Source organism: Gossypium arboreum, chromosome 7, assembly GCF_025698485.1.
Source record: "Gossypium arboreum isolate Shixiya-1 chromosome 7, ASM2569848v2, whole genome shotgun sequence".
NCBI classification, from domain to species: Eukaryota; Viridiplantae; Streptophyta; class Magnoliopsida; order Malvales; family Malvaceae; genus Gossypium; species Gossypium arboreum.
Window position 1 is genome coordinate 8291103 of NC_069076.1, and position 72089 is coordinate 8363191.

A 72089-nucleotide genomic window follows, 5' to 3' on the forward strand; every position below is an offset into this window, starting at 1 on the left:
ACAATCATGCTTCTTTTCAACTTCAATCATGATAAAACAAAAGAAAGCTCAAAATCTTACTCATGAGTAGACAATCCATCATTGCATGCATCATCATCAAGTTTCACACTTAGCATGCAATGGCTTTATCACCATAACAACTTTGGCCAAATGCCATTTCCATGGCATAACAAAGATTTGAGCCATGGCTAACATGCACATCAAATTAGCAACCAAACCATGCATGAAACTCCCAACACAACCTCATACATACCTTAATCTTGATGTAAACTTAGCCAAATCTCCTTCTAGGTCTCTTCCAACCCAAGCATGAAGCAAAAATCCTCCCCCTTTTCCCTTAGTAATTTCGGCCAAGAAGATGAGAAAGGATGAACAAATTTTTCTTTTCTTTCCTTAGTACATTCGGCCAAGCCTATGGAGAAGAATGAACATTTTTTTTTCTCTTTTTTTTTTTTCATACTCTTATTTTATCATTTCTAACATCATCCATTAGTAAAACATGTTGGGAACATGTTTTCCCTTGCCCATAATTTGTCATGGCCGGCCATCCACCTTAGGGAATGGGATAATTGACATGCAACTCCATTTATTTCACTTTATGCATTATTAGGCCACTTAAAAATACACCTATCACATTTTCAAGTCCTAGCACATGGGTCCTTTCTTATAAATTAGCACCTAATTAATAAAAATCGAGACACGAAATATTTACGCATACCAATTCCACATACAATAAGCACGGAATATAACACTTAATTATTCTTGTGACTCAATTTCGTGGTCCCGAAACCACTCTCCGACTAGGGTCACATTAGGGGTGTCACACAACTCAACGAGTTCGGATGCCTAGTTACATCTCACGAACTCGGACTCAACTCAACGAGTTCGGATGCTCAACCATCCTAGTGACATGTCACTTGTATCCTAATCTATTCCAAAGGTTCAAACGGGCTTTTTCCCTCGATCTCACATTTTTCGTCTTCCATGGAATATCGGAACCGATACTCGGTAGCAATTCATATTTATCAAGTAGTAAACATAATTTGCATATTACTCAACATTAACCACAAAGCATAATATTTCACGATTAAAAATCAGCATATCATATAATTAACATTAATAACTTAAAAATAACATTTATGCTACATTATTTACACATGAACTTACCTTGGTACCAAAATATAAAGATTTTGCAATTTAGTCCACAATCTTTTCTTTTCCTCGATCACGACTTGAATCTCGTTTCTCTTGATCTATAATGCCAAATTAATCTTATTTAATACATACATTCATCAAAACAGCATTTAATGCGAACTTTAAAAAAAATTACACTTTTGCCCCTAAACTTTTGCATAATTACACTTTTGCCCCTAGGCTCGGGAATTAAACTTTATTCCTTATTCTTATGTTTTATAACATGCTGATCACTTTTCCCTTCTATGGCAACATCAAATTCTCTCTCTAACATATACTTGTGACTATTAGGTATTTTTGCCGATTAAGCCCTTTTACTCGTTTTCACTCAAAACCGAGTAGCACAAGTTGTCTAACATAATTTAAAACCTCATATTCTATCATAAAACATCAAAATACACAAATTTCATTTTTTTCCAAATATAAACCCTAGGTTGAATTTGTAACGCCCCCTTTACCCGAGACCGTCGCCGGAGTCGAGCACGAGGCATTACTAAACTTATTTGAGCACTTAAACAAATTCAAACAATTTATATCACACTTTCGGACAAAATTTGTCCAACTGCGTTATAGATGAAAAAAAATCTCAAGTTACAAAACTCAAATCCAAATCCGTAAATTTTCCCCAAATCTAGGCTCATATATCTACTTACTAATTTTTTCTAGAATTTTGGTTGGGCCAATTAGTACATTTTATTAGTTGAAGTCTCCCTGTTTGAGGTTCACTTACTCGACCCCTGTTCACTACGAACTAAATTTCTCCATGTACAGAATTCAAATAACCAAGCCGTTTATTTCTCTTAAAATAGACTCAATAAGGAATCCATACATATATCGTATGACTCCTAATTAATTTTTACAATTTTAATGATTTTTACAAATCAGAACAGGGAGTTCAAAATCACTCGACCTTGTCTCACGAAATTCAAATATCTCCTGATATGAAAGCCTTTTGCTTACACCGTTTCTTCTATGTGAAACTAGATTCAATAAGATTTAATTTCATATTTTATTCAACCTCTAATTAGATTTTCATGATTTATGGTAAATTTTCAAACTCAAACTATCGCTACTAACCAAAAATTGTTTTAGTACAAAATGTTGTTAACTAGTTTATAACATCTTTACTTCATTTCATTTGAACTCTATACATGCCATATAAATCTTCAAACATAAAACAAAAGCTATCGAATTGATCTGGATAGTGTGCTTTGTTGTGTTGATCCGATCTACCCACTTCACTTCAAGTCAATCTACATAAAATATTAAACACACACAAGTAAGCTTATAGAAGCTTAGTAAGTTCATAGGTTAAAAGTAATGCTTACCAAACATAATATTTCCAAACAATACCAAAACATTTACTAAAGTTTCCTGCGATTCACAACCATTGTTATAATAATTCACATAGTTGAGCTCAATAGTAACAACTACTCAATCTCTTTCATTTGGATCACTTCTCTTTATTTCTTATAATCAAATTAGGAAACGGCTTACGAAATTGAGTACGTCGTTGCTCAATGCCACGATTCACAACTCAGTATGGTTTTCCTCATTGAAATACCATACCTACATTTTCAACTCGGTATGGGAAATGCCATACCTACATTTTTAACTCAAGATGGATTTGATAATACCATACCTACATTTCACATTTCAGTATGGATAATACCATACCGCATTTCACAACTCAATATGGATGATACCATACCTACATTTCACACTTTTCCATGGAACAACCATGGTCTTATCCAATCAATTCATCACACGTCCACGATCTGAACGTACTCAATCCTGCGTTTTCCTAATTTGCATTTCCACATTTATTCTTTCATTAACAAAATCTACACAATCCCACAACAAATTCAGTATATAATAACACATTATAAACTTCAATCATTCACAAATAAACATCTAATTCCAACCATATGAACTTACCCGGCTAATTTGTAGAAGATATTGAAATTTAGGGACTATTCATAACTTTTCTTTTCCTCGTTCTTCTTTGGATTCTTGATCTATAATATAAAATATTTCTACTCATTAGTATTTATTTGATTTCTATTTCACTTCACAATTTATGCTGTTCAAATTTCAAAATTGCACTTTTACCCCAAATTCTGATTTTCACAATTTAGTCCTGCTCAATTCACCCATCAATTGAACTAATTTTTCTCAATTAACACTTTATTTTATCATTATAAACTATTTCAAAACCTTTTATATTCTGAATTTCAACAGCAACCTTCAATTCACAACTTTTTCACAATTAGGTCCTAAATATCATTTCCTATCAAAATCACTTAATAAAACCACCTTAATATGAAATTAGAACTTAAATTTCATAATAATTCATCATAAAATTCCCTTATACATCTAGGGTAACTTCCAATTTCACCCATAAAATCAAAAACTAATGAATTCTACAAGTGGACCTAATTGTAAAAGTCATAAAAACATAAAAATTATCAAGAAAAGCAAGAATTAAACTCACATGATGTAAAAATATGAAAAACCAGCTTTCTCCAGACCTTATATGGCGTTTTGGCTGAGAAAATATGAAGAAATGTCTAGATTTTTCAATTACATCATTATTTAACTATTAACTTTTATCTATTTCCAATTTTGCCCTTGTTCACATTGTTTTCTTGCTTATTTCATACCCAAACCGTCCAGCCATTAACCTTTGGGTCTAATTGCTCTTTAAATCCATCTTTTAAATACTTAAGCTATTTACTCACAATTTAACAAATTTTGTGCTATTTTCAATTTAGTCCTTTTAATTAGTTAGCCATCCAAGCGTTAAAATTTTCTAACTAAACTTTAATACTAACTCAATGACACTCCATAAATATTTATAAAAATATTTATAACTCGATTTTCGACTTTGAGGTCTCGATACTTCATTTTTGACCCGTTTGACCTAATAAATTCTTTTAATTCACTAATTTCACCATTTCACAAATTCTTCTAAATTCTTACTTGACTCATAAATATTAAATTACTATCTTGTTCAATCTTATTTTTCAATTTAGTGATCTCAAATCACCATTTCCGACACCACTTGAAAATTAGGCCGTTCTGAAATTATTGCTAACATAAGCTTAATCGAGCTACTGGGATTCCAAAACGTAAAGAACATTAAAAGCGGGCTTGGAATCACTTACTATGGAGCTTGGAAGCTTGAAACAAACCCTAGCTATGGAGAACCCTTGAAATTTCGGCCTAATGAAGAAGATGGACAAAAATTGGCTTTTAATTTTGTTTTTAATTCATTTTAATAACTAAATGACCAAAATACCCTTACTACTAAACTTTCCAAAAATTCCTTCCATGTCCTAATTTTGTCCATGAACTTAAAATTGGTCAAATTGCTATTTAAGACCTCCTCATTAATATTCCAAAACAATTTCATACTAAAAACTTCTAGAATGCAAGTTTTGCAACTTATTCGATTTAGTCCCTACTTTCAATTTAAGCACTTTAGGCATAGAATTTCATCACGAAATTTTCACACAATCATGCAATCATATCATAATAATCAAAATAATTGTAAAATAATTATTTCTATCTCAGATTTGTGGTAACGAAACCACTATTCCGATTAAGCCCTAATTCAGGATATTACACCAACAAAGATTAACCAACGATGGGAGAGGGACCTGACCTAAGCACTGAAGTAATATGCTCTCCCTTCTTTGGAAGCTCGCAAAACCACTTTTCAGGATTTGATAGACTCCTATCGTATCTAGATGAAGGAAGGAAATTTGCTTGGTTGGGCTCTTTATGAGTGATGCATTGAAATCAAAGTTGAACATACCCAATTTGAGACGATCCTGGCTTCTAAGGATCAAGTACTGGCTAAGCTCTACCAGATGTAAGAGGCCACATCCATCCAAGCACAAAAGCCATAGAATTTTCCTTCGACTTGGGGTTTAAGTACAACTCTCTGAAGATAGAGTCTGAGAGTAGGGTCCGCCAGTTGGAAGACCAAATCAAAGCACATAAGGAACAACACTTAGCGGACCTAGAGAAGATTCAAAAAGAAAATGTTAGAGCCCTGGTGCAATACAAAGTAAAGACTAAGGCGAGAATCATGGATTATCTTTCCAAGCTGAAGTCCAATTACATCCATCATGCCTAAGTTGTTGCAGGCCCTTTTGATGTAAGTCATGTGAACTTTAGTTGTCTTCGTCAGTTCTTCAACTAGAGTCTAATCTTCAATACTATGAATCCTTCTTGAGTCGAGTGGGAAGAGTTTGAGAAAAAGTGGAAAGATTTTGACAATTTCTTCCTCCTACCTGAGCTTAAGCCTACTACTCTTGCTCCCACAGAAGGAATGATAGATCCACCTGTTAGGGATGATGCCTAACTTTTTATAGTCTATGTATGCATTTCCCATCTTAATGAAAAATTCTCACCTTCTTACCTATTTTTCTATACTTTATTGATAAACAATCTGGCCGTGATTTACAAATACTATACTCATTCTTGTTACACCTATTATTTAAGATAAATTTTAAAGGACTAAGCCACTACTACCATATCATACATATAAGGGTTTGTCTTTCAACTTCATACATCTAGATAATCAGCTAAATTGAAACTCTGATACCACTAAATTGTAACACCCCATACTCGACCCGATCGTTGGGTCCGAATACTAGATGCTACAAGAAACCATTTAATTTTATAATACACCTACGCCTACGACTGCTGCAACATGCAGAGCTTCCCATGGTTACAACCTCCTTTTCTTCAAGACGAACGAAAAAGAAGAGAATGATGTTGAAGATAAGAATATGTAAACGGGATTAAGGAATCCTCCTTTCTCTCGTCCTCCTAGCTATATATATATATATATCTATCTGTACAGACCATTACCACCACACAGTCCTAATTATTATGTTTCCCACTATGTAACTAGTCGGTCCTAATCTAACCAAACCAGATTGGGAGTCTAACTTTTTTTCTAACCAGCTACTTAATTTTCTAAATTTCTCACTGATACCCTCAACTTTCCATTACTATTCAATCAACTCCCCGACTTCTCCATGAGTTAGGGTATTTTGGAAGTTTGGGTGTGATATTAATGAAGGAGTACAATACATTCCTGCAGAATAGGTTATCACGAAAGATGAAAGATCCTTGGAGTTTTACCATACCATACACCATTGGTGAAATTTACTATGGTATGGCTCTCTGTGATTTGGGTCCGAGCATTAATCTGATGTCCATGTCAGTTTTCAAGAAGTTAGGTATTGGTAAAGCAAGATCGATAATGGTATCGCTTCTGTTAGCATACAGATCGATAGCACATCCAGAGGGAAAGATTGAAGATGTATTGGTAAGAATTGATAAGTTCATATTTCCAGCCGATTTTATCATTCTAGATTTTGAAGAAGATAAAAAGATCTCAGGATTGGTTCCTCTAGTTACCCCTAGCTGAATGGTGGTACAATACCACATATTATTCAACCATTAGGTCAACACCTGATGAGGCCTTGTATGGACAAAAGTCACCCTATAATCTACCATACTTGGTTGGTACTTCCCTCGCAGACACACGAGATCATTGTCTTCAACAAAGAGAGGCAACAAGAGAACTTCTCAAGTTTTACCTAAGAAGAGGACAAGATCAAATGAAACAAATAGCTGACCGTAGAAGGAGTGATAAATTTCATGTTGGGTACTACATTTATTTGAAACTTCAACCTTATCACTAGCACACCTAAAGGAAACACTTGAATCAGAAGCTTTCTCCAAGGTACTTTGGACCTTATGCAGTAGAGCCTAGAGTAGGACAAGTAGCTTATCGACTGAAGCTACCAGAAGGGTCACAGATGCACCCTACTTTCTATGTTTCTCAACTCAAAATATCTATTAGGAAGCTTCTAACACAAGTGAGTCTGCCATTGGGAATAGTTGGAGCTCTTCTGAAGGATCCAATCTGAATATTGGATAGGAGGATGGTGTAAAAAGGAAACCAGACTGCTACTGAGGTCTTAGTTGAATGGGCCAACACCTTTCTTGATGATGCAAATTGGGAGAATTTACATGCTTTGCAACTACAATTTCCACAATTTGATCATTGAGGACAAGGATTGTAACACCCCAAACTCGGCCTAGACGTTATGGCTGAATCTAGTGATGTCATATGGAATGGGTTTAAAAACAAAGCTAACTCAATAAAAACTTTAAGTTTATATACCCTTATTTGGTTTCATTTATTTCAAAACATTTATTCGTTTGCCTTAAAATCCTTTAGTGCAGAAGCTTGTGAAAAACTGTGATGTTTAAACAATACAATTCGTGATTTAGAAAACCTTGTTTAAGAAAACCGTCGTTTTAAGAGAAATCATTTTGTTAAAGTATGCATAAAATGAGCAGTAAAACCAAAGCCACAACTAAAGTCCATACAGTCTAGAGATTACAAACTCTCTAAAAACAAATACCAAAACTTAAATAAAATCATAAGGCAAAATAAAATAGTTCTATTACAAGTGGTCACTGTCGAGTCCTCCTCTGCATCGATCTGCCTAAGACTCTGGATCACCTCTATAGAATAGATAGAAAGAGTGAGTTTACATAAACTCAGTGTGTAACCCCACAGAATTAAACATGCACACCACCAGTAAATCAGAATCAGTCGGTTAAAGATTCGGCCTAAGCCCATTATAAATACAGATGTGCAAAACAGAATCAGATATCAGATATCAGAATTCTACCCCCATCCTCTACACACCATCTCCAACCATCCCTACACACCATGTTGTACCGATGCGACACATATCAGATATGATGCAGCCATGCTGCTAGATAATTGGCATAAACTGCCTTTTAGAACACTTCCTCCAATATACATTATCCCACCCCAATAACAGTAACAGAACATACATACAGAATTAACAGATAAATCATGTTTAACATATTATTATAAATAGATAACAGATAAACAAACATAGCCATACTCATAATCATATTTCAGTCTAACAGATCACTTGGTTTTAGGGTTAGATAGCATTCACTGACTTTACGGTAGGCCCATAGATGATTAGAACGACCCGTGTGACCCTACAAAAATTTTTAATATAATGGGCCCACATGCCCATGTGGGTCCACACGCCCATGTGGCCTACCCGTGTGGCCCACACGCCTAGTTTGGTTTAGCCTGTGTGGCCCACACGGCCACACTCTGGCCCTCATACTACCGTGTCTTGCATACGGCCTGGCCTTCGTCAATCACATTGCCTTGTTGTTGTACACGGCCTACCACACGGCTTACACACGACCGTATGACATCAATAATGAGGTTTTTTGGCTTTCGTCGAATTTCGTTTTTATGTGTTTCGGGTACACACTTGGTGTTGTTCAGATGCAAAAGCACTCTCGAGACGACCAGTACCTAAAAACAGAAACCCAACGCTCTATTAGCAACAATTTATGAATTCCACGAACCTAAAACTGAGCAATGCTCAGAACTTAACACCGCAAAGACATCTACGCCCGAAAGTTAAACCATCGAAACGAAAACCCCAGATTCATCGCCTTTACCTACACAACTATTTCCAGAATTTAGATTCCTATCATAACTGCTACGCTACTACTACAAAATAAAATAGAAAGCTTACCAAACCCGTGCGGATAACAGTAGAATGAACAAAGGAATTGAACAGAACAAAGAAACAAAACTCACGCCAGAGATAAAGAGGAACAAAAATAAAATCGACAAGAACTTTGAAAAGAAGTAGAAACTGACGCTAATTCCAAGAGAGAGAAGAGAAAGAAATTGATAAAAATTCAACAGGAAGAAAATAAAAGATAGGTTATCAAAATCCCTTATTTTCCTCCCACTCATCCACTACTTCCCACTTCCTCAGAATTTTAGTTCAACCGAAATACCATAAAATAACTGAGGAAAAATAATACACCTTCGTTAACGTAGGGATTCGAACTCCAAAACTCCAATACAGCACGCCCTTACCACTTGAACCAACAGACTCATTTTGATATGAGATTACAGACAATTAAATGTAAGCCCACTAAATAGGTCTAATGCTTAATTCCAAAAATAACTAAAATTTCTAAAGGTAAGACTTGAACTTAGGACCTCACACACATACTCAGAACACTTAACCACTGACGCAGATATACAGTTGTGTCAGATTTTACAGAAGCAGAAACAAAAACTTTGGGGTGTTATAAGGATCCTTTTGAAGATATGTGGTAATTGGTACAATAAGATTACCCAACCAACAACTGCATTTGAATTTTTTTATGTTAGTTTGTTTCCCTGTATTATTTTAGTTAAAAGTTGCATTTTAATATTCTTAGAGTTAAGTGAAATAGTGTAGATTGGTCTAAGTGTTAGTGGCCAAAACTGTGTTTATGTCCATGTCCATTAAGTGAAATGATGTGTACTGGGAGCACAGCTGTACACCAACAGCTTGGTCAACGGACTTTGGAACCATTAATTCTTTCCTTCTTAAGTAGTTGAAGGAAAGGGGGTTGGTTATGAAATTAGAAACTACATCATTTTCTCTCTGATTTCTCTTTTCTCTCTCATCTCTTTCTGTTTCCTTCTTTACGATTCGTAACAAAGAACTAAAACTCTTAAGCATTTTTATCAAAAGCGACAAAGCAGGTTCATAGATATAATAAGAGAATGTTCCCTATGTTGGATAAAACTGTTTGAAAAACGTAGTAGAAAATAAATTTAGGGAAAATAGAGTTTTAAATTTGTTTTTCCAAAACAAGATATTGGTTATGATATCTAAAATAATAAACACTTAATCAGAATTGCACCTTTTTGATTCATCTAGGATGAGCAGTTCGTCTGAGTAGTCTTCGCCACTATCCTCAAGTTCACGTCTACTGAGTGCGGACTCACTTTGAATCAGAATTTTTTTTACAAAAATTACCAGTGAGGTAATTTCGTAATTTCTTTAAACTTTTGGGTCAAGTTGTAAATCAGAAAAATATCTCTAGAAATTTTCTGAACTAATCTCTTCAGAGAATTTTTTGTCTACAACTTTCTCTTAAATTCAAGTGTGTATAAAATAATTACCCAATTCTCTTTTTATATAAGGAGAGTTTAGAGAGTTCAACTATGATTAAACTTAATCACTTTAATATTAAATTTAATCTTATTAAATTCAAGATAAATATTATATTAATTTAATATTAAATCTTATTAAAATTATAGAATGTTTATCTACCAGTTTTAGGTTTTGGTCTCGATTTAGGGCTCTCAGGCCCAATTTACAGTCTCATATCCAATTTTCAAGTTCAATTACCTATTGGGCCAATTGTCTGGCTTGAAAATTAATTTCCAAAAATATCATATTAATTTAATTAATTTGATTAAATTAATTTTACTTGATCGAATTAATTTTTCCAAAATCACTTAGATTTTCAAAATTAATTTTTCAAGAAAATTTTTTAATCAAATTCTCTAGTTGAATAATTCTCACGACCACCTAATTTAATTTCACATCGAATAAATCTACTCAATTAAATTATTTCCAAAGTCGTAGAATTTTTTTCTGATTCAAATACAGTCCGATAGAGCTTTTGTTGAGCTAGCGGAGGGATCAATCGAACATATACAATTAGGCTCTAGTAATTACAATTATGTCCAGAAGTATCATTCCGATAATTCACAATTACTTAATCATGGAGTAAGTCCACAAGAAGTACTATGATTGAAAACTCCTTATTGCGTACTCTTTATGAAAGCAATTCATCCAACTGCTTTATTCAATGAACTCATCATGTGTGTGTTACCCTCATATCGTATCCTTGATTCCTTTGAGTTAAATCTGTTCACTTAATACAATCCTATTTTATCTCAGTGTCACCATTATGTCTTCTTAATGATTAATATGATTATTATCAACAAATGACTATGATAAATTGCTTGTTTGAGAACAAGAAACCGGTGGCCACGTTCCATATTTATCAGTCCACACAATACCAATGAGAGGATACCATTAACTCTTTAATTGAGCTATAAATCACATTGTTGCTAGTAAAGCCATGCCATACACAAGTCATGTATCCAACATACAGGCTATATGCTCGATCATCTTTAGAGTATAAGCCTCCACTTATATCAAAGCACATGAGTTGCATACGCATGGCCAATGACTAACTCAGGATTTAGGTCAATCACACCATGAACGTCACAGGTAAATTAATTTATTTATCGTTCAAATAAAAATAAAACAGTTACATGTTTACTACAATATAAGTACATTATAGGAAAAGTAGCTTCAACAAATATAGCTATGTCTATATGCTTGAATCAAAGAACTCGTGCAAAAATTCATTCCAATGGAACGATCAAAACCCCAAATTAAGTATAGAAGAAAACCCTAGAAATTGAAATCCCCAATCAATCAAATGGGAAGACAATTAAAATTTGGGAAACAAATCAGGCCAGTGAGACAGATTGAAAAGAGAACAGAACGAATAGGAAGGAGAAAAAGAGAGACTATGAAGAAAAAGGGTCTACTTCATCGGTGAGAGACCAAAGAGAGAATGAGAGTTCTTTTAGAAATTACAATCTTTTTTAATGAATATAGAAGAAAGAAAATAGAACTTTTATAAGATTGAGAAAGTAAGAAAGAAAAACTGGGAAAATATATTTTTAAAAGAAATACAGCCAATAGAGTAAAAGTAGCGCGTAAAAAAATGGAATACATGTAGTTCGTCTATATATTCCCGACTTATACAGACAATTTAAATTTACTGTCAGTATATCATAATATAGCTTTAATCTATACAGACGAGTTACAAACTCCGTTGTTCAAAACTATCTATACTGACAGATTTGTATATACTTCGGTCAGTAAATGGAATTTTTCGGTGCTGTAATTTTAAATTATAAAAAATATTAATTTATTATAATTTTTTTGGAGTAATATGATTTTTAAAAATTAAGTAATATGCACGTTAAAGATAACTTATATATATAAATCAATATCAAATATAAAAATATATACATATTTTGAAAGAACAACCCTAAGAAAAGCAATAGAAAATAGGGATATGAGATTCAAAAGGTTTCATTGCAATTTAAAATAATAATAATATATAAATTATCTTCCTTAATTTCTTTAATTTTCATCCTATTAATATATCTATTACACGTATATGCGATATGCAAATTTCTATTTTATTTGGTATGTATGTCTCGGATTTTACTTTTTTCTTAAATTTTTTATCTGTTAAATTTTGTACTATTTTGATTTTATATTATAATTGGCTAAACATAAATTTATATTTTTATTGTATTTATAATAGTAATATTTTAAAAATATTATTTATAAAATTTTTAAAATATATTAAGTAACTTTTAATATAAATTCTAATTAATTAAAGTAAAAGTTTTGAAAATTTGATAAATAAATCAAACTATTCAAACAGCGGTTTCCCAAGGAGCTGGCTAAAGATTGGTTCAGCTTTTTGAAACCACACAGGGGTGTTTATAAATCCAAGGTGGCTCCCCTTTGTACTTGATCAAATCCCCTTCCAAATATGCCTCTGAATTATTTTCATCCTCTTTCGATTTTCAAAGTTTCTTTCTTTATTTTTTTATTGTATTATTTAATTTTCATTTTCATTCAAAATACTAATTACAAATAGGATGAGAAACTCCAAAAGCACCTCAAAACACTATACCCAAGTTCCTTTTTTCTTTAAAATTTATAGGTTTGGTAAAAGTATTATAGAAGTCTCTATGTTAAAAGTTAGATTGTATTTTATTTTTATATTTAAAAATAGAAAATTAATTCTTGTACATTAATCTAAAGAGAAAGCGGATTCTTCTTTTAAAATTCTATCAATTTCTATTGTTAAAAAGTAGCATTTGTATATTAATATCAGGTACATGTGGCACACCATATGTCAATATATGGTTATTCAATTAGCCACATCGGTTTTTAACAATACAAATAGATAAAATTTTTAATAAAAATGAGTCTTTTTTAAGTAAATATGACATAATGCAATCCGACTCCTAATAAAATGGCCTGCATGACACTTTTACTCATGAGTTTCTTTTGTGAACCTTACACTCCTCGTAGAAATAAAATACAAATGCTAACTTTTTTTAATACCATATTAAGAGTGGAGATGGAAATAATACGGTTCAATTCATGCTAAAAGAGTATTTAACAAAAATTTTAATTATGCTCTATTTAAGTCAAAACACAAAATTCAAGTTAATTATTGATTAAATAGTAATTTAAAATTGTTTAAATAAATTTATTTGTAAGAACTGTAAATTAAAACCATCCAAATACCACTATTACTTTTAAATCAACAAACCATTCACTTCAATTACTAAATTAAAATTTTATTTATTTTAATGTACTTTAATTAATAAAAATTAATCACAAAATCTTAAAATTATATATCAACTTTAATTTGGTATAATTATACACATAAAATTTTGATCGTGGTTCCAATGTATACATTAAATTTTAATTTTAATTCAATCAAGACATTTTAAAAAATAAATACATCAATTTATTTTTATATTAGATAAATATATTTATTTGTGTATGCAATATATAAACATAAAATAATACTATATCAATAATTGTGTTAATAATTTATGAGAATTGAATCAAATTAAAATTTCATATATATAAAATTGCATAAATCAAAATTCATGTATAAAATTACATATTAAACTAAAGTTCATATATAATTTTGAAATTTATCTTTAAAATTAAAATAAATTTCTATAGACTAAAAATACTAATTCAAACAAAAGTTAACACATTACCCTATTTACATTTTTTTAACAACATCCTTTATTATTATTTTTGAATATTAACATAATCATAAGTTCTTATCATATCTAAACTTTTTTATATAACATCTAAAATTACTCATAGTCTCATAGTCACTCCTACCATTGAAATAAAAAGATAATACATTTCAACATACTTGAATTAAAACTCAATCGACTATTCTTCATTATTTGAATATTATTTACTTTAAATTTGGATGTATTCTATGCTCTTACACATAAGCAACTCATACTGTTATACATGCATTTATGGAAAAAAAAACAAAAAAACAACAACCATAACTCATTAATATTTCTAACTACTCAATTTCATAAAATCTAAAAGTCGGCCCTTCTTAATTTAGATTCTACTGAAAAAATAATCATGGAATAAAGGGTTCATTCAAACTTTTCATTGTCTATAAATATCCCTCCTGCAAGAAGAGAGAAGACAAGTCCATACATAGTATCCACACACTACCAATGCGATGTGATTCGCTATTAGTAATAGTGTATCATTTTACCTCTCTAAACTTTAGTGTTCAATTTATTTGCCATAAATATTCATCCTACAATTCACAACGTGGATTTGAGTTAGAGGATACTAATGTCTTTTGTGCTTGACAGTTAATTTAATGTATCATTATTTTATACTCATCATAAATAAACGCATTATTTATCAAAACTTATCCTTATTTACTTGTGAATAGGAAAAATATGTTATAATAAATTTATCAATAAAAAATTCATCACATGTAAATAATATTAACAGTCTTTATCAGATGATTTGTACATGACTTTAAAAAAAGACCCTATTTCTTTATCGTAAACAGTACATGTATTGAAGTGTAGATATACATATGCATTGATCGTTGCGTAAAATTATAGTATAAAAATCCAAGAATCCCAACACCTTCTTTTGGGGCCCTCAGTTCGTGTCTTTATCTAAAACTTTTTGTCCTTGTTTCCCATTTCTTTCCTCTCCCTTTATAGCTTCTTTACTTGCATACTATTGATGTCTTCTTCGTCATCATCATCATCATCATCATCATCATCTTCTTCTTCTTCTTCTTCTGAAGATGCCAATGGGAATAGTGGAAGAAGGGGTGTTGGTGATTTCGGAGCCCCGTCTTTGACTCGTAGACGTGCCAATAACGAAATCTGGCCGGGCCCTTTTGTTGAAGATCTTGTTGTCCAAGTTGCCATTGATGCTTCCCGTTCTTTTGGCCGCCTTGCAGTTGCTGCTGCACTTGCCAATGTGTTTCAGGTAGGTTTTTTTCTTTTTATCATCTTCAATACCCTTTTCTCATCTTTCTTTCTTTCTTTCTTTCTTTCTTTTTCCCTGTTTGATTTTAAGGAAATAGGATTGATTCAATTAGGGAATTCTTGATGGGATTTTGTTTTTTTATATCATATCTATTTTTTGTTTTCACTTCAATCTTCATGGCATTGGGGACGGCATTATCCAGATTCTGAGAAATGACAAAATCTGAATCTGGTCAAAAATATCGTTTTGAACCCTGAAAATATGCTGCTATTATCCAGATTCTGGTATACCAAGCTATTAAATCCCCCACCCCCCATTTTTTCTTTTCTTTCCCCACTTGAGAAATTCCATTGACTGAAAAAGAGCAGAGAGTGAATCCAGATATATACTGTCAAATCTTGGATGCAGTGGTAGCATCCAAGGGGGAAACTGCCTTTGACAAGGGAACTGACTTTAAATGAGTCCATTTCTAACAAATTTGTCCCTTTCGGATGATGTAGTTTTAAGCATCATGCCAATGTTTACTTCGAAATGTCCATTTTTTAACCTCTTTTCAAATATTGAGTTGATAGGGGAAAAAAAGGGTTTTTTTTTTGGGTTTTTTGGTTTTCCATTTTTTTCCCTTTCTTGGAATGACCCTTTTTAAACCTCTAAATAAAATAAAATAAAAATCCTTCCCACTTTATTGACTCACCTTTGTTTATCCATCAGCTGGAACATATCCATATTCATGGGATTCTCTCTTTCCTAATGCTAAAAATGTAGAAAGAGACCTTTGAGGCCTACCTTCATTATTTTTAACTGTGTTGGGAATTATGGATATAGCATTTAGCATGATTTAAGGCGATGGTCCCTTTTACCTTGTATGACTCTGACCTTGCCCAAGTAAAGTCTAACATTTCCATATTTGGTTAGCATTAGATATGTCCGAACCTTCTTAGACATATATGGGAACTGTTACTTCTTCTTCTTCTTCTCCCTTTAAATAGTAGTCGAGGGGTTTAGCCTTTAGGTCTAGGTACTGCCCTCTCTCTACCCAATGTTTGCTGTCGTTTTATGTCTCAAACGAGATCAGGCGCTTGTGCCAGATTTTTACCACGGTCAAGCCATAATAAAAATTCATTGCAGGAGCATGTTAATGGAAATGAAACTTGAATGTCAAGTGAAAACCAGATTTTATAGCATTTAAACCACAGGATCATACCATAAATCATTGTTTTTATTAGTGGTTTCAAATTTCAATATCAACTTATTATTATTTTTCTATGGTTTCCCCACAAGATTGAAGAAATCAAGAAAATCATTAGGTATTTTGCAATTATAGGTTTGGTTATTGGTCACTAGGTGCTACAAAGAAGCAACATATGATAGAACATTCAAGGCTTTTTTTTATTATGGTTCTTTTTGTTGGCTTAAGGCTTAAGATCTCACTATTTGTTGGGTGTTTTTATTAAAGGATGAGAATGAGTCAAAAGCCAGGATGTGCAAATGCCGAAAGGCAAAAAGGACATGGAGCCCATTGCTGTTTTTAATTAAACTTATATGTCTTTGTCCTCTTAGGGATATGGTTTTCTCAATTTGCTTAATCCCAATTTTTTTTTTATGTTTATTCTTCTATTTATTTCTGTCAGAACACCATAACCAAATTCAATTCAATGACTAGATGAAGACTTTAGATCTTTTTATATTTCTTCCTGTGTTAAATCATGGTGCATGTATCGATGGCCTCCCAAACGGTAGCAAGTCGAAACATATATAATATATATATACCATGTTCCAGGCATGGGGTTTGGGAGTCAAAGAAAGAGCAGAAAGCAGGTAAGCTGGGGGCAAAGGACTATGTGTATATGATTCTCTGCTTTTAACGAGACAGGCCTTTGGCCAATCCTTTCTTGGAAATGAAAGAGAAGCTAAATTTTAATATCATATGTCACGCTTGAAAGGTTGCCCATGCTCGTGTTATATATTGTGTTTTTATATAACCTAGGCCTTTTCTTAGGTCTTTAATGGACCACAGCTAATAGTCTTCCCTTGTCCTTTTCCTTCCTGTCTGATAATACTAAATAAAAAAGGATTTCATGTTCCGCTTCCAACCCGAGGGAGGGATGATGTCTTGGGTCTTTGTTGTTGCAGCAGCTTCAAATGAAACCAAGAAAAAGGGAAGTTCAAAAATAAAAGAGCTGTCACACTCTCCCTGCTCCGCTGACACTAGGTTACAAGATTGTGTCTTAAATTTATACCAATACATACAAGTCTATGCTACAAGACAGTCGATTCAACGTTACTGGTATCTTGAAAAATATTGAACTGAAAATATGAAAGAACCAAATTGTCAAAAACAAAACGAGACCCATCATCATTCGTCTTCCTGTTATTAAGAGGTCTGGCATTTTTTTCCCTGACATTGAACCTCGAAAACAACTTTCTCTTTCTCTCTATAGTGCCTGTGCCTGTGCCTGTGCCTGTGCCTGTGCCTGTGCCTAGTCTCTCTCTCTCTCTGCTCAGCTTCAACTCTGTCACTATTAAAATAATAAAAAAGCCCTTTATTACGCATGCCATGGCTGATATCACTGTTATAACGCGATTACCCAAACATTGCTTCCTTAAACTGAAAACCCTCTTTTCTTGTACATACACACTGGTGCTGCTTTCTTCATTTCGTCACCTACCGTCTTTTGCTGGATCAATTCATCTTTTACTAAGCAATAAATAACTCTAATTTAATTATATCAGTATCTTTTGCGTAATTTTCTCCTGTCCTTGTTAAATAGCTTTTTTTCAACTTTTTATTGCATGGATTTCGGCCTTTATTTTTGCAAGTTGTAACCCTGAACCTTTTTTACGGATTTGACGTGGCTTGAGCTCAAATTTTGTACTTTCGGTGTCCTTTTTCCTTCTGTTTTTTTCTCACGTGGAATGATGTGCGTGCAGGTTTGTTCCACGTGGCAAGCTGTCTCTCGCTCTGATCCACTGTGGCACCGTCTCACAACAGTTATATGGGGCCGGACCCACTGTATGCACGCCTCGTGGCGTGAGGAATACGTTTACCGTCATCAAACGGCTCAGAATTTTCGTGCTGGGAGATCATTTTACCACACCCTCCACTTCGATCCCGCCAGTGTGGACAACCCCGATGGACTGACGTGCCGCTGCCTCACCTTGTCTGATACCCACCTCGCTTGCGGCTTTGCCGATGGTACCGTGAGGCTTTTCGACCTCTCTACCCGTCAACTGGTCGGAACCTTTTACCCGCACCACCGCGATCGTTTAGGCCGCTTTTCACGTGCCGTATCTGGCATTGTGATCACAGACCCCAGAATAATATTCGCCACGTTGGATGGAGACATCCACGTAGCGATCATTGACGGAGAGCCCCTTGCTCGCACGGCCCATTTGGGCAACGTCGTGAACGACGGTGCATTGGTGGACTTCACCGGATGTGGGCGATGGTGGGTGGGGCTTTATGCAGGCGTTCCGGGTCGGGCACTCCACGTTTGGGACGGTAACACTGAAGAGCTAGCCTACGTAAACACAAATCTGACTGACCCAGAAGCCGTGAGGGGGTGGTACACGTTGACTGAGTTGATTGAAACTATTGGCCGAGTTAGGGTGACGGGTCAGGAATCGGCGGTCGCATGCACGAGTTTAAGGTACATGGTTGTGGACCTGAGAAACCCGGAGTTTCCATTACACGACCGGGAGTGGAGGAGAGGGCTTACAGTGACGTCGTTGGACACCAATAGCGAGGCATTCATCATGGTGGACAACCGTGGATTGGCAATCGTCCGCCGGGTAGATACACTAGAGGAGGTGTGCAGATTCAACACAAGGCAGGGGAACGTCAACGTCATGGGTTGCATGAACCTAGGGTACGCGCTAATGTGCGCCGCGGGTGTAGTTAGGGTCTGGGAAATAGAGCACGGTCAACACTTGTATAGTCTGAACCAGAACGTAGAGGAAGTCAACGCCATGGTGGCAGATGATCGGCACGTGGCAGCAGCGGGTAGTGACACTTGGATACATTTGTGGGATTTTGGTGCACAGTAGCGAATTTAGGGCATAGAGGGGATTGAATGGTGACAGTAGAACAAAAGTTTAGGGTTCATGGGGGGCCAGCCATTGTACTTTGGGGTAGTGACATCTCGATTTTTGGCGGGGGGAGGGGGGAGGACATGGTCTCTTGTCTCTTTCGAGGCGTGCCTTAAATTAAATTTGTACTTCGGTTTTAGATATTTAGGTGGGGGAAAGGATGCTGCTAAGTAAATCTAGTTTTTTAAAATCATTCTAGTCAATTAATGGAGAGAAAGAGCCATGGAAATCGGATTTGTAATTTGGAAGGGGGGGAGGGGGTTAAGTAGCCAATTGTAGGGTCTTTCTGTTTCTGTTACTTTATTTGGGGGTGGGTGTTTCTTTCTAATTTTATGTATTCTTTCTTTTAGTAAAAGAATGCATTCTTTGGCGGATCGTGCAGTTCCTTCTGTATTATTTTATTAGTATTTAACTTGGAATTCTGATGACTAAGGCATTAATTCATCCATGCATACCAGGGCATGCCATTGATTATCAGAAATGGGCAATTGCGTCACTATATAAATAATAAACAACATAAGCATATCTATACGTAAAATATTTCTCTATTCCATATCACCTATTCACCCTGTATATTTGTTTGAATTAAGTGGAAAAATAAGTGAATGATTATGGAAAGTTATGTGAATACTTTTTCGATAGTTCTTCTTAAATGAAGTTAGAAAACAATTATAAGAAGTTAAGTTTTAATTTGTTCTAAGAGAGGGTAATATGATAGTAGATTGAATTACTTAAATCAAGCTCAATCGATGATGTTGAACGTATTATTTTTGACTTTCTTAACTTCCCTGTTAAAAAATTGTTCTTAGAAGATAAACTTGGTGCATTATTTGATCTAAAGGCATTTAGTTGCCTTCTTTCATTATAAAAAAAAAAATGAAGGTTATTTCTTGGCTTTTTTACTTAAATATTATAAAAACAAAAATATTATACCAAAATGGTATGTCAGTGGAATTATGTACCGAAATGGTACACTCATGCAAGTATAGGGTAGTGAATAGGCGACACCACCCTAAATTTCTGACATCAAGATTAAAATAAAAATAAAAATAAAAATAAACTGAAAATGGCATGTAAATAGGTGGCATCAAAGAAATACGGGCCAAATTCGCCTCGTAGACCACCAAAACTCGACCCGTTGACATTGAGGTGACAAGACCACAGGTGAAGCCAAACTTATAGGCGGCACACCCCTTACAACACCTAAGTGATGCCGAACAGGTAGGCAGCACTGGGCAGGTGAAGCCAACCTTATAGGTGGCACACCCCCTGCAAACTGCACTCCCCTACAGTGGTGGCAGCAATGGGACGGGACCATCATCAGTCCCGTGACGTGTTTTGGGGGACCTTATAATGGTCCCCAATTTCATTTTGAATTGAATGAAAGAAAAAAACAGTGAAGAAGAGAATAAGAAGAGAATGGGAAGGGAAGGAAGGGAAAAAAGAAAGAAAAAAAGAGAACCAGAATAGAGAGAGGAGAAGGGGAAGGGGAAGGAAAAAATAGAAGAGAAGAAAAGGAAAGGAGAAAGGGAAGGAGAAGAGGTTGTGTTTGGGTTTTGAGAAAAAAATTAGGGTTGTGTTTAGGGTTCGAAAAAAAGTTAAGAGGTTGTATTTGGGGTTAGAAGGATTTGGTGTTTAAAAAAAATTCATAAAAGGTATTTTTTTAATTTAGTAATTTTTTGTTATAAATAAATGTTAATTTCTTTTTGTTGTTTTGATTTATTTTGGAATTAATTTTTATTTTTGTAAGATATTATTTCATTAAAAAGAAGCATTAAGGTATGTTTCTATTTTATATTTTCATTCACGAGTTTTTTTATATTTAAATAATAACATTCATATTTATGTAGAATCTTTTATGGTTTATTTTTATGTAATTTATTTTTCATGTGTGTTTTAGGTTTATTAGATTTACTATGTTTATTTAAAATAAAAGTATAATAATAACAATATTCGTATTTATTAGGTTTATTATGTTGAGATAGTTTATGTTATGTTTCTATTATATTTTATAATTGACATGTTATTTTTATTATTTTAATCTAAATTTTTGTTTTTTATGTAGGTAAAAGATGAGGCCATTGAGATAGAATTTGTGAATGGAACCATTGAGTTGAATTTATGAGATATATTTATTTATTTTAATATAGTATAGCAAAAAATATGATGTGGATAAAAGCTGTTTGGTATTTACGTAATGAAAACTTATTGTATCACATTTAGGTATTTTGATAAATATTTAAAATGCATCAAACTTAGAAATTAATTATCAAAATTTGTTTTAAAATTACAGTATCGAAATGGGTTCATTGATTAAAACGATGATCATATATATCAAACACGTTAATAAGATGGTAATATATTGTTATTTGTTATTCATGGGTTCCCTTAAAAAAAGTTTCACGTTATTTACGGAAATAAATTATGTTATAATAACTATTTTCTGTAATTTAATAGTGCCAGGGCCTGTACCGTGCATTGAGGGGTCAGGTGAATGGTTTAGGATATCCCTCGGATGAACGACTCATGCCATACTTGGAGTTAGCCAGATTCGGGTCAGTAGCATTGATCCGAACATTTGATTTGTGGTACAATTTAATATTCGCTTTGGTCGAGCGTTGGCGCCTGGAAACCCACACTTTTCATTTGTTGTGTGCGGAGTGCACTGTCACTCTGGAGGATGTTGTACTGCTACTTGGGCTCCTAATCGACGGGAGTGCGGTAACGGGTGTAAGTACAATCTCTGAGCCGGCCACCCTTTGTTATAACCTACTAGGAGTCTCGCTCGGTGATGCTGAGTCGAAATTTACGGGTTTAAGATTTTCATGGCTGAAAGCCAAATTTGAGTATTTATCAATTAATGCCACTGAGTAAGAGGTGATGTGCGCAGCTCAAGCCTACATTATGCACATTATAGGGGGTGTACTCATGCTGGATGCATACAACAATAGGGTTCATTTGATGTATTTACCCCTATTAACTGATTTGCAGAATGTTCGCTCGTATAGTTGGGGTTCTGTAGTATTGGCTCTGTTGTATTGTGAGCTTTGTCGGACGACAAAGCTTATTGCGGTGGACATAGGCTGATGTCTCATATTGCTGTAGTCTTGGGCTCTTTATCGGATGTCATTCTTGGCATCAGTTAATCACCAAGCATATGTGTTTTCACTGGTGAATAGGTGACAAAATTATACTCGTTATAGCAATTAATTGACTATTCTAACATGCAATTTATTTTCATAGATGGAGTACCAATCCGAGTATCGGGGGGTCATACACTATTCTGATATACCATCTGATGATTGAACAACATGTTGGGGATAGAGGTGTGCATGGGTCAAGCTAGGTCGGGTTCAGGTTGGGCCCAACTAAAAATTTAGGCATGTTTGCTAGGCTGGGCCTGGCTTGGCCTAAAAAATGGGCCTCAAATTTTTCTCATGCACATCTTGATAAAATGTTAAAACACAGGTCCGGCAGACCACCCATATTAATTTTATATTAATTTTATATAATTTTAAAATATATATAATACATAAAAATACTAAAATATCAAAATAAATACTTCTCAATAAATTGAAAATAAATTTTAAAAATATGTATACCTAAATAATATTAAGATAGAATACAACTTAACAAGGAAATGTCTCTAAAATAATAACAAAATTAACAAATGTCTTTAAAATAATAACAAAAATGACAATAAAATAAGTTTCATACAATATCCAAACAATAACAACAAAATAGTAACAATATAATAGTAAAATGGTAGCAAAATAGGGAGAAAATAACAAGAAAATAATATTAAAAAAATCAAATATTTTTTTGTCCTTTAGTGAATTCGGGCCGGGCCGGGCCGAACCTGGGCCAAAAATGTCTTACCCGAGGCCCGATCTATTTTTAAAACGAGTCTTTTTTTTTGTCTAAGCCGATTTTTTGAGCCAATATTTTTTCCCAAACCCTTCCACATTTTGGGCGGTCGTTCGGGTCGGGCCGGGTGGCTCGACCCATAATCAAGTCTAGCCCGGGAAGGGGTAAGCTATTCAATTTTTGTGACATGTAATTACTTTGTATATCTTACTTGAACTGTGTTAAAATTTAACCATGTTATTAATTGTGCAGTTCATCTGGATGCCGTATCGAAGACCGAAAATTGCGACTGTTATTCCCTCGTTTGCCCATATTCATTCACATTTGTGGTGCATTAACGCACCCATTATCAATTTCCAGACAGTGAAGTGGTATAACAAGGATCGAGTACTTTGACAGTTTGGTTGCATATAGTATATCCCGGCTCTACTAATGCAGGTACGGAAGATCCACGGGATTAACAAGAGAGGAAAACATGGAAATAATTGGGAGGTTGTGCACCAGAAATATATTGCAGTGTGGGACAACAGAATGACGCTAAAACCTTAAATGGATATTTCTTTTGATTTGCAGCCATTGTTAGAGTGTACAGGAAAATCGTATTTACTTGGTGGGCAATCGATTGTAGTCCCCCCATACATGCATCGACTTGGGGCATACGAGCCAAAGCCCGAGTGGTCTCATACACATTCTAAGGATAGTTCTTATCATCCGGAGTTGCGGGTCAAAAACTATTTCCCGTGCTCGTCAGGACACGGATATTAGTCTGAATTTGATATATTCATTCCATTATTGTAACAGTCAATTTTCGGTAAAATCCAAACAGTGGTTTTGGAACCACAAATCTGATTTTGGAAGAAAAATTATTTTTATATTATTTTATGGTCTATAGTATGATGGTAATATCGTATAAAAATTTCGTAAAAAAATTTTATCGATTACATGTTTAATTTGATAAAGGACCAAATTGCACAAAGTATAAAAGTTGAGTTCTAATAGCTAAAGGGATTAAATAGCTATAGAACTTTAAAGTGGAGGTCCTTATATGGTAAATAGACCATTAAAAATGCTTAGTGGTTAAGGATGGTGATTCATCTATGGAAAATAAAGTAAAGAAAAGAATGAAATTGGAAAGTGAAAAAAATAAAAGATGATAATTAATTAAATAATGAAAATATCATCTTTTTCATCATCTTTCCCAAATTATTTCCATGGAAACCCTAGCTAAGGGAAAGTAGCTCAAGCAAGCTTATTTTGATCAATTAGGTATGTTTTATTGTCCCGTTTTTAATGATTTTTATGTTTCTGATATCGTAATAGCTTAATCTAGCTATCTCGGGGACTAATTTGTAAAGTTATCAAAGAACTAGAGTTTATCCATTGATGAACATAGATGAATTATGAAGTTTTATGGTAGAAAATGAAAAGTTGTTGATAGATAAACAACTTTTGTAAAGGGAATTTTGATGAAATTATTATTTAGGGACTAAATTGAAAAGATGTAAAATTTATGGAAAATTTTTGAATTTTTTGAAATACATGGGCTGCAAATTTTACATGTAAAAATCGGCTAGGCTTGGAATAAGGATTAAATTCCATGAATTTCATTTTTCGAGCCTAGGGACGAAATCATCATTAATTAAAAGTTTAGCGGCAAACTGATAATTTTGCCAAAGATGTGAATTGAATTGAAATGAACATGAATTAATGTAAAATTCATTCATATAGATTCAGATAGACCAAATTCGGAGTTAGAACAAGGAAAAGAGAAAATATCGGATTAGTAGATTTTACGTACACGAACATTTGTCGAGGTAAGTTCATGTAACTAAATTGTGTATATTTTATATGCTTGAATTGAATGTTGTGTATGTGAATTGTATAAATGCCATATACATGAAATTGGTTACATATGCGACAAGCCCGATAAATATTAAATCCCGTTTGAATAATGGAATTCGATGGATACAAGATTTCCCGATTGGTTGTGGTCCTGCATATGTTGTGGACACACCATAGCTCTTACAAGCATTTTGTTATAAGACCTCTCGAGCATCCTGTTACATGATTCCTGCGAGCATCCTAATCGGTAGTGATCCTGCATGTGTTGCGGACTACCGTAGCTCTTTGTGAGCGTCCTGTTATATGATCGGTTGTGATCGTATATATATTGCAGACAGAAATACAGCTCTTTGTGAGCGTCCTGTTTTATGATTGGTTGTGATCTTGCATATGTTGCAAACACAAACGCAGCTTTTTGTGAGCTTCACGATATGGCTCGCTTGAACTTCCTAATATGTGGCTATTTGAAGCTTTCCGTTAATGGCTCTTCGGAGCTACCCGTTATTGGCTCGCATGACCTTCCCGATTATGACTCTTATGCGTTTTTTGTTATATAGCCCGGATAAGCTTCCTGATAGGCTCTTTGAGCTTCCCGATTAATGGCTCTTTGTGAGCTTCCTGTTATATGGCTTGAGAAAGGATTTCCCGGTTATGTGCTTTAAAGAGTACTCTTGAATATGAATTGACAAATTTCTGATTTGTACACTTCAGGTGTACTTCCTGTGTATCCATCGATGTTTTCAATGATTCAACGGGAAAAATCCTGACATGAGAAAATATGAACATGAAATATATTAATACACGTATCTGCCTGAAACACATGAAAATGATAATACATGATATATGAAAATACGAGATGATAATATATGAACATGGAATTTGTTTGATGAATATGTTCATCCATGATTATAGATTTTACACCTTGAGTGTATTACCCGTGTGACACTGACATTTCAAATGATTTAATGGGTAAAGTTCCGACATGAAATAATCTGAACGCGAGACGAATTATTAAGAAAATGTACTTGAAATACAAGGATATGATTTGTATATGTTGTTACAAGCCAATTTTGACCCACATTACCAAACCCAACTAAGCCCAATTTCAAACCCTAGCCCAATATCTAAAACAAAAAAACAAAAAAGAAAAGAAACCTTAGCCCCTATGGCCACTTGCCCTATTGTCTGCCACTACCCTCTGCCACCACCACCCACCGCCACCTACTCCACCGCCACTTGCACCTGTAAAATCAGAGAAGAAAAGACAGCAAATGTTAAAAAAATTGATGTAAAGTGGCTATAAAAAGCCAAACAAAAATATTGTAAAGGATTCGGCATTTTTTCTTTTCGAATACAAAAAAGAGATTCAAAAACAACAGATTTTAAAGAACAAAAAAAACAGTTCGAGTTCAAGAGAGGAAAAATCGTGAGCAGATATAGTCTAAGGTAGTATTTTTTTTCTTTCTCCTTTGATCCTCCATGTACCTACATATAAATATACAAAGTTTTCATTTTTTTTATATATAAAAAAAATTTACCTTTTTAAAATTTCGGCAACCTTGCATGGTGGCCGGCAATGGCAGAGGACGGTGGCGGCTCACCGGGGTTCTGGCCAGACCAAGAACACCTGCAGAGAAAAAAAGAAAAAGGGAAGTGGTTTTTTTTAAAAGCAAAGGGAAAGAATGAAAATTAAAAAAAAAACTTGGTTTTTATAAAAGACTAAAACGACGTCGTTTTGGTGCAGGTTTTAAACCCCAAAACAATTGTAGATTTTGAGATGACCAGCGTCGACCGACCCGCCTCGGGGATCTGCGTGTTTTCAAAGGAGGGCTAATTGCGCTTTTAGCCTCTCCGCTTTTTATCACTTTGAAATTAGATTTTTTCATTATTTATAATTTAGCCCTATAATTTATTTTTCTCTGCAATTTGGTCCCCGTCTTTGCTGCGTTTTTGGGGAAGGAATAATTCTGTTTGGTCCTTCCAGGTTGCATCTTTGTTCATTTTGGTCCTTTTCCTTTATTTCTTTTAAATTTGCCCTAAAACTCTATTTTAGTTCAATTTTAGTCTTTTTTATTTTTATTTTCATTTTTATTAAATATTATTATTATTATCATTTCTAATATTATTAATATTATTCTTTATATTGTTGTTATTATTACTATTATTACTATTCTTGTTATTAACATTGTTTTTATTCCTTTTATTCTTATTATTATTATTATTATTATTATTATTATTATTATTATTATTATTATTATTATTATTATTATTATTATTTTTTATGTATTATTATTACTAGTTATTATTATTTCTAGTATTATTATTATATATAATATTAGTGTATGTTTTATTATATATATATATATATATATATATATTTATACATAGTTTTATTTTAATTACTTTATTTTAATATATTTATTACATTATATTTGCTTTTTGTTATTAATATTATTACTATATATTATTATTATTATTATTAATAGTGTATATTTTTATTATATATGTATATGTATATATTTTTGTACATAGTATTATTTTCTAATTACTTTATTTTAATATTTTATTATATTATGTTTACGTATATATAGCGTTACTAATTTTCTTTTATTATTTTATTTTCCCTGTACATATTATCGTTTATACGTTCTTATTATTACTATATCTATTATTTATTAGTATTTTACTATTACTATTATTAGTATTATTTTTTAATCAATACTTATATGTATATATTATGTTTTTTTAATACTATATTTTTAATACCATATATATTGTGCATATTCTTAATACTATATATTGTATGTATTTTTTAATAACTATATTATATGTATATATATATTATGTATGTATTTTTAATATCATTATGTATTTTTTAATATATATATGTGTATATTTATGTAATATTATTAATAGTTGTTTTTAACATTATTATTATTTCTAATATGTGTATACTACGTAAATATTTTAATACTATATTATGTATACATTTTTTTTGTTATATATTATGTATATGTATCTTTTTAATATTATATCTTTATATATGTCATGTATATATTTCTAATGCTATATTACATTTTTTACATATTATCTTATGAATATATATTATTTTTAATAACTATATTATGCATGTAATTTTAACGCTATATTATGTATATATTTTTAATACTATGTACACACTTTTTATTCTTATTATTACGTATATATTTTAATACATATATGCATATATTTATATATCGTTATTATTGGTTATTTTTTATATTATTACTGTTTTCAATATATATTGTATATACTTTTAATCTAGTATTATATGTTTTATATATATATGTTCACTACTATTTCATGTTTACATTATTACTATTATTATCATGTTTAATATCATATGCACTACTATTGTTGTATTATTATCATGTATACATTGTTAATTTTTATGTATTTGCTTCAGATATTCTTAACTTTTTATTATTATTTGTTTGTTCTGAATTTAGCATATTTGTTCACATCTTATTTCAACATCAATATTAGTTTCCTTTCACTTTCTTTATCTAGAAATATTTTCATTCCTGTTTTTAAATTAATTTCAACAAGTAAGGCAACATACCAATTTAACATTAAGTCGTCGATTTCATTGCTATGTTGGGTGAATATCAATCGGCTCGTGTTAAAAATGGAACGTCCTTCTAAAAAGAAACCGAAACTTGAAATTTCTCGTGTTCTTTCCGGTTCATGATTAAATGTTACACTGAACTCATATTTTTGAAAATTAAGACAACACATGTTTAACAAGATACCAATTTTGGGCGTCGCGAGGGTGCTAATACCTTCCTCGTGCGTAACCGACTCCCGAACCCTATTTTTCTCTGGCTTTTGATGTAAACCTAAACTCGGCCTTCTTTTTGTTTAAAAATAAATTTTCTTTTAAAAAAAGAGGATTTATTAGGTGTCTGATCACACCTAGAAAAAAGGATTGGTGGAGACTCCCTTTTTTAATAAAACTGAAATTCCATTTTCAAATTTTCAAATAATCGCCTCAACTAGCAATCAAAGTGAAATTTTTACGTCGCTACAGCTGTCGACTCCACTGGGGACACATTTTTGAGAGTCGAGTCGAATTAAACGCGTGTTGTCAAACTTTTCGAATTTTCTTGTTCAAATTAATATTTAGTCGTGATCTTCAAATTTTGTTTTCAAAAAATTATGCATTTGCATCATGTTGTAAATATTTTTCTAACTTGTTTTATCTTTTGCTTTTCAGCTCTAAGTTTTTATAGTTTTAGTTTCGTAGTTTTAAAATTAGATGAAAGGTTTGCGAGTTTCTCCTCACACACCGTGCACTTGCATTTTTGCATAACATGAGCTCTTTACCCGGGCTCCGTCCACTTAAGTGAAAGTAAACGCTATGCCTTTGTGAGTTAACTCATCCCTCTGCATAGGCTAGTGAATACTTCCGGGTTACATAAGACTTATGCTTTCGTGAGTTAACTTGTCCCTCCGCATAGGCATAAGTAAATGTAATCCCTCGAATTGAACTCGTAAGCCTGTGATGGGCCACGACTGAGGCTTCGTACTAGTCTTAGTAAACGATAGTACGAACAATTCGAGTATCTGTCTAGAACCGAAACCGCATATAGTGAACCGTACGAGCCACCTAATTAGAGCCATGGCGAACCTTCGTCTGTTTAATAGTCATCAAAATAAGTTCACGGGAGAAACGCCTCTTGCCTTTCATTTCCTTTACATTTACACTATTTATGCAAAAGAATTAAATCGGGTAGCTTAATTTGTTGAAGTTTCCATAGTTTTTCTCAGTTTATATTTGTTATGATTACTAACCAAGGTTGTTTGTCTTTATTTTTATTTTTTATCATGCACCATAGGCATCTTGATTAGGAGGGTGTTGATTAGAGATTGGTTGCCAAAAACGGGTTTCTGATAGAGGAGTCAATTACGCAAGTAACCGAGAAAAATGTCGTGGTCCGAGACTGGTCTTTGAAAACCCAGAAAGTAAAAGGGGATAGTTTAATGGAAGTATGTATCTCCAATCTTCCCGAAAATGTAACTTCGAACGTTCTTCAGAATAACCTCGAAGACTTGACCCAGATTTAGAAACAGTGGGATTCAGACACTAGGGGCATCTTCACTGAAAAGTATGGGGATATAGCTCACTTGATCACCGTCAACATAGACGAACAATTGATTCAAGCCATGGTTCGATTCTGGGACCCAGCTTACCAGTGCTTTACCTTCAATCTGGAAGATATGACTCCGACCATAGAAGAATATGCTGCTTTGCTTCGTGTTGACAATGTACAATTCAACAAGATATATATGAAAGAACCTAAGCTAATCACCTTCAACAAAAAGCTAGTGAGGTTGACCGGAATGATCGATATATGGGCTGAAAAATAGATAAAGAAAAATGAAGTCAGTTGTGTTCCGTGGTTTTCTTTGCGAGACTTAGTTCAAAACCATCCAGACATTTGCGAAGAGAATGGATCTATTTGCTTTGGCCATTTACGGATTGATCGTCTTCCCAAAGGTTTTGGGGCATATAGAAGTCGCGGTAGTGGAATTCTTCGAAAGGTTGGGGTAAGGGATCAACACCGTCCCAACTATCTTGGCCGAGACTTTTAGATCTCTGAGCAGTTGTAGGAGGAGAGGGGAAGGATGTGTTATCGAATGCGCGCAGTTACTTAATGTCTGGATTCTAAGCCATTTTTGGAAAGTGGAGCGCACAGCCTTCTACATGTTTTCAAAAATCTTTGCCCCATTAAAAGCTTATCTTGAGAAAGATTGGCCAAAGGATGTCAATGAACAACACTGGGCTTCGGTTTTTCAAACCCTTCGCGCCGAAGAGATAACCTAGAGAACACCATGGATCTGTCCTTCAGTTCTATTATACAAATGTGGTTGGATTGGGTGCCTTTACTCGGATTATGGGCAGGGGTTGGATATGCTCCATTAATGGTTCAAAGGCAGTTTGCTTCATGACAGTTCATACCCGCCACCGGAGGGTTGGCAGAGTCAGAGTTTGCCTTTACAGGTGAAGGTTACATGAAAAGAGTCTGGGATACTGCAAAGGCTTGGAAAGAAATTCACCTAATGGAGTTAGCTCTCTATGTTGATACTATCACTCAAGATTATGACATATGGAGAAAACAACGAGTGAATAGTCAACAAGTCTCATCGACGAGTTACACTTTCTGGAATCCTTTCTTAGAAGAAATGCCATCCGAGCTGGAAGTAGTGAGACATGAATTCGAACGTGAAAAGGCCAAGCTGTTACGGGGTATTAGTTCTCTTCAAGAGGAAAACTACCAGTTGAAGATCGGGGTTCAAATTAAAGAATCCAAATCCATGAAAGTTCAAAAAGAAGTTGAGATCATAAGAAACGACTTAAGGGACCTTCATTTGGAAAATAAGAAATTTAGAAACACTATAAAAAATAGTGGTTTGGCCAAGTAGTCAGCAGAATGGAAGGAAAAATTAGCAACATCAAAGGAGGGATGGAATTTTGGAAAGGGAAAGCAAAGAAAGAAGAGGAAAAAACTGCGCGTGCTATGATAGAGTTAAGAAAGAAGAATGCTGAGTATGAAACTGTGACTGCAGAATTTGTGACTAGTCAGTCTGAACGTCAAGAGCTAAGAAGAAAAATATAAGATCTAGAAAATATGCTGCAATCTAGTCAACAACAGTTAGATACTCTTCTAAAAGCTCTAGAAGAAAAAAATGATCAGTACGACAAAGACACTCACACTTATGAAAGAGCTCTCCAAGAAAAAGAAATGCAACTCGGCTTTTTGATCAATGAAATTCGCAAGGCAGCTATGCAAGTTGTGCAATTATCAGATGAAGCCGAAGCTTTCAGTTGTTAATTCCCTCCGAGCCAAAGATCAAGCATGTCAGAGTTCTTAGAGCGAGTAAAGAAACAAGGCGATATGGCTAGGAAATTTGTATAACTGTTGAATAAAAAAAAATGGCGAACCGTTTTGTAATAGACTCTTTTGATAAATGAAATGCCTAAGTATAGGGCTATCTTGAAATCAACACCAAATCCTTGCATATTTATTCATGACTAACATTCATTCGTCATTTATTCAACATTCATTTGTCATTCATTCATTCATTGCATGTACATATCACCATAATCATTCACTGAGGCTAAAACTATATAATCCACAGTTGCGACACTACAAGTCTGGAATCACGCCAATCTTATAGGATGTGCCGAAAAGCTAGAATTATGGAAGCCGAGTTCAATGAAAGAATTGAAAGGATGGAAAGGGCCCAAAGAGAATTGCAAGAGCAGTTGACCAAGTTACAACAGGAAGCAAGAGATTTGATGTTAAGATCTCGAGAGGAATCGCTCGAGCAAAGAGTTCAGATGGCCAAAATGATGGAGATGATGACAGCTTTGGTCAAAGAAAGGGACCTATGCAGAGCCCTGACACTATGGAGCCTCAGCCAAGAACTAATCATGACCAGGATCCGCTCTATCCCCCAGGATTCACTCCACCTCATGCACACGCAACGCAAGGAGAATATCCTCAAAGGGAACCTGCAAGCCTCGAGCAACGAATTGTACCACCTACTCATCTAGGGTAAGGTACATTCGTATCAAACCTAGGAGCTAATCCTACTGATCCCAATGTTCCAGATTTGGATGACCCGATAGAGATAGCCAGGTTGAAAATGGATGATCATGATGTTCAGGATAAGTATAGGAGTTTAGAAGAAAGACTCAAAGCGATAGAAGGTACTGAAGCCTTCTCTGCATTGAGTGCCAAAGAGCTCAGTTTGGTGCCTGATCTGGTTCTGCCTCCAAAATTTAAAATGCTTGATTTTGAAAAATATGATGGAACGAAATGTCCAAAGGCACACCTTATCATGTTTTGCCGGAAGATGACTGGTTACGTGAATGAAGATAAATTGCTAATACACTATTTCCAAGATAGCTTGGTCGGATCGACCCTTCGATGGTATAATCAACTTAGTAGAGAAATGATCCGATCATGGAAAAACTTGGCATCAGCATTTTGTGAACAAATCAAGCATGTATCCGACATGGTGCCTGATCGACTAACTCTACAGATGATGGAAAAGAAGCCAACGGAGACTTTTAGGCAATACGCGCAAAGATGGAGGGATATCTCAGCCCAAGTAGAACCCCCATTAAGCAAAACTGAAATAACGGTCCTCTTCATCAACACTTTGAAAGCACCGTTTTATAATAAGTTGGTAGGAAGTGCCACGAAAGATTTCGCAGATATTGTAATATCCGGGAAACTTATAGAAAATGCCATCAAAAGTAGAAGGATAGAAGGTTACGAGAGCTCAAAAAGGGCAGCACCTGTAAAGAAAAAAGGGCAGCACACTTCTAATCCGTATCCAACCCAGTCACTACCTCGATATCGCCCACCTCTAAACTTCTATTATCCTCTCCAAAGCCCTTACTGTCAAGCACCACCTCATTACCCTTCTTACCCCGTCTACGCCACAAATAACCAAAGACCAGTCACTACGTTCCCACAGAATACCATGCCAGCTCAAAGCCAACCTAAAGATGAACAAAGACTGACAATATCCAATCCTAAAAAACCCCAATTCGCCCCAATTCTCGTGTCATACGGAGAGCTGTACCCAAAACTGTTGGAAAAATAATTAATATCCCCACATTATATGGCACCTTTGAAGCTTCCATACCCAAAATGGTACGATCCTAATGCCAGTTGCATGTACCACGCCGAAAACCAGGGGCATTTTACAGAAAATTGTCTGGCATTTAAAAGGAGGGTTCAAGGCCTCATTGATGCAGGCATCTTATGATTTGATGGTACTAGCAATACAACTGAAAATCCACTCCCTAACCATACTGAAGGGAATGTGAGCGCGGTGACCGAGGAAGACAAGTGCGAAACAAAAGCTGCGTTTCTGAAATAAAGACACCTTTACAGAAGATATGGAAGATGATGGTTGAAAAGGGGCTATTCTGTCACCCCTACAGAATCTTTAAAGAAGGAAGTATAAAATGTCAATGTTTTTGTGACTTCCATGGTATTGAAGGGCATGACGTTCAGTCTTGTGAGGAATTTAGAAAGTTACTTCGAGACATGATGGACAACAAAGAGATTGGGATCTTTAACAAAGAGGCCGATGATGGAGAAGTATGCGCTTCTGACAATAAATCATCAAGTTTCTTTTATAGTGCCGATCGACCTTTGGTGATCTATTACGATAAAAAAAAGGAACAAGTGAAACCGAAAATGATAATTGAAGTACCATCTCCTTTCCCTTACAAAGGCAACAATGCGGTACTATGGCAATACGATGTCAACATTATCACACTTGAAGGTGAAAAATCCAAAGTCATGACTGGAAGTGTTGGTGAAGTAGGACATTTTACTCGCAGCGGGAGATGCTATTCTAAAATGGTTAAACCAACGAAAAAGAAGAGTGACTCGAACCAGAAAGGAAAGGCATCGATGCATGAGGCCGAGGTCAAACTTGAGACTCCGTCCGAACAAGAAGTTAAAAGGCCTGTGAATGAAGAGGAAACATATGAATTCTTGAAGTTTATCAAGCATAGTGAATATAACGTCGTGGAACAGTTAAGCAAACAACCGGCACGAATCTCGGTATTATCCCTACTGTTGAATTCAGAACCACATCGGAATACTTTGCTGAAAGTGTTAAATTAAGCTTATATGGCAAGCAATATATCTTTTGAAAAGCTTGATAGGTGGGTGAATAACTTGAACGCGGATAATTTTATTTCTTTCAGTGATAACGAAATATCACTAAATGGTAGGGGCTCCGTAAAAGCATTGCACATCACAACCCGTGTAAGGGTTACATAATACCGAATATACTCATTGATAATAGGTCTGTAGTCAATGTCATGCCTTTGGCCACACTTTCTAGAATTCCAATTGATCTGCCTTATTTAAGGCATTGTCACTCCACAGTAAGAGCATTCGATGGGACAAGACGAGAAGTCATGGGAAAAATCGAAATTCCTCTAGAAGTAGACCCCTATATATAAGACATCGAGTTTTAGGTCATGGACATCACGCCTTCATATAATTGCCTTTTAGGAAGGCTTTAGATCCACTCTGCTGGGGCAGTTCCTTCATCTCTTCATCAAAAAGTGAAGTTTATCATGGATGGTCTTTTGGTCATTGTCGTGGGTGAGGAAGACATTGTCGCATCTATCTCTGCTAATACACCATACCTCGAAGTAAGCAAAGATGCAGTAGAATGTTCCTTCCGTTCCTTCAAATTCATCAATGCTATGTTCGTTGCTGAAGGAAATAAAATTCTCATGCCCAAGTTGTCGAGGAATACCCAGATGGGAATTGAGTTGACTGTGGGAAGGGGAGCCCGAGCAAGAAAATGTTTGAGAAGATATCAGCAAGGGATAGTTAGAGCTCTCAAACCAGTGCCCCATAAGGCTCGATATGGTTTAGGGTTCCAGCCAAATACGCGACAAAGAAGAAAACAGTTGCAGAAAGATCGAGAAAGGCGGATTGCAAGAGCCTTAGGCTGAGAATTAGAATGGGAGCCCATAACGTACCCTCCTTTGTCAAAAACATTTACATCTGTAGGAATGATATACCCCAGGCAGGATAATCCACGAAGCATGCTGTTATTTATTAAAAGGGGTCTTCAGAATGTCAGTATAAATTACATTGACAAAGGAAATGACGAAATTAAATATGTTTCAATGATACGCCCATGTCCTCCTGGATTTGTTTTGAACAATTAGACTGCTGTGGATCTCCTTGTAGTTTCTAAGTCTTCTCCAGAGTAATGCTCAATGTTAACACTCTTCTTTTTGTGTGCCCCTAAGTAATAGTAGGGATTCTTTTGTAAGAGCTTATGATTTGCTCTTTATCATTTAAATGAACACTAATGGAGATACATTTTGTCATGGTCTTTTCATTCTCATTAACTTCATTGTTTTTTCCCTCTTCTCACATCCTGTCATTGCATATATCTCACATCATGTCATAATATTATGCTTGTTGGTCCCAATACGTTGATGCTCCTCTATAGTTTCTTTTCCATTCAACTTTCAGGTGCTCAGATATCAACGGTATGAACAAACCCATTACAAATCTTGAAATCGATTTCGAAAAGGCTATTTGCTTAGGAGAGTTTGAAGCTGAGGAAAATGTTGAAGACTATGTCTCGTCTCCTGACGTACTAAGAATGGTAGAACAAGAAGATAAACATATTCTACCTCATCAAGAATCTGTTGAGATAATAAACTTGAGAAATGAAGAAAAGAGGCAAGAAGTGAAGATTGGGACCTCCATTTCAGATAACACCAAACACGATTTGATCGCTTTGCTTCATGAGTACAAAGATGTATTTGCATGGTCATATCAGGACATGCCAGGATTGGATGAGGATGTAGTGGTCCATAGACTCCCACTAAAACCAGAATGCAAACCATTCAACAGAAGCTAAGACAAATGAAACCTGAAATGCTGTTAAAGATAAAAGAAGAAGTCAAGAAACAATTCGATGCTGGCTTCCTACAAGTCTCCAAGTACCCACAATGGGTAGCTAACATAGTCCCAGCACCGAAGAAAGACCGCAAGGTACGAATGTGTGTAGATTATCGCGATCTGAATCGAGCAAGTCCTAAAGATAATTTTCCTTTGCCATACATCGATACATAGGTGGATAACATAGCCAAACATTCATTGTTTTCGTTCATGGATGGATTCTCGGGTTATAATCAGATAAAGATGGCTCCTGAGGATATGGAAAAAACTACTTTCGTAACGATGTGGGGAACATTTTGTTATAAGGTGATACCGTTCGGATTAAAGAACGCTGGGGCAACATATCAGAGGGCCATGGTGATTTTTTTCATGACATGATGCACAAAGAAATAGAAGTCTATGTCGATAATATGATCACCAAATCCAAAGGGGAAAGAGAGCATGTTGAGAACCTCAGGAAGTTGTTCGAGAGACTGAAAAAGTTCCAGCTGAAGCTTAATCCAGCCAAGTGTACGTTTGGGGCAACCTCAGGAAAATTGCTAGGCTTCATCGTTAGCGAGAGAGGCATTGAAGTTGATCTAGATAAAATAAAAGCCATACAAGAACTACCACCTCCGCGCACGCATAAAAAAGCAGAGGATTTTTAGGGAGGTTGAACTACATCGTTGGGTTCATTGCTCAACTTACCAACCAGTGTGACCCAATTTTTCGACTCCTTCGAAAACATAATCCTGGAGAATAGAACGAGGAGTGCCAAGTGGCTTTTGACAAGATAAAACAGTATTTGTCTAGTCCCCCGGTGCTAGTACCACTAACTCCAGGAAGACCATTAATATTGTATCTGACTGTATTCGAAAATTCAATGGGTTGCGTACTGGGGCAACATGATGAGTCAGGGAAAAGAGAAAAGGCGATTTACTATCTCAGCAAAATGTTCACAGAGTATGAGGCAAAGTATTCGTCAATTGAAAAATTCGATTGCGCTTTGGTTTGGGTAGTTTGGAGGCTCAGGCAATATATGTTGTATCATACGCCATGGTTAATTTCAAAGCTGGACGCAATAAAGTACATGATGGAATCACCTGTACTCTCAGAAAGAATGGTATGATGGCAGATACTACTATCAGAATATGACATCGTCTATGTAAGCCAAAAGTCGATAAAAGGGACTACAATAGCTGATTTCTTAGCAACTCGAACAACGGAGGAATACGAGCCATTGAGATTTGATTTTCCAAACGAAGACTTGATGTGCATTACGGGAAAAGAATGTGAGTCATCCAAAGAGAAGTCATGGAGGATGAGCTTTGATGGTGCATCGAATATATTGGGGCATGGGATTGGAGCAGTCTTAGTATCACCGGAAGGGAACCATTATCCATTCACTGCCAGGATGAATTTCTTCTGTACCAATAACATAGCGGAATATGAGGCCTGTATCATGGGACTTCGTGCAGCTATCAAGCGAAACGTCAAAATCTTAGAGGTGTACGAGGACTCAGCGTTGGTGATATACCAAATCCGTGGAGATTGGGAAGTGAGAGATTCGAAATTAGTCAAATATAGCGATCTAGTGGCAGGGCTGATTAAAGAATTCAAAGAAATAACTTTTAATTACTTTCCACGAGAAGAAAACCAATTGGCTGATGCCCTGGCTACTTTGGCATTAATGTTTAAAGCGAACAGAGAAACATAAATAATGCCTTTCCAAATGAGCATATATGAAGTCCCTGCATATTGTTTCAGCATTGAGAAAGAGCCAGATGGATGGCCATGGTTCCATGATATCTTAGAATATGTCAAGAATCAAAAGTATCCCGAACAAGCAAATGAGAACGATAAAAGAACAACCAGAAGAATGGCAGCGGGATTTGTTCTTGATGGGGACATCCTGTACAAAAGAGGAAAAGATCAAGTGCTCTTGAGATGCGTGGATGATGTTGAAGCTAGAAAAATACTTGAAGATGTCCATGAAGGAATTTGTGGGACGCATGCAATGATTTCACTGCTAGAAAAATACTTGAAGATGTCCATGAAGGAATTTGTGGGACGCATGCAATGATTTCACTATGGCCAGGAAGATTATGAGACTCGGCTACTACTGGTTGACAATGGAAAGCGACTGTATTAGCTATGCCCGAAAGTACCACAAATGTCAAATTTACGGCGATAGAATTTATGCAGCCCTTTCGCCCTTTCATGTCATGACTTCTCCGTGGCCTTTTTCTATGTGGGGCATGGATGTTATAGGGCCAATTTCCCTAAAAGCTTCTAATAGACACCGGTTCATTTTTGTGGTTATTGATTACTTCACAAAATGGATAGAAAACGCTTCATTTGCTAATGTGACGAAGACTGCAATTTGCAGGTTTTTAAAAAAAAAATCATTTGTCGATATGGTTTGCCTGAAAGAATCATTTCAGATAACGCCGTGAATCTGAACAACAAGATGATGAAGGAAGTGTGTGAGCAATTTCAAATAAAGTATCATAACTCATCACCCTATCGCCCGAAAATAAATGGAGCTGTTGAAGTGGCCAACAAGAATATTAAGAAGATTATTGGGAAAATGACCGAGACATATAAAGACTGGCACGAGAAGCTACCATTCGCTTTGTATGCATATCGCACATGTGTGTGGACATTTACGGGAGCAACTCCTTTCTCTCTAGTCTATGGAATGGAAGCTGTGTTACTCATCGAAGTTGAGATCCCTTCTCTATGAGTCTTAATGAAGTCGAAACTAGAGGAAGAAGAGTGGGTTCGAGCTCGATATGACCAGTTAAACCTTATCGAAGAAAAACGTTTGAAGGTAATCTGTCATGGACAGATGTACCAGAAGAGAATGATCACGGCCCATGACAAGAAAGTACGACCAAGAGAATTCCACGAAGGAGAACTCGTGCTGAGAAAGATTCTCCCAATACAAAAAGACCTACGAGGAAAATGGGCACCAAATTGGGAAGGACCATACGTCGTAAAGAAGACATTCTTGGGTGGAGCTTTGATTCTCACTGAGATGGATGGAAATGAGTTACCTAATCCAGTGAATTTAGATGCTGTGAATAAATATTATGTCTAAAAAAAAAAATTAAGGTGAAAACCCGAAAAGGGCGTCTTGATTAACACAAAAGATTAGGATGAAAATCTGAAAAGGGCGTCTTGATTAACACAAAAGATTAGGATGAAAACCCGAAAGGGCGTTCTAATGAAGCAAACACGGGGCTTAAAAAGCAAGGCATTTTGAACGGTGGGTCAAACAGTGAGACTACAGTATTTGAAACAGTTTTGAAGCTCGAAATCTTCTACGTAAGAAGCCATGCTCAAAAAGATTCTTGATTAAGTAACGTGGAAGAGATCATGTGTTGAATATCTAGAGCATTTGTATTTACTGAATATGATCCCCTTTTCTTTATGACAATTTTTTGCTTGGTTAACCTTTTTATTTGTTACCTTCAAAATAAATAAATGAGAAGTACCTCTTTTGTCCCTACCTGATCAATTTTATGCATCTCATTGTGTGGTTTATTTAAATAATAAATAGTAAAATGACATACTCCGAACAAAAGAAATGTTAAGCATTACCCGGATAAGAATTTGATAAGTACAAGTGCCTCAAAGCAAGGACAAAGTTCAACCAGGGGCAAAAGAGTAATATCTGAGAAACACAGATTGTTCGTGAAGCTTGAGGACGGGTACAGGGCCTAAAGAGAAAGTCAAAAGTTGAAGCAATGAATGCAGATCATTACAAAAATCGTAACAAAAAGTGATATATGACAAACAAGCCCAAAGCGCATAGCATAATCATGTAGGCATAAAGGCATTTAAGACAAACATGTGTATATCATCATGCATGACATATATAGGTACTCCAGTAGAGCAAGAGGATGTGATGATAGCTATACTGAATCAAAGGAAAAGACACCTGAGTTCACCAGATGACATGTTTTGGGTATTCTGATGTTTTTATTTCTGTTTTCAAAAATCAACTCATATTGCGAGAGGTGAGTTAAGCCTCAAGACACGTTAAGGTATTTTCAATTTCTGTCTTTCAAAAAAATCAACTCATATTGCGAGAGGTGAGTTGAACCTCAGGACACGCTGAGGTAATTTCAATTTCTGTTTGTTAAAAATCAACTCATATTGCGAGAGGTGAGTTAAGCCTCGAGACAAGCTGAGGTAATTTCAATTTCTGTTTATCAAAAATTAACTCATATTGCGAGAGGTGAGTTAAGCCTCGGGACACGCTAAGGTATTTTCAATTTCTGCTTTTCAAAAAATCAACTCATATTGCGAGAGGTGAGTTGAGCCTCAGGACACGCTGAGGTATTTTCAATTTTTGTTTTTCAAATTCTGTTTTTAAAAATCAACTTATATTGCGAGAGGTGAGTTGAGCCTCGGGTCATATGCTGAGGTATTTTCAAGTTCTGTTTTTAATGACTGTTTTCCAAAAAGTCAGCTCATATTGTGAGAGTGGAGCTAATTGAAGATACAGACTTTGCCTCCTTGAAGTTGCAGTGGAGCAGGTTGAAGTTGCAAGTCTTATCTTCCTGAAGTTGCAGTGGAGCTGATCGAGCATATCAGATCTTACCTTTCTGAAGTCGCAGAAGAAAAGACCACAAACCTTATCCCATTGAAGTGGTAGAAGAGCAGATTGAAGTTGTAGATCTTATCTTTCTAGAGTTACAGTGAAGCATATCGAAGCCATAAATCTCATATCCTTAAAGTTACGTTGGAGTATATTGAAGCTACAAGGCATATTTCTGAAGTCACAGTGGAATGATCAAGGCAACAAGATGCGGTGGACTAGAAAGAGACTACCTGGATAAGAAGAGCACCAAAGAAGTCAATACTTGGCAAGACCAGGCAAAATTGGCCTTTCTTTGTGTCTTTGCTCTATTCCCGTTACACGACAATGAGCAAAGAGGGGCAACTGTTACAGGCCAATTTTGACCCACATTACCAAACCCAACTAAGCCCAATTTCAAACCCTTGCCCAATATCTAAAACAAAAAAACAAAACAAAAAAAGAAACCCTAGCCCCTATGGCCACCTGCCCTATGGTCTGCCACCACCCTCTACCACCACCACCCACCGCCACCTGCTCCACCACCACTTGCACTTGCAAAATCAGAGAAAAAAAGAAAAAGAAAAAAAGAACACCTGCAGAGAAAAAAAGAAAAAGGGAAGTGGTTTTTTTTAAAAGCAAAGGGAAAGAATGAAAATTTTAAAAAAAAACTTCGTTTTTATAAAGGACTGAAACGACGTCGTTTTGGTATGGGTTTTTAAACCCCAAAACGGCGTCGTTTTGAGACGACCTGCGCGTCGACGCGACACGCTTCAGGGGATCCGCGTGTTTTCAAAGGAGGGGCTAATTGTGCTTTTAGCCCCTCCGCTTTTTATCACTTTGAAATTAGATTTTTTCATTATTTATAATTTAGCCCTGTAATTTATTTTTCTCTGTAATTTGGTCCCCCGTGCTGCACTACGTTTTTGGGGGAAGGAATAATTTCTGTTTTGGTCCTTCCAGGTTGCACGCGTGTTCATTTTGGTCCTTTTACCTTTATTTCTTTTTAAATTTACCCCAAAACTCTATTTTAGTTCAATTTTAGTCCTTTTTTTATTTTTTATTTTCGTTTTTTATTAAATATTATTATTATCATTTCTAATATTATTAATATTATTATTTATATTATTGTTATTATTACTATTATTAATATTCTTGTTATTAACATTGTTTTTATTCCTTTTATTATTATTATTTTATTAATATAGTATCATTATTATTATTATTTTTAATGTATTATTATTACTAGTTATTATTATTTCTAGTATTATTATTATATATAATATTAGTGTATGTTTTATTATATATGTATATATATATATATATTTATACATAGTTTTATTTTAATTACTTTATTTTAATATATTTATTACATTATATTTGCTTTTTGTTATTAATATTATTACTATATTTATTATTATTATTAATAGTGTATATTTTTATTATATATGTATATGTATATATTTTTGTACATAGTGTTATTTTCTATTTACTTTATTTTAATATTTTTATTATATTATGTTTACGTATATATAGCGTTATTAATTTTCTTTTATTATTTTTATTTTCCCTGTACATATTATCGTTTATAATGTTCTTATTATTACTATATCTATTATTTATTAGTATTTTACTATTACTATTATTAGTATTATTTTTTAATCAATACTTATATGTATATATTATGTTTTTTAATACTATATTTTTAATACCACATATATTGTGTATATTCTTAATACTATATATTGTATGTATTTTTTAATAACTATATTATATGTATATATATATTATGTATGTATTTTAATATCATTATGTATTTTTAATATATATGTGTATATTTATGTAATATTATTAATAGTTGTTTTTAACATTATTATTAATTCTAATATGTGTATACTACGTAAATATTTTAATACTATATTATGTATACATTTTTTGTTCTATATTACGTATATGTATCTTTTTAATATTATATCTTTATATATGTCATGTATATATTTCTAATGCTATATTACATTTTTTACATATTATCTTATGAATATATATTATTTTAATAACTATATTATGCATGTAATTTTAACGCTATATTATGTATATATTTTAATACTATGTACACACTTTTTATTCTTATTATTACGTATATATTTTAATACATATATGCATATATTTATATATCGTTATTATTGGTTATTTTTTATATTATTACTGTTTTCAATATATATTGTATATACTTTTAATCTAGTATTATATGTTTTATATATATATGTTCACTACTATTTCATGTTTACATTATTACTATTATTATCATGTTTAATATCATATGCACTACTATTGTTGTATTATTATCATGTATACATTATTAATTTTTATGTATTTGCTTCAGATATTCTTAACTTTTTCTTATTATTTGTCCATTCCGAATTTAGCATATTTGTTCACATCTTATTTCAACATCAATATTAGTTTCCTTTCACTTTCTTTATCTAGAAATATTTTCATTCCTGTTTTTAAATTAATTTCAACAAGTAAGGCAACGTACCAATTTAACATTAAGTCGTCGATTTCACCGCTACGCTGGGTGAATATCAATCGGCTCGTGTTAAAAACGGAACGTCCTTCTCAAAAGAAACCGAAACTTGAAATTTCTCGTGTTTTGTCCGGATCATGATTAAATGTTACACTGAACTCGTATTTTTGAAAATTAAGACAACACATGTCTAACGAGATACCAATTTTGGGGGTCGCGAGGGTGCTAATACCTTCCTCGTGCATAATCGACTCCCGAACCCTAGTTTTCTCTAGCTTTTGACATAGACCTAAACTCGGCCTTCTTTTTGTTTAAAAATAAATTTTCTTTTAAAAAAAGAGGATTTATTAGGTATCCGATCACACCAAGGAAAAAGGATCGGTGGCGACTCCATTTTTTAATAAAACTGAAATTTCATTTTCAAATTTTCAAATAATCGCCACAACTAGCGACCAAAGTGAAATTTTTACGTCGCTACATATGTTATATGAATACATAATGTGGAAAGTATATGTACATGAAAATCTAATTATTGTTGAGCCCATACATGTTTCTTGATATTGATATGAAACATATGACTAATCAGGGTGATGAGGATATGTGTTAGGGTTCGTGATCAAGTTGATTGAATGTGCCTTGTAAGTTTATATTGAATTTAAATGGGTGGTAAGTTAATTACCATGTTAAACGAACTTACTAAGTATTTCATGCTTACTCTGTTTTATTTTCCCCTGTTTATAGTAATTCGGAGGTTCGTTGGATTGGAAGCTTGGCGGAGATCACTCACACTATCCATCAGCCCATTTCAGTATATATATGGTAAATCAATTATGGTTATAATGGCATGTATATGTTTTTTTTTATTATCAAAAAACGACCACAAAGGTCAGTAAATTTTTATTACGTAACATCACTAATTATAGCATTATGAATTTCCTTAGGATAATCCATGTCAAAAGACCACATTTTAGTACATATAAAATCAGCAACATTATTACAAGACTGGTTTGACCAAATTAAATTTGCTGATTTAAAATTGTTGAAAGTAGCTTTACAGTCTTTGATTCTAGCGCGGATAATTGTTACGTCCGTGCTACAGCTGTTCATTATATTAACAAGGCCCCCATGGTCAGTTTAAAACAGCACATTATCATTATTGTTGAGGTGACCGGCTAGCTCAGTGCTTCTCTCAAACGCAATGCATTCCGCCTCCTATACTGACATTTTAGTGTCCATAAAACCCCCACCACCCTCGAGCACAAAACCATCATTGTCTCGAATGATAACCCCATACCCTGTTATGTCCTCGCTTACTGTAGCATCAAAGTTTATTTTAAAAATGCCTTTAGAAGGTTTTTCCCATTTCTTATTAACATCATTCTGGGACCATAAGGGTTTTCACCAAATTATAGATTTGGAATTGTTTACCAAGATTGCTGGTCCTATCCCAAATGGTCTGCGTATTGTCTGCTTTACCTTCGAAAATGAACTTGTTCCTACTATTCCAACAATTCCATAAAGTGGTTATCAAATCAGCCATAGCTCTTTTGTCCAATATTCTCAACATGTTCTCAAGCCAATCAATACAACTATCATACTGCTCCGTCATTACGTTCATATCCTACCCGCCTAAGGATAGAACTTCACGAGAAATGGGGCAGTCTCTAAGAGTATGCAAGAGGATGGGACAGTCTCTAAGAGCATGCAAGAGGGTTTCATTCGAGGCTCCACATCTAGGGAAACTTTAGTTAAATCCATTTCTGATGGAAGAAATTTTAACATTAGTGGGAAGAATCTCGTGACCTACTCTCCAAACAAACACCAGAATTGTAGTAAGAGTATCAAGCTTTCAGATAGCCTTCCAATAGAACCTATGCGGATCGAAACCCATCTTTTTCGGGAGAAGCCAAGAGTAAGCCGATTTCGATGTATAACATCCATAGGGGTTGTGAAACCATACAATTCTATCTCTTTGGCCTTCATTCCCAATGGATAAATTGCAAATTCTATCACCCCAATCTTTGCAGTACATTAAATAGACTTTATCAATATCCCATTTTCTTTTATTCACCACCCAAAGATCTCTAATAATGTTGACTACAGAGTTAATCATATTGGAATTAAAAGTACCACCATTTAAGTTTTTCATGCCCCAATTATCGACCTGAATATTAATACAATCACCATTACCAACTTGCCATCCGAACCCATTTTTCAACTTCTCAACCGCAACTACTATACTCGACCAAGTGAATGAAGGTTTATTCATGCATTTGGCTTTAAAAATATTACCTTCAGGGAAATATTTGGATGATAAAACTTTAAAGCAAAGGAAGTCTTTGTTGTTGACGAATCTCCAAACTTGGTTACCTAGGAGCGCAATGTTGAACAGATGCATATTACGAATACCAATACCTCCATCCCTTTAGGTTGACACAATTTTTCATCGAAGCATTAACCAGTATTTTCCTCTTTCTTTTCCAGACCACCAAATTCTACTAATCTTTGTTTGAAAATCCTTGATCACACCCTTAGGAGCTAAGAAAATAGACAACGCGTATGTTGGGATGGATTGTAGCACTACTTTAACAAAAACCTCCTTGCTACTATATGAAAGAAGTTTTTTAGTCCAGCTGTTTATCCTGTAAGAAAATGGATTAGTAACCTCAATGAAAGTTTCATTTTTCTTTTTACCTATAGGAAGAGGCATGCCTAAATATTTATCTAACTTCTTCACAACTTTCATCCCAAGGAGGTCACCACAAATTCTTCTATGATCCCTCGGGTTGTTAGGGCTGAAAAGAACCATAGATTTTTCAAAATTTATTTCTTGACTTGAAACAGAGGTAAAATTTCTAAGAATATTAATAAAACAATCAACATCACTCTTTTTGTTATGCATAAATAGGAGTGCATTATCAGCAAAAAACAAATGTTTAATCCTCGGACCATTTCTACTAGCCCGAATACCCCTAAGCTCTTTATTGTTTTGAGCTTGAATAAGCATCATTGAAAAAGCATTCATGCATAGTAAGAACATATACGGAGATAGAGGGTCCCCTTGACGGAAGCCACTCTCAGGAATAATAGTATCCAATAAACTATTATTGCACTTAATTAAGTACTTAACGGAGCGAACACAACCCATAATTTTGTCAGTCCACTATTTGTCAAAACCCATTTTCCACATGACCGCCTCAATGAATTTCTACTCCATCCGATCGTAAGCTTTACTCGTATCAAATTTGATGACATATCCTTTCTTAGGGCCATTTCTAGAACTTTGAAACTAGTGAAGTAGCTCATATGCGATTAATATATTGCCATGAATCATTCTCCCTAGGACAAAGGCACTTTGATTTTGACTAATATAATCGAGAAGGATGGCTTTTAATCGATTAGCCAACACTTTAGCAACAATCTTGTAGATGAACCTGCACAAACTTATAGGACGAAAACTTGTAATATCACAAGGATATTTTATTTTAGGAATTAAAATAATAATAGTTTCATTAACCAAAGAGATATTCTCCTTCCCATTAAGCATATCCAAGCAAAACCTCAAGGTGCCCATTCCAACGATGTCCAAGTACTGCTTAAAGAAATTACCAGAGAAACCATCAACTCCAGGGGCTTTATTGGGGCCCATCTGTTTGATGGCTTGAAGAACATCACTCTCAATACTCATTATTCTCCCTAGTAATGCAATTACTAATATAATCCAAATTATGATAGTTGACATCATTACCATTAGACCGAAAAAGATTCTAGAAATAGTTTTTAGCAACATTACAAATATCCTTGTTATCTGTGACCCAATTACCATGACCATATTTGAGTTTTTCAATTCTATTCTTCTTTAACCTGCCCGTCGTTTTTGCATAAAAATACTTAATATTTCTATCTCCTTTCTTAAGCCATTAGGCCCTTAACCTTTGTGCCCAATATTTTCCTCCCTTGCATAAAGATAATCAAGTTTGCAACGTATCTTCTTCAAACTCTTAACACTATCCCCCTGTTGGTTGAGTCGATGATACTGTTAATATTTTCCTCCAACCTACGAATATTTTTCTTCATTTTCCACTTATTTTTCCACAGGAAAGGACCCAGTAACTCATGAACCCTATCCAATTTGTTGTCGTAGTTTCCCACATCACTATTCCAAGCGTTATTAATAATTCTCTTCCCATCATTATCCTTTGCCTAGCAACTCTCATAATGAAACCGTAGCCTATTATCAAAGGGATTATTTCTAGGTGTTCGACCATACAAATCAAGTAAAATAGTATCATGATCCGATTGTGATAGCCTCACAATACTAAAAGCAATAAAATGATATTTTTCCATCGTAACAACCAACGTGAGGAATCTATCGAGTCTTTCCTTAATCAGCCTATCACCCTCCCTGTTATTTACCCAAGTGAACTACCCATGATCCAACTTAATATCCACAAGGGCCAAATCATCCATGACATCTCTGAATTCATTGATATGTGCCCTTACGATCTTACGACCACCCTCATTCTCTGCATCATTTAGCATAGCATTAAAAACCCCCATCATCCATTCCTCTTTGACCATAGCTCCCACTCTACGAAGCATATCCTAAGAGCTTCCCCTCTTACTTGGATTGGCATGCCCATAAAAACGAGTGACTCAGCTATTACTATTACTTCCCACCTTGACAATTGCATCTATGATGCTTAGAGTAAGTTTGTATGGTAAAGTCCACCTCGTCTTTCCACATCATGGCGAGGCCCCCTTTACGGCCTTTAAAATTGAAAACCAATCTATTATGTATCCTGCACCTCATTTGAACCCTTTGAAATTCAATAGCATTCATTTTAGTTTCACATAAAAAAATAATACCGAGGATGTTAGGAACAATATGTTCCTTAAGTTCCCGAATTATCCCAGGTGACCCCAACCCACGACAATTCCAACTTAGAAACTTTATTGATCCTGGAATGGCTATTCGCCAGTCGTCGCTTTTGATGGTGTCACGCGATCCAGCAGTTTCTTTCGAACCAATCTACTTGGACTTTCTTCAGTTAAATCCCCATTACTTCATCTAGCTCTCTTTCTTTTTACCTTTATTTTCTTAATTCTTTTGCGATATATTTTCAGAGACTGTTTTTCATGTTGTGTGCTTGATTTTGACTCGTCATCTGTGTTTTTGACTCGTTCCGTTTCCACCTGATCATTTGGTGCATTTGTCCCTAACCCATCATCTGTCTTCCTAGATACCTCTTTTTCAGCCTCTTTATCATCTTTGATCATTTCAATTCCATTTCTCCACGGCCCCTTGTTTTGGTTTGCAACTCTTAGGGCTGCTCTTAGCCGGTTGCCAAAATTAGGCTTATTGTCCTTACTGTTATCCTTCTCTTTCACACATTTTTGAGTATTATGTCCTATCAGGCCGCATATGTAACAGAACTTAGGCAGTCGCTCATACCAAATAACACAGATTAACTCCATTCCATCTTTGTCAACATAATGAACAACCCTTCACAGTGGTTTAAGAATATTAATAATAATTCTAATATGCATATATTCCGTCCACCCACAGTCTCTATCACCCCAGTCTATGGCTAAAAATTCCCCTATCGCGCTACCTACTTCCATGGCCATTTTTCTATCCACACGGACCTAGAAAGGTGAAAGATTAAAATCGTATTCTTCCATATTTTTTCTTTAACGTAAGGAACCATATTAAACAAACATTGATCAGACAGCCAATGGGAGAGGTTTAGAATTCTTTTCCTATCTTCTTCATTACTATACTTCACCAGGATAACACCTTATTTAAGGGGCACAAAATTAACTTCCTCTTTTGTAAATCATACAGATTTAAAGACACGATACATAACCTCTCTGTTAATTTTCTTCTCTGCCATCAATTTTTCAATGGCCTAATTTGCGAATCCTTTGGGTTTGCACGAGTCCTCCTTCGTACTAACAACCCTCAGCGCTTCCTCCTCTGAGAATTTTAGATTCACTAGCAAAGCACTTAGATCGTCTTCCGTGATTGCCACTGGATACCATAACAAGAAACAAAACTAAAAAAAAATCATCTACCGAAAAAAAACCATGAAAACAAGCAGCCCATGTAAGAAAAATAGCAAAGAAAAATAAGGCAAAATCAAAAACCAAAAAAATTACACACTCTGAGCGAATACCTACTAAATTCTCTCCTCCCCACCACTTCTGATTGCCCAAACACCACCGAAGACACAAAAACCAAAAGACAAGAGCCACAGACCAAAAACTCAAGAAAAAATCACTATAAGAAACCCCGCCAATATTAGAAAGAAGAAAAAGAAAAAAAGAAAACCTAAAAAAACCTAAACAACAAGGGTACAAAGAACAATAAAAATACCCCAAAAGATGACATAAACCAAAAACAATCAGCCTATATTAAAATTAAGCAAAAAAAAGTCAAAGAAAGAATTATCATAAATGTTGTAGCATCACTACATAACTTGGGTATTTGCATGAATAACGTACGAAAACATGCAGCAACGTAGAAAAAAACCACTAAGCAAAAAATAATAAAGAAATACAAGAAAAAAATAACACCACCTGTAACCTTTTTCTGTGGTCTACCACATCATTCAGATTCTAAAACTGGCATAGATATTTACGGCCACACACATAATCTCCTTCCTAACACTTTGGAAAGCCCGCTACCACTTCACAACTAGCCCCTTCTATGTTAGGGAAAATCATCAACCCCCAACCATCCAATTATTCTTTTCAAATGAATAAAGATAGGTTAATGACATGTATATTTTAATTGGCCAATATCGGCATATAAACGCTTTAAGTGTAACTAGCCATTGGAATGGCCTGTGATGGATATGTTTGGTGTGTGTTTGAAATGGTTGATTGATAGAAATCATATTGACATATTGATGATTGAATTAAGTTAGCATATTGGATAAGATATGCATATATGTGAATTTGGTAATTTAAGTAAGTGTGTATACTTGATTATATGAGGTATTATATCATGTATAGGACTTGATTTTGAGTCGGTTTAAATGACCTATAATAGCTTGTAAATGTGTTAAAGTGTTGGTGTAGGAGGATGAAAAAATAGGGTGAGAAATATGACATGGAAAATATCCTATTTTTTTCCACACGGGATAGACACGAGCATGTGTCTTAGCCGTTTGTGACACACAGTTTAGCACATGAGCGTGTGATCTGGTCGTATAGCTTGGCCGTGTGACCCAAGTCAGAAAGTTACACAGCTTGAGACATAGGCGTGTCCCTTCACACGGCCTGACCACACGGGCATGTAACCCTGCAACTAGGAAAATTTTTGAGATTTTGCACAAAATTCTCTGAGTACCTGGTTTAGTCTTGACTCGTTTGTCATGCATGTTTTGGACCCCGAGGGTTCATATAAGTGAGGAACAAACTTTGTAATATAAATTAAATATATTACAACATTAAAACGAGAAACATGCTTTGTAATATAAATTAGGTACCTTGGATTACATTAGCTCAATTCCTACCCGATCGTGATGATTGTCCAATATGGTAGTTTCACTACGAGTATTTACTTCAATTATGACCAACTAAATAAGGCTTCTTGTCAGATTTCTCCCTAATGTCCATTTCATTATGGATTCTGGATGATTTCGGACGACCTTTCGAATTCCTACGCAACACTTTGTCTGGGACAAGCTCGAAAGTTGTCGGAGGCACCTCTCACGTAGACAGGTCAGGTAGAACAGGGAACTCATTCTCCCAGACACGCAACGTACTCTCGATGGTGTACACATCATCGATAAATTGTTCAACATTGAGTGAGACTTTTGACACAAGTTGCCACGACATGCGCACATGGATAATAAAGTGTTTGGAACCTCCTACAATCGCACCGTTTATTTTGGAGATAAAGTCCGCAAGACCTAGGTGGTATACCGAGTTGATAACCGATGGTCTCCGTAGCTCGAAACATTTCAAGATGTCGTGAATATACTTCTACATTTATTGACCTAGCCATCCGACGATTTGCAACCACTGCTCCATTTATGGAATCAAGGTGCCCAACTTGTAGAATGTAGCCAAGAAGACAGATGAAAATGGAAGATGTCGTGTTTTCATCAACACGGAGTTAATCCCCTTTGCCAAGTTGGTGGTCATATGACCATAGCGAAAGCCCTTATAAAAAATTTGAGCCTATTGCCACAGCTCCTTGGTACCTAGCCACTATCAGAAATGTGTGTTCGTTTGACCCTCCATGTCATTCTCAAGTCGAGTCATCCTTTGTCAGAAAATGTGTGGCTCTAGCTTGTGCGCTGTGTATGTATTAAGAAAAGAGAAGTTACAGTCTTGACTTAAAACATTAAAACATATATTGAAAAGATAAGGTTATCATTTACTCATTCTCATAACTTGTCTCTGCCAATCTGCATTATTATAATCTCAGTGGAAGTTAACCGCGATATGTTGGAAGCAGTAATCGGATATTCATTGCACACTGAAACACCTAATGGCTGTAACTAATCCTTTCCCTCTATCGGAGATGATGCAAATATTATTGTTGCTAAAAACATACCCCTATAGGTTCGTAAGGAAGAATTCTCACGATTCCATATTCTCCTTATCTACGATGGTAAACGCTATTGGAAGCATGTTCTTGTTCCCGTCTTGAGCAACCATAAGAAGTATGATTTGTGTATATTTTCCGTTAGGTCTCATCTACTTACACAAATGGCTTGCAGTGGGGAAATGCACACACACATGGATCAAACATTTAGAACATCCGCTGAAAAATTCTTATTCTCGATTGTAGTTGGTCATCCGGGTTGTAATAAGGTCGTGTCTGTAACTTAATGACAGTCCCCGGTACGTACTCCTGAAAAGCGGCTATCCATCCCTGTAGCTTATTGTACGATGCATCGAAATCTTCGTACAATTGCTCAATTGCCATCTGTTTAGCTATCAATGCCTTTCGGTATGATACTCGATACTAGAATCGTGCCTATATTTCGACAATTAGTACCGAAACTTTAATGGTTGGCATGTCCTTCACCATTGGCATGATGCACGTATGATAGTTTTGGAATCAATTTTTTGATGATCTTCTATCATACGTGATAACGTGCATATGTGAGGTCCAACAAATTTACGTATCTTCCACATCTGCGACTTCTAAATAAATGCAGCTTGTACCCACCAATTTCAGTCTTCTGTTGACTTTCAACACTTTCCAATATATAATGTCGGTTTAGACATGGCAACTTTGTAATCTTTCTGATATATTCATGCTATACCGCTTAGTGGCAAATAAGTACTCTTTTTTACTTTCGAATCTTTGGTCTATGAACAACTCCTCAAGATCGAAATATACGACCAGCCGGTGAGTAGGTAATATTTTAGGATACTCTGGGAACTCAGCTGTGTGCATCGCATTGGGGTTTATGAGCAACATTTGTGCCTCAATATTATTGTGTATCACAAGACGTCGAATCTAGTTCTCGATTGAAGACACGTTAATGCTTCCATCATCATTCACGCCTTTGTCGTTAATATCATCCAAGATCTCATCCATATCGGGATCACTATCACTATCGACTTAGTGATCATAAGGACCACTACTATCGTATCCATCATCACCAACTACATCAGTATCGGGTGTAATATTAATATTGATGTTAATCCCGCATACAATCAATTGAGTATCAACGTACGATATCGAAAGAGCTCCATGTTTTTCACCTAATGGAGTGAGATCTTCAGTTGGCTCCACACCAGCTAATTCAGTAAATAACTAAATCTGTGCATTTTGGTCACTCCGATTCCCACAATAAAGAGCGACCATTGTCTCCACGTTTTCATCGTCTACAAGTTCCATTTCAGTGAAATTGACGGGATCTGTCAAAACTAGAAACTTGTAGAAAAGTTTCAGGATTCTTCTCCCACAATGGCTAAATATTTTCGCACTAATCATTTCCTTCATATCATCAAACAAGACACTTCTATTAAATCTCATTATTATTTGTTGGCGACATTCAAATATACATCCAACAGTTTTTGTCAAAATTACTCTATCGAAATAAACACATACGAAAAATTGATTATCCACTTCAATACTCAATCTATTAAAAAGAAATAAAATTCTCAAAACAATTTCAAACAGTAAAAAAAATACTTATATAAAAAATTTAATGAATTAAAATAGACCAAAATTATATCAATATGCATAATTTTTCATTCTGAGCTTTTTTCATTCATAAGCTCATACTTTTTCAGTTTTCATTTTGTACATAAACAACCATATTTACTCATTTTTTTCACATTCTCTCTAACATTTATCTTTACATTTAACCACTTAAATTCATTTCTACGTTTTCTTCCATCTCCGATTATATATCTTCTTTTGGGAAATTCTCTATATTAAATTTTGAATTCTCTACAAATTCATCTTCTACAATCCAATTTAGAAATTCCTCAGGATCTTCTTCCTCTTCAATCTTTATAACGAGTATTGAATTTAGAAATTCTCTTGGTAATTTCCTAATAACTAATTTATCCATCTATGGTATGTCAAACACATTTTGCTTCCCAGTCAACTTTCGCGAACCTACACTTTGTCTCACTATTTTCCTTGCTCCATAAGAAATTATAAACTTCACGAAGTATATAACTAGATTCCAATAGGTTTGTGGTACCAATGTCTTCCAAAATTGGTCTAAAATGATTTGATGCTCCCGTTCTATTAATGTCCTTCTAAAGGTCAAATATTGCACTTTATTCTTTTCAATCAGTTCATGACCTTTCCATAACATAATAAGGTGTTAAACGATGTCTTCTTTTGGTTTCATTTTGTAACCTTGTAATTCTCTCATCATCTTATCAACTTTCTCCCTTTGTGCTGAAGTTATTATCTCATCAAGCAATATCAGATTTATTGCCATTTCTACCAATATCTATGATAGATTTTTATTTTTATTTTCAATATTTATATATTTTTCTTTGATGTTATCACTAACTAACAGTTACTTTATAATAGTTACTAATAAAATAACTTTTAAATAAATTAAAAATATTAAAAGATAACATTTATAACCTAACAAATCACAATAAACCTAACCCTAAACAAATAATTAACCTAAACACAAAACTTATTAACAAAATAACCTAACAAATCACAATAAACTTTAAACTGAAGAAATAATTTATAACAAGAACTAATAAGATAACTTTAAAACAAATTAAAACAACATAAAAATAACAATAAACAAACTATATAGTACTAACAAAATAATTTATCTTGATCATAACCCATTCTATTTAAAAATATATATATACCTTTTCTTTCTTTCTTCTCCCTCTCTTCTTCCTTATCTTCTACTATTTTTTTTAACAAGCCTTTCTTTTTGAATTGGGCGCTTAAATAGAAGAGCAAAATTAATACATTGATGCCGCCTATCAAATAGGGGTTACCAGTGCCGCCTATCAGATAGGCACCACACCCTTGCACACTATATCCGTATATATACACGGGTTCATACTAGCCCGGTACAAATGTGGTGCCGTCTATTAGGTAGGCACCACTAGTAAAATAATAATTTTTATTTTTGGTTTTGTGTGTCAAAAATTTAGGGTGATGTCGCCTATGGACCACCCTCCACTTGCATGAGTGTACCATTTCGATACATAATTCCACTAACATACCATTTTGATATATTATTTTTATTTTTATAATATTCAAGTAAAAAAACCTTATTTCTTAGAATATTTTTTAAAGTTTGTCAACTTCAATTATATGATTTCATCAATAAGTTTTTTATGCTCTATTAAAGTTAAAGATGTGAGCACTGTACCAGTGGACGTATCATTTTTGTCTTGGTATTGGTATGTATTGGTATCAACATGTTTTGATGTACCGTTTGAGGTTTATCAAGTTTTTAAATATTTTTCATATTTACATATTTATAATCTAATTTTTAGTTTCATGATCATATATACATTTAAATATTTTTCATATATATATTTTTAGTCTTTTAGTTTTTCATAAATTATGTTATTTTGTAAAAAAATAAGTTATATATTATATACACATGGAAATATATCTTAAATTTATCCATATAAATATCTTGGATGAGTATTTGGTACATTGGCGATATTCTTTTATTCCACAAGCGCTTTTAAAAATTGTCCTTTTTTAAATTATTTTTTATATTTATATGTAAACCCTAACCTTGTGGAATAAAAACTCCATCGGCAATGTATTAAATAATTTTCCAAATATATTTATATGTAAATATAAGTTTTAAAATTATTAATGAGGTTGAATAATTTAATTTAATAAATTTTAATTTTAAATGTAATTATGGAACAATTAAAATGGTTAAGATATAAAATTTTAAAAATTGGTTTAAAATGCCAAAATTTTGTTCCAACCGGTACAGGTACGCACTATTACAAGTTGATATTGACCAAAACGGGCTGAAATACATCAAAATAATTGAAACACACTAAATTTTTGACCAAAATGGAACATAGACTACTTAGTATTGATTTAATACCAGAATTGTACGTACTGACCGGTACGACCGATACCAGTACAATATCGACTACCATGGTCAAGGTAATTATTATGAAATGATTAAATGAACCTCGACATTGATGGATGTTAAGTCCCATGTAAAATATTTATGACTTAAACTAAAATAATATGAACCCTAAGTTATGGCCTATTGGTTGAGTGTTCACCTTCCTCGAGAATAGCTTGAGTTTGAATCAAAGTGGTAAAAAAAAGAATTATAACAATGTAATTTAATTTTGTAATGGTTGAACAAAACTTAACATTTATGTGTCTTAAGGACTTTGTAAAAATTTAAAAATTGTAAATTGTAACCATTAGTTGATTATTTGAAGAGGGAAATGAATATTTAAATTGATCTCATCATTCATGGGTATCGAGGTCTTTTTAAAAATTCTAATGGAACCTTAACCCTAAAATCTATAAATAGCCTATCCCACTTGTTAAGTTTTCACAAAAAAAAAAATTCAAAATATTCATCCTCTACATTTTATACTATCCTATATACCTAAGATTTTCTAAATAAAAAATTCAAATCATACCATAATGGCTACCCTTGTTTGAGATCAGAAGAAGAACATGTTGCTCAAAATGCAACAACAATAACAATGGGAGAATATCAAGTGGCTCAATGTCGCGGTAATATGGAAATAAATGTTGGACAAAACATGTTAGCGAACAAAATATATAAATATAAATAAATAATTATTTATATATATAATAAAATATAAATAGAATAATTTTATTGAAATTGTATAATACATAAACCAATAAAAATCATAACAAAAAGTTGAAATAGAAAGAAGAATAGAGATGTACTAAACGTTGAGGCTTGTTTAACACAGTTTCCTTAAAACAGATTCAGCCGCTCCTATGGTACTTGGATAAACGTTGGTCGAATGTCTCCCAGGATACAATAACACAATGATCAAAGCAGTGGCACCTCTGCAGCGATCAATGAACAAACATTGCTTTTTTCTATCACCGGAACGGTGGAAAATATGAAGAGGAAAAGAAGAATTTTGATAGAAAATAATCTCGGTGTGAGAGAGTGGAAATTTGAACAAAAAATTCAAAAGAAGTCTTAGCCTTTTATAGGCATTCAAAGTGGAGGAATTTTTGGAAATATTCTTATATAAGGAGAGAAAATCAACATTTAAGGGGCAATTGAATTAATTTGATTAAAATCAAATCAAATTTATTAGAATCAAATAAATTAGGATATATGTCCTTTTATATCAGATTTTGTATATATTTGCTGAGGAAAAATAAATTTCGTGTTGGGTAAAATATCCGTAGGCTCATTTTGGGCTCGATCGGTCCGGACATTTTGTGTCACCCACGTCGTGCGGGTGTGCCCCAATCCCGACGGGTTTGGACCTGCACCCTCCTGCCCGCGAGGCAGGGTTCCAAGCTTAGTCATTCAAACACCCTTCAAGAGGGTTCCCATATATATACACATCTCACACTTGGTATTTAACCAATGTGGGATCTAAGCTTTTACTTTTCCTCAACAAATATATCCAAGTAGTTTACTTTGAGTATCAATTTCTCATTATCACTCAACCATTTTGAGCATATGATATACCGTTGTAAATGTATCATAGAGTAGAATATGAAACCATAATTTTATGACTCAACTCTCCACCTTTACCTATTGAGAATATGCCTCAAAGTTCCCATAAAATATAATTTTTCCAACAATCCCCCACATGAATGAACATTGATAGCTTTATTGAAAAACATTGACTCGATGTGGTCATAGATACTACGATCGATAGTTGCATAGGATAGGTAGGTATCCACCTTTGAACCTTTCCTTGTGAAAGTATATTTACTTTACTAGTTGACCAGTAGAAGTGATGTCCTTGAACTATTCTGCCTTTTGTGTAAATGATGATATACCTCACACAACTACCTCATTGGCAAGGTTTTAGTTCTCATGGGTATGTTCATATAACCGTGTACATCTCCTGGTTTTGTAAGAGTTTGAGAGAACTATGCCTCAATAGTCTCCTTAAAGCGGGCCACTTTACTCTGACATAAGTGACTTATGTTGTTTGGCTCACCGAAACACACAATGGTAATTAAAAGCTTTATTTAACCTATCCCATTTTTAGTCACTGTTTACATTATAGGAACGAACTTGGGATAAGTACTCCCACAGTGATCTCACAAGGTCTATGCCATTAGGTTGTCTCTTTGAACCTAGTTCTTGGGATCTCCAGTTAATTAGGTAGGGTTTTCCTTCACATAGCGCCTTTTATTTTCATGGGCTTTAGTCTCATTCCTTTCGATGTTTTATCAACATGATCTCAATTTAATCCTTTAGTTAACGAATCCGTAATATTATATTTTAATTTTACAAAATCAATAGAGATAACTCTGTTTGAGATAAGTTGTTTAATGGTATTGTGTCGACAACACATATGTCTCGACTTACCATTATACATTACACTAGCAAGACACCCCCCACACTTTCAAGTGGTTATAAGATGGTTTTCTACCTTTCCATAACTCATATGGTGTCTTGTCCCTTTTCTTGTGGCGCATCTTATTTAGAAGGTAATTAACTCATAGAAACGCTGCCTCCACATTTTCTGTGATAGCCTAGAGCTTTTTAGCAGTGTGTTCATCTTTTCCTTTAGAGTTTGATTTTTCTTCTCGGTTACTCTACTTGAGGAAATTATGGTGGTCTTACTTTATGAATAATGTCATGTTGTGTAAAGTATTCAAATGATTCAACCTATCCACCACCACCACCACCACCACCACCACGATCACTTAATCTTTTTATTAAGTTAGTTTTCAACTTCTTGCTTATAGAGAATAAATTTCTCTATAGCTTCGTCTTTACTCTTAAGCAAATATACGTAACAATGAAGGTAATAAAAATATTTATTCATTCCTCTTGTTTAAACAAACTTTAGGTCACAAACCTTGCTATGTATTAGATCAAGTGTTTTTTGACCTCGTTAATTTTTGCCTCAACACATATTTCACATTCATAATTATAATTATTGTGAAACGAATGAATGTGCTCTAAGTAAATTAATGTACGTAAAGTATCGTAATTAACATGTCTGAGCTTGCTATGCCATAAATTAAATGACTTAAGCATATAAATAGAAAATGAAGCAATATTCTTATTCATACTTTTGCTTTTACAGAGATTGTATTTATGTTAATACATATCCCCTTCCCACAAACATTCCCCCTTTAGAAAGAACATTCTCATTCATAGTTCTTGTGTATGTTAGGCTAACAAGCCAATGTCAAACACTTCCTTGGAAATTTCTTCCACAGCATTGGCCTCGTTAGCTCTAACATTCTTTGATATCCTACAGTCAGATGACTTGTGCCCCATCTTGTTGCAATTGAAGCATTTTCTTGAAATTTTTGCTTCTTGGAAATGCCACCTTTTGGTCCCAATTTAGACTCATTCTAAGGTTGTTTTCCCTTCTTGAAGTTTTTCTTGATTTCTACGATGTTTTCCCTAGCACAATTATCATTTGCTGCTTTGTTGAGCCTTTTTTTTTCCTGTACCTCTATTGTCTTATTCAATCCGAAGTCTGACAATTAGGTCTTCCACTGACATTTCCTTTATTTTGTGCTTTAGGTAATTCTTGAAGTTATTCCAAGCATGAGGCAGCTTCTCAATAATGGTTGCCACTTGGAAGGATTCATTTATCATCATCCCTTCAGCAAGAATTCTGTGAATGATCGGTCGAAGTTCCTGCATTTGATTCACAACTAATTTAGAATCAATCATCAAAAAATTCAAAAATTTAGCAACTAAAACTTTTTAGTTCCAACATCTTCGGCTTTATATTTATAGTCCAATTATGTCCATAATTCTTTAGTTGTTTTCTTAACACTCTACACTTCATACAGTACATCTGACAATCCATTTAGGATGTAGTTTCGCCATAGGAAATTAGAATGTTTTCAAGCTTTAACAGCAGTGAAAGCGGTAACTTCATCTACCTCGCCCTCTTTAACAATAGGATGGTCATCTTTAAAAAATTTGGTCAAGTTCAACATAGTCAAATAAAACAACATTTTTTGTTGCCAAGTATTGAAATTCTGTCCTGAGAATTTTGCAGGTTTCTCGTTGTAGCTTACAGCAGCCGCCACTGACAATACTGAGTTTTAGATCGAAGATTACATTTGAACGGAAGTTTCATATTGCAAATTGATTGAATTTGTGGGAGTTTCCATTTTCTATTAAGAAACAAAACCAGAATTAGAAAACTTATCAACTTTTGTTAGACGACAGACATCTAATAAAACCCGAAACAAAAGTTTTATACAGTCTAATAAAAAATACAATAAGACAATGCACCAGGTATCGACACGCTTATATACCAAGTCTTTCAAAGAACCAACCCTAGACATGCATTCTCATATTGTCTTTTTAATTCATTGTTGATAATTTCTTTTTAATTCACAATTTAAAGCCACAATTAAGGCCACCATAAACAGAAAAATTTCCATTTGATTTGTTAAACGGTAGATGATGCGTCGTTGAGAGCACCAAAAATATCCTATTCCCTATAAAATAGTAAAAATAACAGTAAAGGGGAAGTAGGGTCGAATCCTCAGGGACCAGATTGTACGATTGCTCGTTTCTTGAAATCCTGGACAATTTCGTGGCCAAGAAACCTGTGTTCTTGAAAAATAAAAAAATAGAATTAAGAATCTGAAAAAATAAAAATAGAATTTAAAGTGAATTGAAATTGCGAAATTAAAAAAATTGCAGAAATTAAAATGAGGAATATAAAAATAAATAGAGTTGGGTAAAGAGAAAGTTTCTTATGTGGCAAGATTCCAGCCACCGGTTGTCTCGTTCCGTCTTGGGTTCAATCATTGGCTTTTAAGTAACCCTTCTCGAGTAGGATAAGCCAGTTATAGTGGAAGAGGACGCCTACGACCACCAGCTCCAAGGATTAGATTTAAAATTTGGCAGAGCCTGTCTCTAGCCGATAATCGCTTTTGTGGGACTATCTCCTGCTAGATCATCACTTCCCAACGGCGAATACCACGCTATTTTGTCTCTTAGATTGGCCAACCTCTGACGCAAAAAGCCAACGAACCAATTGTGCAACCTTCCCAAAACGTACAAAGTGGCCGTTCCTTACACAAGTTGAAAAGATCACCTATTAAAGGCAATGGACGGAAGCGTTAGTCCCATAATGCGGAGAAGCGATGAATACCTCATTGAGAAGGCTAAGCGTGGATTCTAAGCCTTATGAACCTTTTTAGGGAATTTTGACAACCTTCGGCTAGATTGGTTTAGTGGCTCATGATTTTTGAGAAAGAAATAAATATAATATAAATGGGATTTTTATTGAAGAAAATATGGAGAGAACAAAAGAGAGAGCTTTTGGGAGAGGGAGTGTTTATAGAAAAAAATAGATGTCAAATATGTGGAAGAGGATAAGCCAGTTATAGTGGAAGAGGATGCCTACGACCACCAGCTCCAAGGATTAGATTTAAAATTTGGCGGAGCCTGTCTCTAGCCAATAATCGCTTTTGTGGGATTATCTCCTGCTAGATCATCACTTCCCAACGGTGAATACCACGCTATTTTGTCTCTTAGATTGGCCAACCTCTGACGCAAAAAGCCAACGAACCGATTGTGCAACCTTCCCAAAACGTACAAAGGGGCCGTTCCTTACACAAGTTGAAAAGATCACCTATTAAAGGCAATGGACGGAAGCGTTAGTCCCGTAATGCGAAGAAGCGATGAATACCTTGTTGAGAAGGCTAAGCGTGGATTCTAAGCCTCATGAACCTTTTTAGGGAATTTTGACAACCTTCGGCTAGATTGGTTTAGTGGCTCATGATTTTTGAGAAAGAAATAAATATAATATAAATGGGATTTTTATTGAAAAAAATATGGAGAGAACAAAAGAGAGAGCTTTTGGGAGAGGGAGTGTTTACAGAAAAAAAATAGATGTCAAATATGTGCCACTCCATCCCCTATTTGTAGTACTAGAAAACGTAGTCTATTCCTAATGAAATTCTAAAAGATAAATACAAATAAATAAAGATAAATAAAGATAAATGAAAATAAATCCTAAAATTAAATCTAAATCTAAATAAAGATAAATAAAGAGAGATGACAGCCAAACACCTCACCTCTGTTACTCAGCCCAACATATTCTTAAAAATTAATTCCGGTTAGCGGAGTTTTACATAACACGTCACACAACCTTTTGAAGTGAAATAGGATGACAACCCAAGCACCCAACCCCGGTTACTCAGCTAGTCACATATTAAGCTGCACTCATAACCACAAAAACATTATTATTATTAAACAAAATTTTAATTTTGGAGGACTTAAAGAAAAACAATCAAGTGTCAAAAATAAGTTTCAGTAACCACCTTAATAGTCATGAACATATTTTAAGCATGCAATTGTATTAAGTGTCCTCTTAAATTTAGACTTAATCAAATTTACCAAAATCAAGATAGGGTTAACTCCATTAATCATAATCATTTAAACTAAAAGAAATAAAATAGTGGAGATGAAATCTATCAATCAAAATCATAATTAACTCAGTAGATAAGAATCATGCATGTGGGTCAAATAGTGGGCAAGTCGTGGTCAAATTCTTGGGCATGAAAAGAAGCAGAGTATTCTTTAAAAAAAATTATATGGGTAGCAACAACCAAATCAGCATCTAAAATGACAGAAATAATGAGGAATGTCTCCCCCTACTTAAAACACATAGTCCTCGATGTGAAATAAATAAATAGGTAGAAGAAAAGTTTAGAAGAACTCCCCGTGTAGTTATTGTCGTTCGTGTATTATGGTAATGAGTTCTTCCTATTGTTGCTTCTGTTGACCTAGACAAAAAAAAGAGAATTTCATTAATATCTGAAAATAATAAATAATAAAATAATAAGAAAAAATAAATAAAAATAAAATAAAAATTGGGTTGCCTCCCAATAAGCGCTTGATTAACGTCGCTAGCTTGACGCCCCAACTAGTATTAGAGCTGTTCCAGCTAAATTCTTTCGTTCTTATGAGCTTGGAAATTCTCATTTTTTAACACGTCCACCATATTTGGGTTTAATCGTCCTTGCACCTCTTTTTTTGGTTCCGTATTTTCCTCCAAGGGGTTGATCCCTTTTAAGTTGGCAATGGTCTCATCATTCTCCAAAAATGTGCATTTGAGATGTTCGGGAAGTGGTTTAATTTCAGATCTGGTGCCTGCACAACAGAAGGTAGAAGTTTAGTATTCATGGGAGCCAATAATTTATTAACAGATTCAAAATCATCAAACATCATTTTAGATTTATCTCCATAAGATGACTCAAAAGTTTTTTCTACTGATGAGTCAATTATGTCGACACGGTTTATGTCCAAGACTTCACTTGGGTGACTAATAGTGCCATAAACGTTAAACTTCACGATCTCCTCGTCAAACTCCATCGTGAGGGTTCCGCTTCGTACATCAATCTTAGTATTTGCAGTACTAAGGAAAGGTCGCCCCAACAAGATGTCTGAAGACCTAGGAGCATTATCCTCCTCTATTTTTATCACATAGAAATCTGTAGGGAAGATAAGCCCATTGACTTTGACTTATACATCCTCGAGGACTCCTTCGGGGTACACAATAGACCTGTCTGCCAATTGAATTATAACACCTGTTTTCGTCAAAAAACCCTCGTTAAGTGATTCATAAATAGAATAAGGCATAACATTTATGGAGGCCCCTAAATCACACATGGCCTTCTTGATCCCTAAATGGCCTATTTTGCATGGTATAGCAAACATACCCCTATCTTTGCATTTTGCTGGCATTTTCCGCTGTAGCATTGCGGATACATTCTCACCAACACTTACCTTTTCATTACCTGTTAGTTTTCGTTTGTTGGTGCAAAGCTCTTTGAGGAACTTGGCGTACCGCAGAATCTGTTTGATGACATCCAACAGTGGTAGATTGATTTCGACATTCCTGAATGTTTCGAGGATCTCTTTGTCTTCCTTACTTTTTCGACACTGGTTTAATCGTCCTGGGAATGGAGGTTGGATTTTCAGTAGTGGGGGTTTTGCTCGGACCTGTTCATCGTTTTCGAGTTTTTCTTGGGCGGTTTCTTGACCAAGATTTCTGCCAGGAATTGGTTCCAGTACCTTTCCACTTCGTAGCGCCATTGTATTTGCGTTTTGCCTCGGGTTTGGTTCTGTTTGTGATGGCAGCTTCCCTTGAGAGTTCAATCTCTCAATTGATATGGTCAACTCCCTTATGGATGCTTCGATTTTCTGTTGGAAATCCTTCGTCTCTCTTTGGAAATTAAGAGTTTGCTGTTGAAAATCAAGGACATTAGTTGCTAATTTATTGACCATGGTTTCTAGAGAATTACCTAAATCTTGTGGCTGTTGTGGAACCCGATTTTAGTATGGCTGGTTATACTGTGGATTGGCCCCATAACTCAAGTTAGTGTGGTCTCTCCATCCTGGGTTGTAGGTATTAGCGTAAGGGTTGTATCGCCTTTGTGGTGGGCCAGGGAAATTTCCCACAGCATCTAAATGAGCCATAGTATCATCATACAAACTGGGACATGCATCAATTGTATGTTCAGGTGTAGCACATATTCCGCACACTCAGGCTGGTTTGGCTTTATCTGCAATAAGAAAGCTCACAATATTAGTAAGTTTATCAACTTTATCTTCTAAGGTTGAATTACTTAGCTAATGAACCCTTCTAGGGGGTTCAAGATCGGCTCAGAATTGCTGAGTATTTGCAGCCGTTGTGGAGATCAAGTCTCTTGCTTGTTGGGGAGTCATATTAACTAACGCTCCTCCACTAGCGGCATCTACCATATTCATCTCCATGGGTTTTAGGCCTTCGTAAAAATATTAGAGAAGAGACTGTTTTGTTATACCGTGTTGTGGGCAGCTCGCACACAATTTCTTAAACCGCTCCCAATAGTCATAAAGAGACTCTGCTACTTTTTGCCTTATTCCAACGATCTCCCTTCTTAACTCAGCTGCTCGTGATGCTAGAAAAAACCTATTGAGAAATAAACGAGAAAGATCAGCACAAGTTGTAATAGATCCAGGAGGTAAGTAAACTAATCATTCTCTAGCTGAATCTGCTAGGGAAAAAGGGAAAGCACGCAGTTTAATTTGATCCTCAGTTACCCCCTGAGGTTTCATACTAAGGCAAACCATATGGAACTCTTTCAAATACTTGTGGGGATTTTCGTTTTGCAACCCACGAAAAGTTGGCAGTAGCTAGATTAAGCCTGACTTTAATTTAAAATCAGTATCCATAGTAGGATACGCGATGCATAGTGGCGGTTGTTCTGCCGGAGCTTCGGCCAGTTGCCGAATTGTCTGAGCCATAGGTTGAGGTGCTAGATTAGGGTTTTCGTTAACCCTAACGTTAAGCACTTCTTCTGGGGAATCGACTTCTACTTTTTCGCTTTTAAAAGTTTGAGTAGGGTTTTCGTTAACCCTAGACTCTGCTTCGTCGTCAATTCTGATTTCTGGCGATGGATTATTTTGAGTCCCAACCACCACTGACTGCTTTTTCTTTAGCTTTGTTTCCTTACGATTAGCTCTCGCAGTCTTTTCAATCTCCGAATCAAACACAAGAGTTCCTGGAGCAGATTTGGTCATAAGAAACAAAAAACAAGATTAGTACGTTACCGGTCCCCGACAACGGCGCCAAAATTTGATGCGTCGTTGAGAGCACCAAAAATATCTTATTCCCTATAAAATAGTAAAAATAACAGTAAAGGGGAAGTAGGGTCGAATCTTCAGGGACTGAATTGTACGAATGCTCATTTCTTGAAATCTTGGACAATTTCATGGCCAAGAAAACCTACGTTCCTGAAAAATAAAAAAATAGAATTAAGAATCTGGAAAAATAAAAATAGAATTTAAAGTGAATTGAAATTGCAAAATTAAATAAATGCAGAAACTAAAATGAGGAATATAAAAATAAATAGAGTTGGGTAAAGAGAAAGTTTCTTATGTGGCAAGATTCTAGCCTCCGGTTGTCTTGTTCCACGGGTTCAGTCCTTGGCTTTTAAGTGACCATTCTCGAGCAGGATAAGCCAGTTATAGTGGAAGAGGACGCCTACGACCACCAGCTCCAAGGATTAGATTTAAAATTTGGTGGAGCCTGACTCTGGCCAATAATCGCTTTTGTGGGACTATCTTCTGCTAGATCATCACTTCCCAACGGTGAATACCACGCCGTTTTGTCTTTTGGATTCGCCAACGTCTAAAGTAGAAAGCCAATGAACCGACTGTGTAACCTTCCTAAAACGTACAAAGTGGCCGTTCCTTGCACAAGTTAAAAAGATCACCTATTAAGGGACATGGACGGAAGCATTAGTCCCGTAATACGGAGAAGCGAAATCCCCAAACAAATTTTATTTTAATTTTAATGCTCGTTGTAGAAATGAAATCAAAATTGGAATAAAATCTGTTGAACGGCAGGAATAAATCCCAAAAGGGAATTTATTTAACTTTAATTTCCCGTTTGGAAATAAAATAAAAAATGGAATAAAATCCGTTGAACGGTGAGAATAAATCCCGAAATAGATTTTATTTACTTTTAATTTGAAACAAAATCGAATAAAATCTGTTAAAAGACAAGAATAAAACCCAAAACAATTTTTATTTAATTTTAATATTTGTTTGGAAATAAAAACAAAATAGAGAATAAAATATGCTGAACGGCGGGAATAAATCCCTAAACAGATTTTATTTAATTTAAAAATTTATTTTTGAATACTTTTTTTTCTTTCCTTTTCACCTTGGTGTCTCGTGTGTCTCGAATTGCAAAAATAATAGGATCTGTCTTAAGATTGTTGGACAAAACAAGTTTGCGAACAAAATATATAAATATAAATAAAAAATTATTTATATATATAATAAAATATAAATAGAATAATTTATATTGAAATTGTCAACTACGTAAACCAATAAAAATCGTAACAAAAGTTGAAATCAGAAGAAGAATATATATTTACTAAACGTTGAGGCTTGTTTGACACAGTTTCCTTAAGACAGATTCGGCTGCTCCTACGATACTTAAAGAAACGTTGGTCGAATGTCTCCTATGATACAACAATACAATGATCAAAGCAGTAGCAACTCTGTAGCGATCAACGAACAAACATTGAATTTTTCTATCATCAAAACTTTGGAAAATATAGAGAGGAAAAGAAGAATTTTGAGAGAAATAATCTCGGTGTGAGAGAGCAAAAATTTGAACAAAAAATTCAGAAGAAGTCTTAGCCTTTTATAGGCATTCAAAGTGGAGGAATTTTTGGAAATATTCTTGTAATAGGAGACAAAATCTACATTAAAGAGGCAATTGAATCAATTTTAATATCAAATTGATTAGAATCAAATAAATCAAGATATATGTCCTTTTATATAAGATTTTGTATATATTTGCTGAGGAAAAATAAATTTTTTGTTGGGCTAAAATAATTCGTAAGCCCATTTTGGGCCCGACTAGTTTGGACATTTCGCGTCGCCCACGTCTTGTGGGTGTGCACCCCAATCTTGACGAGTTTGGACCTACACCCCCTTGCGCGCGAGGCAAGATTCCAAGCTTAAGCATTCAATCACACTTTAAGAGGATTCCCATAAATATACACATCTCACAATTGGTATTTAACTAATGTGGGTTCTAAACTTTTACTTTTTTTCAACAAATATTTCCAGGTAGCTTACTTTGAGTATCAATTTCTCATTCATCACTCAACCATTTTGAGCATATGATATACCGTTGTAAAGGTCTCATGGAGTAGAATATAAAATCATAATTTTATGATTCAACTCTCCACCTTTACCTATTGAGAATATGCTTCAAAGTTCCCATAAAATATAATTTTTCCAACAATAAAAGCACTTCATGAGTTAATCATTCCTCACTTATAATACGCTAGTTTTTATAACGCTAGCCAAATCGAGAATTTTACTTTCATATCATTATTCATCTCTATTTTGATTAAACGGTGCAAACCTCGAGACCTATATGCTTCATTTTCTAGCCATTAAAGCAACAATAACGCTGGAAGATATAACATGACTGATGGAACTTCCAGTGGATAGGCATCTACTAATTGGAAGTTCTGAGTACAATCTAAATGAGGTACTTTTCCAACATTGGGAATAGATACCAACCATAAGTATGATTTTACTGGACTTCAGAATTAGTTAACACGGTTGAAGAGCCACTTTAAATATCTTTCAGAGAATCTAACAATTGAAGTTATTGAACATCATGCTATAATTTATACTCTTCGACTGATTGCAGGTGTGTTTATGTCAAAAAAGTCTACTAACTTAGGTCATTCCATGTACATCTTATTGTTATATAATTCTGAAACAACTGGAACACAATTGGGGATCTATAGTTTTGTCATGCCTATAGAAAATGCTACGTAAGGCGTTTAGAGTTGGGAACAAAGAAGTAAATGATGACTTTCTTTTTATTGGGGATCTTGAATTTACCCAGATCATGGATGAAGATTTGATACACCCACCAAACAAAGAATGCTTTTCTTTTTATTTTGTAAAGATTTTAAGTGTTCTTAGTTATTTTTTATAGTTTTATTATGTCTTTAGAGTTATTTTGTTTAGAAGTTTAAAGAGCATCCTTAATTAAATTGCAAGCTTCTCGCTTAATTGAAATTTGAAGTGCATATTTAATTGATGTTAAGACAAATAATTATATAACAATATAACATTACACGTAAAAATTAACGTAACTTATTCTACTGGTTTATGTTTTTTCTTCTTCTTCTAAAAATATTCACCATCTAACCTCTGTTATATTCATTAATTTTAAATTAATAATAATAAAATTATAATTTAATCCTTTAAAAATAAAAATAATTTAATTTAATTTTTAAAAATTATAAAGATATAAGCTATTACAATAGTGAAATTATATTCTACTATCGTAAAAGTATATAATTTAATTCTGATCCCTAAAAAAATTCTAACTTCACCCTAATTTACATCATATTACACATTAATACAAATTACTTGATTTAATAATCGGGAAAAAATAACATAACCAATTTCCTTCAACCTTTGAGCAATCCATTCTTTAATATAAGCATTGAGGCTTCCTATTTAATTGATTTCTCTAATTTCTAATATTTCATTTATTTTTCTTTATTTTACAATTTATATTCAAGTTTATTTTTTCTTTATATTTTTAATAATATTATTTTCAATATTCTAATTTACCTTCTTCCTTCCAGTAAAAAAGTTTTCTAACATATTTTCTCCACGAAAAAATAGCACCACTAAATACTAACAAAAACAAATCTCCAACATATTTGTAAAAGATTTTGGCACTTTCTACTTTCTAGTAAGTCTGTAACATATTCTTTTAAGGGTTTAAATAAGTAAAATTTAAGATATTGAGTTATTGTAAAATTTTTTTATTTAAAATTTTTATCCTTCCTTAATTTTGCTGTTAAAATTAACAATAAAATGATTTTTTAGTTTTTAATATTTACAATCTTTTGTCAATTTGATCCTCACCCTTTAAATGTATCTTTAAATAAAATTTTAATTTTTTTCATATTTTAAATAAAAAGCATGAATATTAAAATATATAATTTTAAAAAAATTATAAAAATAAAAATCTTTAAAATTCAAAAATAAAAAAAGATTTTAAAACATAGACAAAAATCCCAAAATTCAATACTATCTAAACTAGATCGGACTGGGAATCGATTGGGGCATCGATTCAGTTAGAGATGAAAAATCGATTGAACTGATTTCAAATTGGTCTAACAAGTTGGTTCTTGAACACCGGTCCGATTGGTTCAAAACAAATAAATTATTAAAAATCAAAATTAAAAATATTTTAAAAAATTATAAAAATTGGATTAATTGCCAATTCAACTTATTTTTAGCCCGGTTCAACCAACTCGTACCTGTTGGCAGGTCAACTGATTTTTGAAAAATTTAAAACTTTTTAGCCCTAAACATTTACGATTTCTTGCCAATTTGATCCATACCCTTTAAAAGAATGAAAATTTTTCAAAATAACTAAAACAAATTTTTTCCTTATTTTAAAGAAAAAATAAAACTTTTAAAAATAAAAAGTATGAAAAAACTCTTTAAAATTCAAAAATAACAAATAAAAATTATTATTTTTAAAATTTTAAAAATAAAAAAATCTAAAACTCAATGTTATCCTATTAGATAAAGAACCAACTAGGGTATTGGTTGGTCCGATGAGAGAAACAAATTGGTTGACTTGTGAATCAGTACAAACCGATTGAACCGGGATAAAAAACTAGTTGTACTAGCATTTGAACCAACTTTTATAAATTTTTAATTTTTTTATTTTTCATAAGTTATTTGATATGAACTGGTTGGATTGGTCATTCTATGAAGCAATTGATTAGACTAGTTCGAAATCGATTTAACTATTGGTTCAACTAGTTTGTATCAGTTCACGGGTCAATCGGGTTTTTACCTCTCATTAGATTGATACCTTAATTGGTTCCTGGTCTGGCTAGTTGGTAAAGTCCAATTTATATAACGTTGAATTTTGTAACTTTAAATATTTAAATATCATTTTATTTTTTATTTTGAATTTTAAAGAGTTTTATTTTGTTCATAACTTTTATTTTTAAAAAATTATTAATTTTAATTTTTATGCTTTTTATTTAAAATATAATTTTTTTAAATTTTTATGTACTTTTAAAGGGTAAATACCAAATCGACAAAAAGCTGTACATATTTAAAAGCTAAAAAGTTATTTTATCTTTGATATTATAAAATTTAATAGTAAAAATAGATGGAGGGACCATAATTTTTAAAAGTACAAAGACTCGGTATCTCAAAATTTAAATTTCAAAAATTACAATTTTTTTTCATATTTAAACTTTTAAAGCATTGAACCAAACAAACATTAGGTTCACTAGACCTGGGCTTCACAAAACTGAAAAATCCAAATTGTATCAAATGGGGCAATAAGCTGCAGACTTGTTATACCTTATCCAGCCCAAACTATTTGTTGCCTTGCAGTCTAGACGTGTTAATATCCATGAGTTTGTATATATCTTAATTTGTGCTAATTATTTTCAATTTTTATATAGTTATAATTATTTATGAACATAATCTTAATATATATTCACATATTTATTATTTTAATATATAATATGTATTCACATATTTAATGTATACTAGAAACTTTATCATATATGTATGCGTGTGGAAATCAAGTATTTTGAACACATATTTGTGTTTGTATAAATTGAAACTAATTAATAATAAGGCATGAAATATCCTTAAAAATAATAACACATGTAATATTTATAACATTAAACAAAATTAGATTAAATTGTAAGCAAATGAAATTTAAACACATGAATATATCGATTAAGATTATTAAATGGGTACAATTATTTATTATGGTATTGTCATCAATCCTAAGTTAGTATCGAGTGGTAAATTTAAAATTTTGTTAACATAATTAGCATGAGTTCAAATCTTGTCATATACATATTTTTATTGGTCTTTTTAAATAAAAGACTAAATGCCCTCAAATATATATTCACATACATACTATTTATTAAGCTTTTACGAGATCTGAATCAAGGATACTATGCATATAAAATTTTTAATTCACCATTTGAACTAAAACATTTTTATTTTTATTTAAAACTTAATAAGTATATTTGTGTATATTAATAAATTTAATCTATTTTTTATTTTTATATCATACATATTTTGTGTGTTGTTATTAATTATTTTAAATCATACTCTTCATCATTTATTGTATATTATTTTAAAATACACAGCTATATTTTAAACATGTGATTTCTACACCATAAGTGTGAT

At 34.1% G+C, this 72089-nt stretch overlaps 1 protein-coding gene across 1 annotated transcript; it reads left to right on the forward strand.

Annotated features, from left to right (window-relative positions):
- Positions 1–14923: 14923 nt before the first annotated feature.
- Positions 14924–19833, forward strand: LOC108475361 (transcriptional regulator STERILE APETALA-like). Its single transcript, XM_017777325.2, has 2 exons — positions 14924–15263; positions 18195–19833. The coding sequence occupies exons 1-2, from the start codon at positions 15012–15014 to the stop codon at positions 19308–19310; spliced, it is 1368 nt and encodes a 455-aa protein (XP_017632814.1). The 5' UTR covers positions 14924–15011; the 3' UTR covers positions 19311–19833.
- Positions 19834–72089: the final 52256 nt, after the last annotated feature.

Coding starts and splice junctions, on each gene's coding strand:
- LOC108475361 (XM_017777325.2), top strand. CDS start 15,012: ATGTCTTCTTCGTCATCATCATCATCATCATCATCATCATCTTCTTCT. Junction 15,264..18,194: donor CACTTGCCAATGTGTTTCAG/GTAGGTTTTTTT, acceptor ATGTGCGTGCAG/GTTTGTTCCACGTGGCAAGC.